We start from the raw sequence: 72089 nt of genomic DNA, 5'->3' as shown, positions 1-72089 counted from the left end.
TATTAGCCAGAATTTAAAATTAAATGGATATATAGCCAAAATGATTTAAGATAAATAATTCACAATTGCCTGGAACTCAAGATTTCACATAAACCGTATTGATAAGTCGTGTGAAGTATAGTTTTTTGAATGAAATATAGTTACACATATGTTGGACCTCATCAAAACAAAATAAACTAATTTTCAATGATTAGTGTGCCGAGAAGGTTGGGAAAAATGAGCTATTTATGCATTATTATTCAAATTGAATGTATTAGTAAGAATCAGAGAACCAGTAGAGAGTAACAAAATAATGATAAATTGGTATGTTAAAATCAAATTTGATAACGAAAAATAAATTTTAATTTAAATTCAGAGAAAAAATCAAGAATAGTTTGGTTTGCTCCTGCTAACTCACTATTAAAATACATCATATTTCCAGAAGTATTAGACGATACGGTGTCAACAACTACACATAATCATTCTGGGGAGATTTCAAAAAAAACTGACATGGTGACATCCACCACAAAACATCCTTGTCTTCAATCTTTCATATAAGATTTGAATCATTGAAACCATCCCAGTACAATATCAAACTAGATACAAAGAGATTGGAAGGCGAAAAAAGCTTACCGTTAAACATAATCAACAAATTGTTGAAATGATGAATCTGATGGAATATAACCCTCAACAATACGATAATCATGATAGTGTGAACTTTCATCCCATCTACCATCGAAAAGAATCCTTACTCGTTGTTGAGCCAAAGCAAAAACAGAAATATTAAAATAGTGACTACTTACTTGTTTGTAGAAAAGACTGGTTTTTTTTTAGATACTGATAAAACGAAGTGTATATCAAAAATTTTGAAATAATGTAATTATATAATAAGATGATAAGTGATAAACGTGATAAAAAAAACTAAAAAATGAGAAAATTTTAATGAAATATATTGTTTGTTTGATGAATATGTATAAAATAATGAATAAAATCATAGTCGGAATCAAATACATTAATATGAATTTAAAATAATAAAAATTTAATAAGATAACGTAAAGTTTAAATATCTAGTAAAAATTAAAAGTTGTTATATCAAATCAAATATGATATTAAACTGAATTCAAATTTACCAAAAAAATGTGTTATCTTTTTCTCTTGAATCCGATTGGTTGGAATCTCACAATTGATACACGCATAAACAATTACATTGTTTTTCTATTCAATATTGATACACACTTCCCATTCACATTTGTATTTCATTCAAAATTGATACACACTATAGCAATTACACTGTATCTGAAAATGTTGTTATCTATCTATACTAGAAGCAAATTCGATATTACAAAAATAGATGCCACATGAGCGACACATGTTTTGCCAAAATTCTTGTTATTTCTGATTTTTGACATAAATCTAAAGGACCCAAGTACATTTCTCCAATTGCAACTTCTTTTTTTAAAATGGCAAAAGGCTTTTCAATGAGAATATTATGTAAATAACTATCTAATGACGAAAAATATTATGTAAATTAAAAAAAATAATTAAGGGAAAATTAAAGTTTCAAAATGTATAAAAATATTTACTCGCGATTCCGAGAAACTTAGATCTTTTTCTGAAAATGCAAAATCAACTACAAATAATTTATTTTAATCTTTGTTGAATGAGAAATTTTGGACTAATCACAAGTTGTCACGTCATTTACTAAATTAATGACGACATTCTAAATCATTAAATTTGGGTCCAATTAGAAGTTGACATATGTCCCCAATTGAAGTTGAAGACAAATTTTGATGACGCCATGTGGTTTTATCATGACCGTTGAATCAGATAAGATTAATTTGGCCCAATTTGATATTATTATTTAGATCAAAATCCAACTAAGCTCAAAAATAGGTTGAATTTGACCCAAATGGTAAATCAGACCTAAATCCAATTAATTGGGCCCAAAGGTCATGCCCATAGACCAACCAAGCCCAAACCCATGGACTAACCAGGCTCAAGCCCATGAAGCCCATCAAAAGCCCTATAAATACAGGTACTCTTCTCATTTCAGGGGTCAACATTTTCTACATTCAGAGAACCCAGAGATAATTCATCAACAAGCAGAAGACTCCCAAAACTCTTGAAGTTGCAATCCTAGAAGACAGAAGACCCTTGAAAACACAAAGACTCTTCCAAGACTTCTACTTTAAGAACATTCGGTGCTCTTCTTCTTCAAGTCAAGCACAATCATCCAACCGAGAGAGAATCAGAGAATCAAGTATTAGAGATCGAACCACATTGCATCAAATCAACTTCAACATCAACACCAACTCAAGTTCAACTCTACGAACAAGATTCTCCCGAAGCCTCGTGCGGACACTAATCCTCCAAGAAGGTCAACAAGCCCGAAGGTCGATCACCGAACCCAAAGGCCGATCATTCAAGAAGATCAACAAGCTCAAAGGCAAATCTCCAAGAATATCAACAAGCCCAAAGGCCGGTCATCCAAGAAGATTGATGCGTTGTAAATGTAATGTGATTATGATGTGAAGTTGTGGTGATGTGTTATGCATTACACATGCAAGTTTTCCTAATAAGACCCAAGTATAAGCCTCACTAGGTTTCCTGGTAAGTCCAGGGTCGAACATAGAGACTATTGAGTAAATATGCGACAATAAATTTGATTCCTTTGCAGCGGCGAAAACAAATAAGTTGGATGGTGTTTTGATAAAGAATATTTCCTATGCGACAGATTCGAATAAAAAGTTGATGAAATCGAGAATTACAATAAGTATGCGATGAACGGGTTGAGAAGGGGTTTAGCTAATACTTCCTAAGATTGCATTCAAGTTATACGATCATGCTACACACAAACAACAGCATGTCATCTCTCAATGCAAATGCCATAATTCCTATTTCTAGGACGCATGCAATGTATACGATAATATCGATAGAACTTATGTCTAAGCCTCAATTCTTGTCTATGCGATGATGAATGATGCACACATACACAAGATGACCGCATACTATCATATCCTATTTCTAGGGTGCATGTGATGCGTAATAACAAACAGAACTTATGTCTAAGTTTCTATTTCTTGCTTATGCGGTTCTAATCTGACTCTCTCAAGCCTAGATTCTAATCTGACTCTCTCAAGTCTAGATTATATCTTTAGACTACTCTCTCAAGTATCTCTAAAGGGTGAATGACGCATACATAAGACAAGATGATCGCATAAAACGTAGATCTTAGGTCATGCTAGCTAAGTACTTCTCAACCCATTCGGAAATTTAGCTGCTCATGCGAAGTATGGAGAGATTAAACAGAAGTTGAAATGAGATTTCCATTATCTATAAATGAAATGCAGAATTCGGAATAGTAATGGAATGTAGTGATAAGAAGCCGGTAGCAATGTCTTACTTCTCGTGGCCTTTTACATTGTCTTTTTCACTCCAACTCTGTCCGGATGAATGTTCTTGCTTTGTAGCGCTTCCCGGCAGTCTTTCGAATGTTTGAGGAATGATCTCTCAGATTTTTCGCCTCTTAGCTCGTCTTCCGGGGGATGATTCTTTCGCCATCTGAGGCGTTAATTTGTGCTGAGTGAAATCTCTTTTCTGACCTTGACCAGGAATGCCCTATTTGATCTCTTCCTCTCCCATCGAGTTCACCCGCACTAGCACGTCACTCTTCCCAAACCAAAACAGCCTTTCCCAGATCTATGACAGTACTGCTACGTGCTGGCACTCAATTAGTCGCGCTGGCAGGCACGTCACTCGGCTCCTCGGCGAACTTCCACCGAAAGGTGGAGTTGGCGTCCAAAGGGTGGAAGAGTCCCACCCTAGGTTGTGGCAACTTTCTACTCCTCCTGAGCAGTGTGACTGAGCTGATCGTAGGAGTGCTCCCCCGTTCACGGGGGTTATCGAGGCGGGACATGGGAGCCTCAGCTCATGCATCGGTTTACCGAAATCACCTCCGCTATCCCACTTCGACCAGACGAAGGAGATATGAATTCCATTCTGGCTTGGCCCTCCTGTAGGCGCAAAGTTCATCATTCAGTGCTTTCGGACTTAGTCCTTCATCGCGGGTTTCCATGAGATGGGAAATGAAAACTATTAGCCCCACACGAGGTTTTTTTTTGGTATTTCAGCGGTTACTAATCTAGTATACGTATAGTATGCCTCCTTCGCCACTCCATTAGTGGCTCGGCTTCGTCGTAGTGACCAACACTACCTTTTTCTGATCATCATGGCTTTTTTTTCCCTTTGCCCTTTCCGATCTACGGTCCCTCGGAGCGAGGGTCTCCTCTGCTGAGCCTTTCTTATCTCCTTTGCAGAAAGCTCTGCAGGCCTCCTTTTCTTTTCAATCATGGAGGGGGGCAAGCGGAAGATTGAATATGAATAAAAGAAGAATCTGTAGAAATTCGTATCCTGGACTTAAGGAAGGCAAAAAAGTCCCCTATCCGCCTTGTTTTGTAAGTATGAATATGAACAGACTAACGGCTTTCTAACTTGTATATCCTCCCGCGATCTCCTCGTTAACAATGGTGGCCTTCGATATTTATAGAGCTCAAGGTGAAGCAGTCTTACTCTCTAATGATTGCGATGATGTGCGGTCATTAAATCTTCTACTTTGATGCACCAATTAATGGTCACCGAAAGTTGAGTGTACTTGCTACAGTGTGGCGTTAACGGCTTGTCAACTAAATTCGGATTCGACCTCATCAGCTTTCTGTCCCATCATGATTTATTATGTTGTCACCTTGATGTGCAGTCTTTATGCGGCCACCTTCTTGAGCAACTTCTCAAGATCGCATACGACCGTATGACTTTGTAATCGCAATCTTTCAATGCGTGGACGCTTAATTCCTTGGATTGCAATTTTACTTGCGCCAACGTATTTTTCATGCACAAAATAAGTAAATTAGCTGCTTTTATACGATGGGTGCATGAGATCGCAATTTTCTAAATTTAACGTTTTTGGACATGATATTGTTTATTTTTACCGTCACATTCCCTCATTGTTTTACTTATTTGCGCTGTAATAACATACATTTCTACTAGTTATCAAAGATCAACAAGCCCAAAGGCCGATCATCCAAGAAGATCAACAAGCCTGAATGCCAAACATTCAAGAAGATCAACAACCCAAAGGCAGATCTCCAAGAAGATCAACAAGCCCAATGGCCGACCATCCAAGAAGATCAACAAGCCCAAAGGCTGATCATCCAAGAAGATCATCAAGCTCAAAATTCGATCATCCAAGAAGATCAATAAGCCCGAAGTCCGATCATCCAAGAAGACCAACAAACCCAAAGATCGATCATCCAAGAAGATCAACAAGCTCGAAGGTCGATCATCCAAGAAGATCAACAAGCCCGAAGATCGATCATCCAAGAAGATCAACAAGCCCGAATGCAGATCTCCAAGAAGATCAATAAGCCCAAAGGCCGATCATCCAAGAAGATCATCAAGCCCAAAAGTCGATCATCCAAAAATATCAACAAGCCCAAAGGTCGATCATCCAAAAAGATCAACAAGCCCAAAGGTCGATCGTTCAAGAAGATCAACTAGTTTAAAGATTATAGTTTATTTTGAGAGCATCAGAATACTATATATTAGAGATTGTATTCGCTTTCCACAAAATTAATACAAATACAAAGTTCAAGTTCCACAAAATAAATTTCTATTAAAATCTCGTGCGAACAAATTGGCACGCTCGATAGGACCTCTCTACCTCTCATCTCTCTCTCGTCATCCAAATCAACAAATCTACATATGGCACTAAAGAAAGTTTCTTCCAAAGCTACCATCGCAAGTGACACTTACATAATCTCTGTCATAATCTGGGAACAGTTGATGGATCTCCTAAAGGCGGGATCTTCATCAAAGAAAATCCCTTATTCGAAAACTATGCTTATTCTACTGATCCATCAGATAAAGAATCAAAACTTGATGTAGTGTCTGTCATGGTGACTGACCTATGATTGAGTTGGCCATGGCAGAGATGGAGAGAAAGATAAATCTCCTCATGAAAGTTGTAAAAGAGCAAGATCATGAAATCTCTACTTCAAAAGATCAAATACAAGCTCAAGAAACTGCTGAGTCAAGTCAATCTCCAACAACAAAAGCAAATGACAAAGGAAAGACTGTCTTGCAGGAAGACCAGCAGCAATAATCTACCTTTGTTGCCACCCTGTCAGTTCAACAACTGTAGGATATAAAGGGAGATTTCCTAGTCCCTGAAGGAGAAAATACAAGAATGAAGCCATGGGCACTGAAAATATCGTGGACAGTGCCACAATAGAATCTATGATCGTTCAGATGACCCCGCTGAAACTTTCCTCCAAAAAAAAAAGAAACAAATTCTGAAAGAAAGCATGATGGCGGCCAGAAGCGTCGCCCAACTCTCAAAGAAAGACATGACAAGGTTTATCCATTCCTTGACTCACATATTGCCGACATGTTGGAGCAATTAGTAGAGAAACAACTTATCAACTGTCAAAATGCAAGCGACCGGAACAAGCAAGAAAAGTAGATAATCCAAACAACTGCAAGTATGATCGGGTCGTTAATCACCCAGTTGAAAAGTGCTTCGTGCTGAAGGAACGAATTTTGAAGTTGGCTCGTGAAAAGAAGATTGAGCTAGATTTGGATGAAGTAGCTCAGAAAAATCACGCTACAGTAGCAGCGACTTCAAGTGTTCCAACACTGTCTATATCTCATGCTCAAAGACAAATCCTGATCCAGTTTGGAACCTTCGAGCCTATAGTTGTTCGGTTTCAACAAGAGATTCAAATAGAAAATTCCAAAAAGAAAGATGAGCTCATTGAAGATGACAACGAAGGGTGGATAGTTGTGACTCGTCAAAAAAAAAAACAGCCAAATTCCACTCAAAAAGAGTCGCGTTCCTATCGAAGTAATAGAAGAAGGAACAAGACTCATAGAAATAAAGGCAAAAAGATGACATGGAAGCCTAAGCCTGCTGAGAAAGAAGACAAAGATTTTCCTCAATTCCGACAGCTGGCAACTTTGGCAGAATTTCTCCCAAGAAACTTTCTCAATAAGCATCCAGAAAAAGTATCAAAAGTTATTGCATGTCACACTGTCGGCATAGTGGAAGTCGACAACAATCATATAACTACTGAAGAAGTCAATGACTCAGAAGAAATGAAGCAAAGAACTTCTGTCTTCGATCATATTAAGCCTTCAAATGCTCGATCTTCAGTCTTTCAAAGAATGAGTATGGCCACGGTAGGAGAAGAAGACCAATGTCCAATGATTACTTATACTCGAACTTCAGCCTTCAAAAGGCAAAATATATCCACATCAAAAAAAGATTGACCTTCAACAACTGCTTTTGATCGTCCCAAGACAACAAGCGATCAACATAAAGGAAGGATGAAAATCTTGAAGGCAACGTTATATCATGAAGAAAACAACGACGAAAAGATTCACAGTTGTATCCCTTCACACATGAAGTGGAAATTTTCTGTTGACATAAGTACAGAACGTTCCTCAATAGTGAAGCCAAAACTCATCATATTGACAAATCTAACAAATGAAGAGGGTGATCAAAATCATGATGAAATAAGAGCTTCTAAAGTTTAAATGAAAAAACTCCTTATCGCAAGAGCCTAAACTGCATGGTGCTCCTGGCCCGCATGAGCTTAAATGGTGAACGGCCTAAAAAAAATCTCTTCATTGAACTACGTTATGACTTGATCCTTGTCATTGTAAAGGGTACGTAGGCAGCTTGAAAGAAACTTCAAGTTCAGTCCAGCAAAAAAAAAAATATTTGAACTGCATCATGACTTGATCCCTTTCTTCAAGGGTACAAAGGCAACTTAAAGAAATTTAAGTTCAATCCATAAAAAACGGTACCATAGTCACCCTACGTATGGTGCTACACAACAGATTGAAGATGTTCATCCCTATTGGGGCCAACACAACAAATTGAAGATGTTCATCTCTTTAAAGAGCTAATACAGTAAATCAAAAGCACACACTTTGAATGGCACTTCAATTCCTCTTTGGAGTCAAGTTCGGAGGCTTCACCGCTTCCTCTTTGAAGTCAAATTTGGATGTTTCATTTCTTCCTCTTTGAAGTTCAAGTTTGGTGCGACTTCCCTGCTTCCCTAAAAAAATGTTATTCCCTGCAGCTTCGCTTCTTCTCTAAAAGTTGTTGCAGTTCTGACTCCTCTACAAAGATGTTGGTGCTGCTATTTCTTTATCTCTAAGTTCGAGGATCAGACTGCTGCTTTGATGGTTACATCGCTGCTTCTCCATATCCGAATTTGATATTCGCATTGCTGCTTCCCTATCTCCAAGTTCGAGGGTTGCATTATTGCTTCTGCAACTCTAACTTTAGTGGTTGCATAAATGCCTCTCCATCTCATAATTCGATGGTTGCACTGTTGCTTATGTCTTCAAGTCCAAGGGCTAGATTGCATGCCCCTCCATCTTCAAGTTCAGAGGTTTCGTCAATATTCCTCCATTTTTCAGTTTAGAAGCTTCGTCGATTTCCTTCCATCTTCAAGTTCAAAGGCTTCTTCGATGCCCATCTACAAATTCAAGGGCTTCATTGATGCTCCTCTATCTTCAAATTCAGAGACTCCATCGATGCTTCCCCATCTTCAAGTTCAAAGGTTTCATCGATGCTCCATCTTCATGCTTAAGTTTAGAGGCTTTGCAATGCCATCTTCATACTCAAAGTCGCAAAGTCAAGCCTATTGCCAAAGATTCATCGATGCTTTATCGAACTCAATGTTTCGTCAAACTTAAATGCGGAGCATTTGCTGATGCTTTGTTAAACTCAAGCGCGAAGGCCTTGTTGATGTTTCTCCATCTTTAAGTTCAGAGGCTCTGTCGATGTTTCTCCTTCTTTAAGTTCAAGATCGATGTGCATGGCTCCGCTTCCATCTTCAAGTTCAAGATCAGTGTGTGTGGCTCCGCTCCATCTTCAATTCAAGGTTGATGTGCATGGCTCTGTTCCATCTTCAAGTTCATGGTCAGTGTGCATGGCTCGGCTCCATCTACAAAGTCATGATGCAACTTCGCTTCATCTCCAAAGTCCGGTGGGGCTCGCTTCATCTCCATAGTCTGGCGTAGCTCCGCTTCATCTCCAAAGTCTGGTGTGGCTCTCTTCATCTCCAAATTTTGGCGTGGCTCGCTTCATCCCTCAAAGTCTGGTGTGGCTCGCTTCATCTTCACAAGTCTGGCGTGGCTCGCTTCATCTTCACAATCTGGTGTGGCTGGCTTCATCTCCCAGTTGGTGTGGCTTCGCTTCCATCTTACCAAAGTTTGGCGTGGCTTCGCTTCATCTTCACAAGTCTGGCGTGGCTTCGCTTCATCTCTACAAGTCTGGTGTGGCTTCGCTTCATCTCCATAAGTTTGGCGCAGTTTCACTTCATCTCCACAATTCAAGTGCGGCTTCGCATCATCTCCACAAGTCAAGTACGGCTTCGCTTCATCTCCAAAAGTCAAGTGCGGCTTCGCATCATCTCCAAAATTTAAATGCGGCATCGCTTCATCTCCAAAATTCAAGTGCGGCTTTCGCTTGGAAGAAAAAAAGAAAGTTAAAAAAAAAAAAAAGTAGAAAAAATCAAAAGAAAGAAAAAGAAAAGGAAAAGAAAGAAAAAAAGAAAGGAAGTAAAAGGAAAGAAAGGGAAAAAAAAAGAAACAAATTTGAAAGGAAAAAAAAAAAAGAAGAAAGAAAGAAGAGATTAAAAAAAAACAAAGAAAAAAAACGTTAGAAGAAGAAAAGAAAAAGGAGACAAAGGAGAGTGTAAAAGAAGAAGAGGGGATGAGGATAATGGAGGGGTTTAGAGTCCTATTTATAGAGGTTCCTAGGTTCAGTAACAAATTAAGAAATCCAAATCAAATAAATATTTGATTTAAAATATTAGATTTCCAAATTTGATTCTATCCTAATCTCAAATTAAATTTTAAAAAATTAAATTAAACAAATTTCCTATTTAATTTAATTTTATTAGATCTTGTACTCAAATTTATCTTCAAAAGATTTAATTTGTTCGTCCGAGATTTCAATAGAAATTTATTTCATAGAACTTGAACTTTGTATTTGTATTAATTTTGTAGAAAGTAAGTACAATATTTTGATGCTTTCAAAATAAACTATAATCTTTAAGTTGATTGATCTTCTTGAACGATCGACCTTTGGGCTTGTTGATCTTCTTGGGTGATCGACCTTTGGGCTTGTTGATCTTGTTGGATGATTGGCCTTTGGGCTTGATGATCTTCTTGGATGATCGTCCTTGGGCTTGTTGATCTTCTTGGATGATCGACCTTTGGGATTGTTAATCTTCTTGGATGATCGACTTTTGCGCTTGATGATCTTCTGGGATGATCGGCCTTTAGGCTTGTTGATCTTCTTGGATGATCGGCCGTTGGACTTGTTGATCTTCTTGGATGATCAGCCTTTGGGCTTGTTAATCTTTTTGGATGATCGGCCTTCTGGCTTGTCGATCTTCTTGGAGGATTAGTGTTCTCACGAGGCTTCCAGAGAAACTTGTTTTGTGGAGTTGAACTTGAGTTGGTGTTGATGTTGATGTTGATTTGATGTGATATGGTTTGATCTCTAGTACTTGATCCTCTGATTAGCTCTCAGTCGAATGCGTACGCTTGATTTGAGGAAGCGAAGCGCGTAATGATTTTGGAGTTGAAGTCTTGGAAAAATGCTTGTATCTACAAAAGACTTCAGTCTTCAAGCGTGTTCAGAATGTTTGTATCTTCAAATGACTTCAGCCTTCAGAACACTTGTATCTTCAAAGAACTTTGGTCTTCAGAACTTTGATATGTCTTCTGATCTTCAGAGCTTTAGTGTCTTCTGATCTTCAGAGCTTTGATATGTCTTCTGATCTTCAGAGCTTTGATATGTCTTCTGATCTTCAGAACTTTAGTGTCTTCTGATCTTCAGAGCTTTGGGAGTTATGTTCTTCAGATCCTTGGAGCTTCAGACTTCAGATCTTCAGAGAGATTTAGCCTTGAATTTCCACCAACCCTCCTCTAAATGAATAGATGATGCCTCTATTTATAGAGGTTTTTCATGGGCCTTACATGGATTTGGGTCTAATTATTTTATTGGGCCAAAATTGGGTTTGGGCTAAAGGTGGGCTTGGGCCCATTTTTTGTTGGACCAAAATACTGGGTTTAAGCTTAATATTTAATTTAGCCCAAAATTTTACCATGGGTTTGAATTGGGTTGGCCCGAGTGACTTTAATTACTCGGTCCAACCCAACTTATAATTTTTTCAATAGGCTCAAGCTTTCATTGATGATGTGGCAACTCGTGATTCGCCAAAATTTCTCATTCAACAAATGCCCCTTTTCGAGATTTATGCACGTCTATATGATGTGAATCTCAAAAAAATAATTTGGAATCAAAGTATGATTTTGACTCTTCTAATTTAATGCATCATCATGATCAAGATATGAGAATTTAACTCAAAATTTTGATTTGAAATTTTGTTTGCTTGACACACTTTCGTCAAGTAAATAAAAGATGAATTTTAGTCCTTGACTCTCTTGCTCCCAAGTAAACTTTAATTTGAACTAAAGTAGAATTTATGTTTCACTTTAATTTCAAATTTAATTTAATATACCAAATTCTAATAATCTTTTTTTTTTTTTTTTAGATTTAGAATATACTCAATTCTTAAAGAGAATCTGAAGTAGAATTTGTGCTTTTGTCTTTCTCTTTCCTTCAACTTTGATTTGGTGGATGCTTAGAGTGTGCCTATATTTTGATTTGAGACAACACTTAGGTTATGCCAAGGTCTTGACATTGAGATGAAATTTTATTTGTACCCAAATCTTAGCTTGAATTTGGAATAGAATTTGCGGTGAAATCTAATATCAATCAATTTTGGTTTGAGATAAAAATTTGGAATATGCCCAAATTTTAATAAGAGACCAATTGAGACATTTTTTTAATCCATAATTTATTTTGATTGAAGATAAAAACTCAAGGTTGGATGATTTGAATTTGAAATAAAATTTGGAATATGATCAAATTTCAATTTTGGATAAATTTTAGATCTTCCCCGCAATTTGATTTGAAAATAGGGATGAGAGAACCTAAATTTAGATGAATTTGATATAAAATTTGGAAGATACCCAAATTTGGGATTTTATCCACTATTTAATCTTAAAGTTGAATAATTTGATTTTAAATAAAATTTGGAATATGGCTAAATTTTAATTTGAGAGAAGTTTTAGATCTTACCACAATTTGATTTAGATCTAAGGATATTAATTTAGATGAAATTGAAATAAAATTTGGAATATGCCTAAATTTGAATTTTAACAAAAATTGAAATCCAAAATTTGATTAGATAAAATTAAAATCTTAAACTAATTTTGACTTGAAGCTTGGATAATCTAGGACTTTGAACTTGATATTTGGATAAATACGGATTCGAATCTTATTCCGATCTAAATTATTATTATTATTATTATTATTATTTAGTGAAGTTGAATTTGGGCCTCGACAATAAAACCAACTTCTTTTTGTTAAATTGGATAAATCCAAAAAAAAAATCAATTTAACCCAAAATTTATTAGATCTTCTCAAATGCTATGTGTTTAGTCCAATCTAAAATCTAAACTTCTTCTCCAAATTTGACTTTTAAAGCTTAACCACCTTTGATTATTCATCTATCAATTGAGTGAATCACCTCCATTGCATCTCTGAAAACTTCTTCAAGAGCATTTTATTATTTCTATTTTTTTTTTTATGTTTCTATTTTTGCTTTGCCGAGTTGATGGAAACAGAGCACTCTCTCATGATCGATCTTCTCTTTTTTTTTCTTTTTTTTTTTTCTACTCTCTCGTGATCGATCTTCTCTTTTTTTCTTTTTTCTTTTTTCTAATTTCTTCAGCATGCTTTCAACCTTTCTTTTTCCTCATCTTTTTTTAAGGCTTTTATGGTTGATCATCTCCTTCGGGACCCATCAGCATTACGTTGGACTTGATGTGTGGTCACCGACAACATCAGCTTTTACTTCTACTGGATTTTTTTTGTCGCCAGTTTCTCATGGTGCTGAGATGATGTGTGAGAGAGGAAGAGAACGAAGTCTTCTTTTTTTTCCTTTTTAATTTCTCCCTTTTACGAAAACCCTTTTTCTTTTCTTAATCTTTCATTCATTCTTCTTCCTTGTTTTCCTTTGCTTTCAACATTTTTTTCCTAAAAATTCTTTTACCACCATTGTTGACGTCACTGTTCTCTAGCACCGTGGAGATCGAAGCCACCCGTCACGGATGGTGACGGTGTGGATTCTGTTAGAAACGGTAGGACCCTCAGAACGACGAACAGTAAACCGTCAAGGCACGACGGTCAAGCGAAGAGCAAAACCTACAAAACAGAAACTCGTTATAGCCTGAGTCGCGGAGCTCGCTATCTTTAAGACGTTTCGCGGCTCTGCCCAAGTATGCAAGCAGGTCTGAAAATTGCCACGTCGTCCCCAGGATAAAACAGCCAAAAGAACCCGATCGAAAATGCACCGTTACTAATCGAAACACACACCCTTTTTAAACTCGTTGCTCAGAAAGCTAAGAGGGAGGAGGAGAGGGAGAGGAAAAGAAGTGATAAATGAAGAAATAATTTATACTTTTTCGAACTGCTGAAGGTCAAACTTTTTATAGGCCTTCCGCGATGAACTGTATGGAGCGAGAAGGGCTCTCCGCCACAGAACGTGTGCAGACGGAACAGAATGGGTGGACGAAAGCGAACATAATGGAACAGACTGCTTCCTCCTCTTTTTGGGTTAAAAAATAAGAAAATAATATAGATAGGATAAGGTTGTCAAATTTATCATGTCATTGCTTAGGAGCTTGTTTTAGTCCATAGAGATATTTGTCTAATTTACACACCTTATTTTCTTGATCATGGACAACAAAACCCTCAGGTTGTTCCATGTAAATCTCTTCTTCAAGTTGTTTTTATATCAATCTGATATACTACGAGGTTATAAAGGGCAGCGAGGGAGAACAGGACACGGATAGAGTTAATTCTAGTGACAGGGGAGAAAGTGTCAAAGAAATCTACGTTTTCTCTCTGTCTAAAGCCCTTCGCTACTAACCTGGCTTTAAATTTATCGACAGTCCCATCAGGTCTAAGTTTCCTCCTCAAGATCCATTTGCACCCTATTGCCTTACATCCTGGGTTAGATCTACTAAGTGCCAAGTCCTATTTGACTCAAGTGAGTCCATCTCATCATTTATGGCTTCTTGCCATAGGTTGGTATCTACTAAGGACAGGGCAGCTCTCAGATCTTTAAAGTCTTCTTCTACATTGTAGGTCAGGAAGTCATTTCCGAAATTTTTGGTGGTTCTAGCTCTTTCGCTTCTTCTAGGTTCTGGGTCAGTTTCCTCTCCATGGTTAGGCTAAGGTTATACTACTTGATCCAGAGCCCCCACTATTCATTAATTTAAAGGGATATCTATCTTCAAAGAAGTCGGCATCATTTGACTCAATGATCATTTGGTTCCCTAGATCATAGAACCTGTAGGCTTTACTATTTAAGGCATAACCTATAAAGACACACTTGTAAGCTCTACTAGCCAAATTTCTCCTTTTTGGGTTAGGAATCCTTACAAAGGCTAGACAACCCCAAGTTCTAAAGTAGGACAAGTTTGATTTCTTATTCTTAAGAATTTCGTAAGGCGAAGTTTTGTTTTTAGATTTTGGGATTCTATTTAGTACATAACACACGGTAAGGATGTTTTCACCCCACCAATAAGACGCGGCTTCTGAACTAAGTAAAATAACAACTATTAGCTCAGCTAAAGTTCTATTTTTCCTTTCGAATTTTCCGTTCATTTCAGGAGAATAAGGTGCGGTCTTTTCGTGTACTATTCCATGTGAGTTAAAAAAACTCGTTAAAACTATCCGAGTCGTACTCGGTTCCCCTATCACTACGAAGTCTTTTAACCTTTCTATTAAATTGATTCTCTATTTCAGAAACAAAAAGTTTGAAGGCATCAAAAGCATCACTTTTGTTTTTCAGCAAGTATACAAAAGTAAAATCAGAGCAGTCGTCAATAAAAAAATGAAATATCTTTTACTATTCCTAGTCAAGATGCCATCAAATTCACAAACATCAGAATAAATCAAATCTAGAGGCTCAGAATTCCTAAGTACAGATTTATGCGAAGTTTTAGTAATTTTAGCCTGACTACAATACTCGCATTTATCAAAATCATTCGTAGATAACTTAGGTATCATTTTCAGCCTAATCGTGTTACTAATTAAATTCTTATTCACATGACAGAGTCTAGCATGCCAAATATTCATAGAACACAATATATACACAGAAGATTTTCATTTTATTAAGGTCTAAATTTAATTTGAACATTCCCTCAATTGCATACCTTTTCCCAACAAATACATTATTTTTGGTAAGGGTATATTGGTCTGCCGCTATAGTTTGAATAAACCCAGCTTTGTTAAGGAGATTGCCCGAAACCAAATTCTTTGTTATCTCCAGAGTGTGCAGAACATCCTTCAACATGAGGGTCTTCCCAGAGGTAAATTTCAATTCCACCTCGCTGGTTCTAGTAACTTTCGTGGAGTGGTGATCTCCCAATAGAATATTCTTATCCTTAGTTTCAGTATAAGTTTTAAATAGACTAAGGTTGTGACAGACATGGCGCGTAGCGCCAGTGTCTATCCACCACCCTTCACAACCACCGATCACATTTACTTCTGTGATCATGGCGACTAACGGTTCTTCTGTCAGGTTCGCCTGACCAGCAGGACGACGTTTGTTCCTACAGTTCCTAGCCATGTGCCAAGGTTTATTACAATTAAAGTAGAGGAACTGTACCGTTTCTCCTGAAGGGGGCTTCTATTTTTTTTTGTTGGTTCTGGTTGCTGGAGCACGGTTCTGACCTTTCCTCTTTGTCCCCTTAGATTTTTTGTCAGGTTTTACCACTGCAGAGGTGGATTTCCCAGGTACTACGTTCACCTCCTCCCTCTGGTCCTGCTTTGAACTTCCTCCTAGATTCTTAGCTGGGTTATAAGACTCTCCAATGAGAACTTCTTGGTCTTATGCCTCAAGGTGTTCTTAAAGTCCTTCCATAAAAGGGGTAGTTTATCAATAATAACAGCAACTTGGAATTGTTCGTCTAGAGGCATACCTTCAATAATTATCTCATGGGCTATCTTCTAGAGTTCATGGGATTGGGCCTCCATGGATTTGTCGTCCATCATCTGGAACTTGAGATAACGGCTAACAGCATATTTCTTCGAGCTGGCCTCCTCGGTGTCATACTTCTTTTGCAAGCATCCCAGACCTCCTTCGCTGTCTTTATTGTACTATAGTAGTCATACAGGTCATCATTCAAACCATTTAAAATGAAATTCTTACAGAGAAAGTCTTTCTCCTCCCAATCAGCAACTTCTTTTATCTATTGTTCAGTTGGTTCTTCTAAAGGGACGAGCGGCTTAGCTCTGGTACAGGTTTCGGAAACTTTCTTAATGGTGAGGAAGAACAACATCTTTTTCTTCCACCACTTGAAGTTCGCTCCTTCCAACCGAAATGGATGGTTGAGGTCAAATATCATAACGTCATTGTTGCTACAGAGGGCCATTGATGATGCGGTGGAATCATCTTAAAATTGTTGGAAATGGCAGGATCCTCAGAATGATGAATAGTAAACCGTCAAGGCACAGCGGTCAAGCGAAGAGCAAAACCTGCAAAACAGAAACTCGTTATAGGCTTAGTCGCGGAGCTCTCTATCTTTAAGATATTTCGCGGCTCTGCCCAAGTGTGCAAGTAGGTCTAAAAATTGTCACGTCATCCCCAGGATAAAACAGCCAAAAGAACCCGATCGAAAATGCATCGTTATCGATCGAAACACATACCATTTCTAAACTCACTGCTCGGAAAGCTGAGATGGAGAAGGAGAGGGAAAGGAAAATAAGTGATAGGTGAACAAATAATTTGTACTTTTTCGAACTACTGAAGGTTAGGTCTTTTATTGGCCTTCAGTGATGACCCATAGGGAGCGAGAAGGGCTTTCCGCCACAAAACGTGCGTGGAATGGACGAACGGAACGGAATGGACCGTTTTCTCCTCTTTTTCGGTTAAAAAATAAGAAAAAATAAATAATAATAATATAATAAAATAATATTTTTATTAAAATTAATCATCTTACGCGTGTCACATCGACTGAACGGAACCCACATTGATCTATCTTCTCACTCCCTCCAAAACATGAGTACCCCTTAGGACCCAAACCTAAAACTCAAGATTGGAGTACATAAAGAAGACTTCCAGCATCAAATTTTCTAATGTGGGATTCTTCAACCATTGTTTGGTTCCCTCCCTGTTTTGAAAGTTAAATTTTCACCCAACAATCCCCCACTTGGAAATTTAAACAAAAATAAAAAGAGAGAGGCAGATCTCCAAAAAGATCAACAAGCTAAAGGCCGATTGTCCAAGAAGATCAACAAGCCCGAAGGCCGATCATCCAAGAAGACCAACAAGCCTAAAAAACGATCATCCAAGAAGATCAACCAACCCGAGCGTCGATCATCCAATAAGATCAACAAGTCCAAAGGCAGATTTCCAAGAAGATCAACAAGCCCAAAGGTCGATCATCATCCAAGAAGATCAACAAGCGCAAAGGCCAATCATTCAAGAAGATCAACTAGCTTAAAAATTATAGTTTATTTTGAAAGCATCAAAATATTATGTATTAGAGATTGTACTCACATTCCACAAAATTAATACAAATACAAAGTTCAAGTTCCACGAAATAAATATCTATTGAAATCTCGCGCGAACAATCTTCAAGCCATCCTAAAATATAAATTGCAAATAATACATTGCAATTATACCTGACTCTTTTTTTTTTTTTTTTTTTTTTTTTTTTTTAGAATAGGAGAAACAAGTTAAGGAGAGTGGAAATGCTTTAAAATAAGGTAAGTATTGATTCATGTGGTGGATTGGGCAACCATAATTGCCGGAGAAAGATTTGAAGATCCAATTAAAAATGTAGTTCCAAGGGAATTTTTGGGGGCAGAGATTGGGTAGGCACCACAAGCACAAGCGAAGATTTTAGGGCATCCGACGATGGGAGGGTTGCAACGTATCAAGATCAAGAGTCGCTACGATTGTTTTCAAGATTATGCTATAATACTTGCCAAATTTGGCCATAAAAACAATAAGAAAGCAAAACTTTCCTTTTTTTTTTTAATCTTTATCAATTACCACCTTGAATAGAGAACCTCTTGAAAAACAAAACTTTCAAGACGAAATATAATTTCATTGTATCTGTAATGAGTGATAGACATTTTGGAATTAATCAAATTTCATTTCACATGGGTGAGAGTGCATTTGTTATTTTTCTAATCAAACTTCATCTTTGCTATTCTCCCAAATGTAACCTCAAACTTCCTATCAGCCACAATTTCTTAATAATCATGAGCAACCACAAAACGTGTCAAATTTTAAAATGGATCCTATAAGCGAATAATCTATCACTGATAGATTTCAAAAAGTAAATCTAAACTTTACTATATCTATTAACATTGTACCATTGTTATATTTTCAATTGCACCCAACAAATTCTAATAACTAAAGTAATCAAATCACATTTAAGAGAGAGGAAAAGAAAATAAATTAGGATAGAGTTTAAATCTAACCTCGTAAATAATCTAAATGAAAAAATAAAATAAAATAAATAGTTTTTTCAACTCGAGAAAAAAATTAAATTTTTAGGACTTTTTTCAAATAAAGAAAAATGAACCAATTTATTTATAAATATAGCAAAATGTGGTCTATGAGTAATAGACGGTGATAAACATCTATCAATGACACTAATAGATTTCTATCACGGTCTATTACTAATAGATAATGACATTTTGCTATTCTTAATTATTCTTTTTTTTTATTAAATTGAAAATTAAATGATAAATAGTGTCTTCAAAACTAAAATTTAATAGATGGTATTTAAATTATGTGATTTGTTGTTGCACCCAGAAAAAGAACGATGTAGCGGTTCGACTCTATGTCGTGGAAAGAGTCAAAGACTTCTAGTGAAGTATCTAAGAGGAGAGCTTGAAAAGTGTTGACAAGATTAGATTTCTTAAATTTGATGTTGATGAGAAAAATAATCTTTTACATATGCTTAAAGAGAAAGAATTGATAACTAATAAAGATGTTGAAATTGTAAAAGAGTCCATAAAGAAATTGCACAAAAACTGGATAAATTTGTTAAATTGGGTAAACCTGGGCTATATGAATAAAATTTGTTCATCTACTTCTAAAAGCATTACTTTTGTTAAAGGAACCCTTGTATGTCTCAAGATGTTTGGCCTAATATGCCTAATTTTGTTGAATCTAAATTTGTGCCAAAAATACGAAAAGTTAAACATAGTCATGGGAATTCAAAATTGGTGCATAAATATATTCGTATTAGATCAAAATGTGTTCATGATGTGAAATTTATGAATAAGCATGAAAAAGCTAAAGCCTATGTTTGAAAAATCAAAATTTGTGTCTGCTTGTCCTTTTTGTGGAGTTAAAGATTATATTAGGTCAAATTGTTTCAAATTTCTTAAATAATGTTGTTTGTTATTCTTGTGCCAAAATTGATCATAAATTTTATACTTATTATTTTCCAAAAATGAATTGATAATAATTTGAAATGGGTTCCAAAATCCTTGCTTACTAATAATGAAGGACCCAAGAAATGGATAACAGAATTTTTAGTTGAGTTTTCTTTGTAGGTATATTATTCAAGAAGCATCTGATTGTTTGGACTTCAAATTGGAGAATTAATTCAAATTGAACCAACTTAAAATTTTGCTTGAATCCAATAAAAGAAATGACTTATTTTCTTACCCAACAAATTCTAAGAATTAAAGCAATCAAATCACATTTTTAAAAAATTAAACTAAATTAGGATAGAGCTTAAATCTGACCTCAAAATAAAATGAATTCATTTTTTCATATCCAAAGGAAAAAATTAAATTTTTAGGACTCTTTTTAAATAAAAAATGAGATAAATTATTTACAAATATAATAAAATGTCGCTGTCTATTAGTACTAGACCGAGATAAACATCTATCGGTGTCATTGATCGCAATCTATCACTAATAGATAGTGATATTTTGATATAATTATACTTTATTTATTCAATTGAAAATTAAACGATAAATAGTATTTCCAAAATTGCAATTCAAAAGATGGTGTTTAAATCATTGAACTAATCCGACTTTTTCCATTGCCATAACTTTATCCGGAATAAACTTGTAAACAACGATATATAAAATGAGATGCCCTCAACAAAACGATATAGGCCATCAGAGATAATTTCAGCTAAATTATAAGTTAGATTAAATGATTTAAAAAATATATTATGAAACTTTTAAAATTGGCTTTTAAGAATATTCAAACAACCAAATCTAGAGTCAAATGTATCAATTGTTGAACATCAAGCCCCTCATTTTAAAATTTTAACCAAATTTTTGTGATCACTAATATTTTCTTATAAAGATTTCATTTATTTCCTTTCATATTCCTAATTGAAAATCATTTTTTTCATTAAAATCTTAAATATAAATATATTTAGAAACATAAATATGCATCACATATACTCAAAGTATAGTTTTAAAAAAAAAATGTTTAAATATATGTTGCATCTATTATTTGGTATATAAGACAAATACATTACAAATATCATCTAATAACATAAACTTATCAAATAACTTGTTTTATTTCTAACAAATTCAAATATACATCGAATATATTTTTTTGACCTTATTTTACCAATTCTTGCTTTCTTGCTTTCATTTATAAGAACAATTTTCCAATTTTAAAAAAATAAATAAATAAATAATCTTTACTAACATCAATTTTAAAAAGATGCCACTTTTAGAAATTCACAAACGTAAAAAAACTTCCCTAAAATGTATTTTTTACATTAATATTATTATGTACATTTATATTTAAAAGAATGATAAGGGGTAATAAAGTAAATTAAACTTTGTCCCCAAAAAAATTTTTTAAAAAAATGAGGCTTGTGCATAAAATAATTTGTGTAAAAAAAAAAAAAAAAAAAAGCTTAGCCAATTGTGTAATACTGTGATTCACCTTATTGATTTAAGGCTATATGTATAAAATATACACACACTACCAACTTTCCATTCAAAATTTTGGAAAAATAACCTTTTCCTGTTTTTGTTTAGCAAAGATTGACCTAAATTGACTTTTACTATTGCCATCGTATACGCAACTTCAATCAGAAAAATATTAAAAATGACATTTAAATTCACTTCACAAACTAATACACTTTTTTTAAAACTCGTATAAATAATTTTTTTTATCCATCTTAGATTAATTGGCCACCAAGATTTGATTTAAAAAAAAAAAATTAAATCTTTTTTCTAAAATTAACAATTGTTTTAGGCATTTCTTCTCAAATTCTTATATCTTTTCAAATTTTCAAATTTTCTCTAAATTTAATTATCTTTACTAAATATTATATCAAATTATTAACTAATTTTTCAAATATTTTAGAGTAATTTCTGATTTTGACAATTATATGATTTTCCAAATTTTTAAATTAATTCAATATTTTAAATTTTGAGAATACCAAATTTTACAAAAATTTGAATAAGATTTGAGATATCTAAATAATTTAGACTTAACCATTTGACTTTCAACTCTTGTTTTTAAAAATTAAACATATTTCATCATCATTTTTTACCATGATGGCAAAATATAAACAAGAAAAATTTAAAAACAAAAGTAATGTCCATAATCTTAGTTTTAAAAACAAAAATAAAAAATAAAATAATTACTAAACAAAATCTTAATAATTAACTTTTCAAATTTCTCCTTGAAATGAGAAGAAAAAAGGAAACCATGTTTACCTCAAAAACAAGGTATAAGATCCTGTTATTAATTCTTCAATCTATAGGACTACCAAGAGTCTGGGTCATGATTCATAGTATCTTCTTCCAGCTTAATTATGTAAATGGAGAAATGATTTTAAACCATTGAAATTGTGCAACCAAATTCAAGAACCATAGATTGAAGATACATAGGAGGATTTCAAACAAAATTTGCATTCTTTCAACTAGAAACAGCCATTCCATTTAACTTCTAACTGTAAAAGGGAGTTGGTCATCATCATTCTTGAATCAAATCCACCAACAACCTCACATGGATATAAAATATATGCATCGAAACAAAGTCAAGATGACAAAGTACAGTAAGAGGAAGCAAATGCCACAGAAGCAAAACCCCATCTATTTCACAGATCACAAGAACTGTCATCTCGAGTAATGAAACAAACCCCAAAAAAGAAAACCAAAAGAAACCCTAAAATCTCTAAAATTCTTGTGATGCAGAACCAATATCACCCTTATCTTTACCAACCTTTTTGGGCAAAAGAGTCTGGTGAATGTTGGGCAAAACACCTCCATTAGCAATGGTTACAGATCCCAAAAGCTTACTCAATTCCTCATCGTTTCTCACTGCAAGCTGAATATGCCTCGGTACAATACGATTCTTTTTGTTGTCTCTAGCAGCATTACCAGCAAGCTCCAAAACCTAATTCCAAATGAAATCAAAATTAATAAAAATTAAAAATAAATCGAAGAGAATCGAAACAAAATTCCATCAGAATCACTGAGGATGTTGTTACCTCAGCGGCGAGATACTCGAGGACGGCAGATAAGTAGACCGGAGCTCCAGCGCCGACACGTTCGGCATACTTCCCGGCCTTGAGAAACCTAGCGATTCTACCGACGGGGAACTGGAGGCCGGCTTTGTGAGATCGGGAGACGGATTTGGTGGCTTTGGGTTTTCCTCTGCCGCCCTTGGTGGAACTGCCGGTGGAACTCATCGTTGAATCGGAGAAAAGTGATGGAATTTGAGAGAAAAGAGAGGAAAATCAGGAACCCTAATTTGGGATTTTCGAGAGAATTGGAACTTTAGCTATGAGTTTGATAGTGAGGGAGTAAGGGAAGAGTGAGGGCTTTGATATATATATATAAGAAGGGAGGAAGAGTTGTGATTGGCTGAGGGTGGGATCACGCGGATCGCCAGCGTGGTGATCTTTTTGAGACTCGCGGGAAAATTTTTTTGGAATTTTAATGAAAGAAAGTGACGCGGAAAAGTGGGATTTTGGGAGTGGGTCATTCTATTCATTTCGCGGTTTTTTTTTTCATGTCTTTTTTTTGTTTTTTAGATGTGAATGCTGACTTCAATTTGGTACTAATTTTAGGTAATGGTTAGAAATAGTAAAAAAAATTGCAACACTTCACATTAAGCACTCTTTTTTATTAATTGTTTTTTTTTAACATTTCTCGACGTCCACTCGATTGGATCGAGATTGAGTGATGTGAAGAGGATGTCCTCGTGTTACTTTTAGGACCAGTTACACATTTAAGGGTTGTTTAAGGTGCTGAGATGATATAGGATGTGGGGAGTTCTGATGTCTAAAGAGTTCTAATCGATATGAACGATTAAGTATGTTTAAGCACTGAGATGATATACGATATACGAAAAGAAAATGACAGTGATATACGAAACACGTTCTAAAAATAGACCCAAAAACAATTAAAATCCGTAAAATATGATAATGGGCCTCCAAATACTGAGATGATATAGGATGTGGGGATATATCATCTCATGTTGGGCCCCCAAACAGCGGTTAGGAAGCAATTGTTAGATTTCAATTCCCACATACAAATAAAGATGAACTCAATTAAGAAGATTAAATAAATAAAATCTAACCAATAAATTTTATAATTGGTTTCATATGGCACTACAAAGGGAATTTGGGTCATTGACGTGAGTTGAGTTGTTTGACCCACCAATTTGTGAAAGTTGTGTAAAATAACTCAACTTCACCTACTTCTACAAGGTTATTGAAGATTGCACCTTTATCAAGGAACTTCAACTTCTCCTACTTCTCTCTCTATCTCTCCAATGTATACAATAACTCCACCCAACATCCACCGTACATGACCAAATCTACAACAACCACCATCGTCGACTACTGTCAACTCACTCCAACGTTATGCTTCGACAGTCACCTCTAACAACTACCTTCAACGAAGACCACCTCCAGCAATCATCTCTAGTGACTACCTGCAATGTTCTATTCTATGGATTACCACCTCCCGTGGCCAACCACATGTTGATACTGCCATGAGTGCATCATATAAGGCTTTCAACTTTTTTGTTCGGCACCAAGGGTTCTACCAACTTGGCCAAGTCAGGGTCTAGTGCTGCTTTGATATAACTTGTTAAGGACAACATATCTCCAGATATCTACATAAATGTGTTGGGATGTATGACCTAAAGTCTCGTAGTTAATATGTTAATTGAAATAATGGTTTATTATTTTATATGCTATTATCCATTAAAGAAATATTCATTGTTATTTTATGAATTTTGAACAGCATGTGGTACACATACAGGTGGATCATGCTCAAGTAGTAACCTAAATGGTTTGTAGTATATGGATAAGGTTGGATGCATTATCCTGGTAACACTACGGATATGACCCACTTTGTAATTGTTTCAAAAGTTATAAAGTGTTACAAACGATTTGATCCTAATCGTTCTTGCGGAGACATATAAATGGAGGTATCCTATACAAATAGCTTGTATAAGACCTGACCCGCGAAATGATTAATCTCTCTTTATAACACTGTTGACTGAAGAAATTAACATTCCATAGGATGACCATAGGTAACTCGACCTCAATCCTAAGTGAGTTATGAATTATTGTCCATGAGAGCAGTCTTTTGATTTGTATGGGTGAAAGTGGCCTGATTCGATGATTCAATAAGCCTACCATTTGGAGATTTGTCTGAATAGGGAGCTAGAAACATAACTACACAAGATGAAACCCACTCATTCCCGTCGTTAGGGTAAATAGATGAATTACTCCCTTAAAGGTTGATTCCAGGTCTTGAACATTGAGCCTCATCCTCTCACTAGCCCGATAAGGATTAGTTTATAGTCATACTATAAATTGTTTGTTCATTAGAGGTATCAGTGATACTTAAGAAGTTAGATGTAACTACAAGGGGTAAAACGATAATTTAACCTAACTATAGTTATGAGCGATTCGTGAATGGTCGACTTACTGTTGCTTGGTTATATCCACTGATACATAAATATATATACAGTGCGAAGAGTGCAATCATGAGTCTTTAGTGAAATGACCTGCAGTTAATGAATGTCGATTGATTTAAATAAATAGTTTATTAATTAATCTTGTATCATTCAAGCTTATAATTCGTAGGTCTATAAGATTTTCTTGCTAGCTCACTAAGGACAAAACAATAATCAATTGATTTTGGATTAATTTAAATTTTTCAAAGTAAAAAGAGAATTAATTGTATAAGATGCAATTAATATAATGTATATAGATACACTATGAAATAAAAGTTGATTTTGATTGAGATCCAAAATTATACTTTAAAGTATGTGAGAGATAAATATTTGAATATGATTCATATTAAAAATATAGGTTATGTGAGAGGATGTTATTTTAATATGATTCAGGTTAAATTAAATATATGATATTTAATTAACTAATTAATTAATATTGATTTATTTAATTATATTAAATTTTGATTTAATATATAAATTTATTTAAATTTAAAACAATAACTCTCCAAGTTGGTGGAGGGGAGCTTAACTCCCTCTTCAACCAACTCACTCTCACATAAAAGAAAATGGAAAGATTTGTTTTTTTATTAATTTTTTTTCCAAGCATAGATCATAGACAGGCAAAAAGAAGAGTTATTTATGAGAAAAATTCTCTCTGTATATGTGATCTTCTTCCCCAAACATCTCACACACAAATCTCTCCCTATCAAATTAAGGAGTGTACACATCCTTGATTTTTGTCCGGAGAATAGCAAGGAAATCAAGTGGTGGTGTCTCACATTCGTGACTTGTTTGTTTGTGAGAGGCATTTTCCAGTTCGAAGGAGATCTTGCGTTCGTGTTGTTCCGTTTCGAGGAGAGGAATTACGAGAAGAAAAGTCTGTTGGGATTAGTTATTCTCATCCTTTTCTCCCTATAAACATGTAATTTATAAATATTTATCTTGTTCTTCTATAATTTCTCTATTATTTTCGTGTTTTTCAAATTGAATTGCATTGGCACATGCATTCACACACTTCTGTATGGAATTCCATTCCTTAAAAAATGGTATGATATTGTCCACTTCGGGCGTAAATCCTGATGCCTTTTATTCTTGGTTTCTCCCAAAAGTTCTCTTACAATTGGTGATAGTTATTCTCTCTTATATATCCATGATCATCTCCTTACCTAGCTAATGTGGAACTTTAATCTCATTCCCAACATGAACATGCATGCATAACAAACCATAACCTACAATTTGATATAAGATGTCATAAAAATCCCTAAACCCTTGATGACTTTTTTGTGTGCATATTGCACTCATATGTTCCACTAATGTGAAAGTATATGTAATTTTGTTGTTTATATGAAATAAGAGTATTTTGTCTACCTGAAGTACGATGGTTACATGTAAAAAATTGGAGAAAAAAAAAAAAACCTTTTTGGTCATTGAATTTTGAAGAATATGTATATTTAGTCCCTCAAATTTTAAATTGGCCAATTTAGTCGGTGAGTTTTCAAGTATAGATTTAAAAGGTTTCTCTATTAAAAGAAATCATTAAATTTGATCATGTAAGTGATTAAATGTTGATGTGGCAAGATGAACTAGAAAAAATTTGTGTTTTTTAATCTTTCTCTCCCGCTGTTCGTCCTCGCTCTTTCTCTCTCATATTCTCTCTCCTCCCTCTCCCTTACTAAATTTTCATTAAAAGAACTGGAAAAAAAAATCTTTCATTCTCTCCTCCCTCATCTTGTCCGAACCCCCAGAAGAATGGAAAAGGATGGCCGTCTCTCTCTCTCATTCCTAATGGTTTGAATATGATAAAAACCCATTAGTTCCCTTTCCTCTCTACAGTTTCAAATATGGTCGTCTCTCCCAACCGAATACTCGTAGTTCTCAGTTGAATTTGGCATCAATGAGCAACTGGGGTCATGAGAAAATTGGTGGGAGAAAAGCGATCGTTAGAGCAAGTAGTTTGGGTGTTGGACTTTTTAAGGGGCTTTTAGTTTAGGTGCTAAAAATCTCACAGAAATCTTTGAAGGGGGGAAAATCTTCCTTCTGAAAAGCATGTGAAGCATTGGGAGAGTGAAACTTCAGGCAAAGCTAAAGAAAGATTAAGAGTTTCAAGCTTGGGCTTCTTTTTCCAGATTCTCCCTTTCAATCTCATCCTCGACCTCCCGCTTTGATTGGTTTTCCTATGGTGAGAGATGAGAGAGTATATGTAAAACAACAGATGGAAAGATTTTCTTCTTCTTTTCTTTTGAGTTTTATTTTTTTGAAAATTTAGCGAGGGAGAAGAGAGAATAAAGAGAAGAGAATGAGAGAAAGAAAGGGGACGAAGAGGGGGAGAGAGAGATTAAAAAAATAAGTTTTTTCAATCATCTTGCCACATCGACATTTAATCGTTTTTTATTCAAATTTAATGATTTTTCTAATAGATGGATCTTTTAAATCTATTCTTGAAATTTCGTGACTTAAATTGGTCAATTTAAAATTTGAGGGACTAAACGTACCTATTCCTTAAAACTCAATGACCAAAAAGGTATTTTTTTCCAATTAAAAAATATATGTGAAGATTTTAAGTTGATATCTCAATTGAGTGTTAAAAAATTGAGAAAACATGTGCAATTAAAGGGATGAACAAAAAGTTAAGAGAAAAAAAAACCATACCTTTTAAGATTAAAAAAACTGCACCAGATACTCATGATTTCATACACAAACTTTCTAATCCCACATACATATTAACTCCATTCTTCGTAATTCAAGTGAGCGTCCCAAATAGTCCCTACCAGATTAAATAGATTAAATTTTTTTAATAGTTCATTACTATGCAAGTTTTTTTTTTTTTTTTTTTTTTTTTTTTGGTATTTACGCTTTGGACTCTTATATGTCTTATTTGGAGTTATCAGGTTTATCAAAGTATTTATGCTTTTTGGCTAAGCATGATGGGTTTTAAAGGTTTAGGGGGAGCACTATACAATTGGTTTTTTGGAATTTTGAATTGGAATGAGTTTTTTCTTGTGGCCAAAACTGATTTTTCAACCTTTTTATAATTTTGAAATCTAGGTGGAGGCCAACAATAATAATTTTTACTCATGAACTTATCAAACAATATCAATTTTTACTCTTAACTTTCAATTATATCAAAATGTACTTAAAATTTAAATAAGTGTTGCAATATTAACTTGTAACATGAAAAAATGTTGCAATTTTTACCCCTTCGTGAATTTTCATTGATAACCGGTTAAAAAGTGACATTGATTATAAAAACAAAATAGTATAAAATTGATATGATTTCAACAAAAAGTGACATTGAAACTAAGCTTTGGTTGAAATTTCTTAGTGTTGACAATGATATTCAATACCTAATTCATACATTAACCAAACTTAACTTTGTGCCAAAAAGTTGATTTTTTTTTTTTTTATAGAAATAAGTGCTGAATTAAAAAAAGGGAGAAAATGTGTAACGCTTATCTGACTCTGGTGTATCATTTGTTAAATTCAACTTTTGGAGTAAAAAAATTGATACAACTTATTGATGGTAAAATCTGGACAAGGTAAATACACATCTAATCTTTGTGGCAACAAATGTGAATTTGTAATTTAGGAAAAAACGTAACCTACATGATGGAAAGACCTGCACATTGGTCTGGTACTTGCCACACAAGCTCCAATACTTAAGTTAGAAAGTGTATATGTATAGCAAGTAGGGAGTTTGAGTAATAGAATTGTCTTACTTCTACTGGAACTATCATGATGTATTTTTAAGTGTAGTTGACCTAGGACTTTTTCCTTGGGGATTTTGGGGTCATATTTGGCTTATCCTTCGACTAATTGGATTGAGTTGTCCATGGGGCGTGTCCTATTTGGCATTTTGTTAGGATCGGCCTCGGCCAAGTCGAACACCTTCTTTTAGTTCTATTTCAAGCCTAAAATGATCTCTTGGGTTAGGGCATGTGTGAAGCATGCCTATTAGGTAATTGATGAGGCCCAGGCGAGCACTATGGCTTAGGCTAAAGCCCAATCCAAAATCTTTTTATAGGTTCATTTTGGCCTTAAGTTGTCACTTTTTGACCCAAATCATGTTATATTTTTTTACTTTGTTATTTTTCTTTCTTTAGAAGTCAATTATGACCTTTGGTCCAAAGTCACCCATAACACAACTAAACATTGATATAACTTTTAGAGTAAGGATGATTGGTTCTCACCTGAGTGTCTACGAACATTTGGTAAGGAGTTTGTTGTTGGTATTGGTCTTACTGCCCCATCTCCCCTTATTGCCTCTCTTCTTCCTCATTGGTTCTCGCTTGTTGTTTAGCAATTGAAAACTTAATGTTGATGCACCCTAGTCTAATGAGAGAGGAAAGGGTAGTTTGGGATGGATTGCCTGGATCATAATGGAAGCATGACATTGGGTGGTTGTAAGTACATTTTAAATAGATGGAGCGTTAGCATGCTTGAACCTGAAGCATTGGTGGAAGGGTTGGTTGCCATTGAGAATGAGTGATCCAAATCGAACTTACCACTTGATGTCGAATCAGATGTGTTAGATGTTATCAAGCTTCTCAATAGGGAAGAGATGTCTTTTGCTGGAATTAGGGTCCTTGTTGAGGAAATTATTGAATTTTAAAAATGTTGCAAATATTTTGCATTTTTATCATTGTTAAATGAGAAATTTTGGATCAATCATAAATTATCACGCCATTTCTCAAATTAAATAGAAAATTACAAATGATTGAATTTGAGAATGATTAAAAGTTGACATGTGACCCAAATTGAAATAGAAGATATAAGTTGAAAAATCCTTATAATTTCATATGATTTCATCGTGACCGATTGGATCACATAGAATGATTTGATAATAATATTTAGGGCTAAAGTCCAATCGAATAAAAAAAAAACCTTAATTTGGTTCAATGGTCAACTTAAACCCGAATTCATTTAGTTGAGCCCAACGGAACTCAAGTCCATAAATGAGTTATCAGATGCTGAAATTTAAGATTGTAGAATTTAGAGAGAATTCTCCCAACAAGTTCTCGGAAGACATGGACATTAGGATTAAGTACTAAAGATTGAATCACATCCACATAAATCAACATAACAAATTCAACTCCACGAAACTCGTTTCTTGAGAAACATCATATGACTAGTCACAATCTAGAGGAGGACAGAGTGGCTTGTGCTAGAACGAATTTGGCATCCTCTTAAGGTTATTTTTTGATTTGGAAATATATTTTCCCTCCCATTTGTAATGAGACTTTAGAGTAGTGGATTTTTTTCTCTTGTCCTCGTGTTCTTGCTTAAAAAAATCATAGGTGTGTAAATTTTTTTTGACCGATTACAAAAACCACCCCTGAAGTAGGTGTGGTAGTTGCAATTACACTTTCAAACCTTCTATCGTAAAAATTGAGGTCTCAAATTTATACAAATATTAAAATTAGGCCTTCAAACTTGCATAATGTAAAATTTGGACTCCCATACATTTTTAATAACAAAATTCGTACCCTCAAACTTAAACATTTGTTAAAATTAGACCCTTAAACTTGTAAGAATAAATAAGGACAAAATGCATTTTTGGTCTATGAGGTATGAAGTTGATGTCTATTTAGTCCCTCAAGTTTTCAAATTAACATTTTAGTCCTTGAGGTTTAAGAAATAGTTCTAAATGGTCATTGAGATTACTTGAACCGTTAGCTGACTAATGATAAAATGATGTGGGTAGTAAAAGAATGAGTTGGCTAGTTGATTCGGTAAACTTTACTAACTTACCATTTTTTTTAAAGATATGGACTGTTTCCTCTTTTCTTCTTCTCCTATCATCTTCTTCAACTTTTTTTTTTGCAAACTTCCATTATATATTGTTGCTTCTTATCTATCTTAAATTAATCATCGACATTTTATGTCAGAGGAATGAACAAATCTGTTTTGGATTTCGGGAGAGTTCAATATGATTAATGATAAATAAAAGAAAAAGGAAAAAAATGGACAAGATTCGAACAAGGGTTCTTGAAAAATTGTGCATACAAAAAAAATGTAGGGACAAAAATGAAATCAACCGAGTTGAGTTCCAAGTTTGGGGCGTGTCAATTTGTAGAACTATAAAGTGGCAGCTTTCGTGGTGCTTCCCCAACCAATCTCAAATCCAAATCCAACCCAATTCAATCTTCAAAACCCGCTCCCATAAAGTTTACATTGTGAGTCTTTAAAATTAACTAAATTTTATCTTGGTCGAATTTTCAATCTTCGACTTATTTATAAAAAAAAACAACAATATTTTCCTAAATAGTTTATAAAATGACAATATCCTTTAAAATTTTCCCATGCAAGTTACCAATAGGCCAAAGTTGCATTTAAATAAATAAAAGAGATAGTATTATATAAAACAGAAACGGAACAAAGAGAAATACTTTTTCTAATTTCTTAAATTTAGTCATGTTTTTAGAAACATTTCTGAAATTTTAAAAACAAGAAATGAGAATAGTTATCAAATAAGTTCGTTTATTAAAAAATAAGAAACAAAAAATGAAAACGTTATCGGTACTAATCACATCATTTTATCATTGATCAATTAATAATCCAAATAGTCTTAGAGACCATTTAGAATAATTTCTAAAACCTCGGGTACTAAAGTGTTTATTTGACGGATAAATAATTTAGTTTCATTCCTAATCTTTTGTAATTTACAACCCCTAACCCAAAAAAAGAAAAAATAAAAAAATGTTGATCTGGCACTGCCCTAGGCAGCGAACAGCCATATATGGTTGAATTGGATTCATCGGCAACGTGTCTCCGTGCTCGGCGATGGAGAAGAAGCCGAAAAGTAAGATTAAGACCACAAATTCAGAGCTTCCACCTGATATCCTTCAGCTAATCTTCTCAAAACTCCCCTTCTTCAATTTGCCCACTTGCAGGCTCGTCTCTGCAACATGGAATAATCTAGTTTTATCTTGTAAGTTCGATCCTTCAATCTCCATTTCCAATCTCTTCTTTGCCCATTTTTATTCCTGTCGTGACCGTAATCTCCATTGTGTGGACTTGGATCCTCAACATTTGGAAGGAATGAGTACTGTTGCCTCATTCACTTTCCACCCTAATGTTTCTTCCGGTTCTTGTAAAATCTCGATTATCAATTCCTGTTCTGGACTCATTTCTCTTCTTATCACCAAAAGAAGAAGACGAGGACATAGACCTGGTGTTGTTTGTGTATTGAATCCCATGACTAATGAATATTTCAAACTTCCCACCTTCAGATCCAAAGGGGATAGCGTTAAAGACTATTTTTATGGATTAGGGTTTAGTCCTAGAACAAAGCAGTACAAATTAGCAAGAACCCATTATGTATGTCATGAATTCATTGTTGAGATTTTTGCATTTGGTACAAGTTGTGAATGGACCCCTGTTGGTTCAGTGCCTTATTTCCTCAATGAATACCACGGTGTTTACTTCAATGGAGGTCTCTATTGGGTTGGAGGTCAGCAGCTACCTAATGCTGGATTAAGTGATGTTATTTACCGTTTGGATTTAGAAGATGACAAATTTAAGCAAATTTCTTTTCCCTTAGATGGGGATGATGAGGGTGATTTTCCTTACATTGGAGTCTATAATGACACTCTTTATCTAACTCTTTGCTGTGGGGATTTCGAGTACCATGTGTGGAAGATGGAAGAAGATTTTTCGTGGATTAAAGAATTTGTTCTTGCTCTACCAGAAAATGTGCATCATTCTCTCCCTCGTCATCATCCTATAGGATATTGTCTCCAGCTTATCAAAGCCTGTGAAGATGGGAACATCTTGTGTCTTTGTGCTGGACTCTATTTGATATTGTATGACCCCAAAACTGAGACGACGGAGTTATTGACTGATCAAGATTTCGAAATTAAGAAACATATGTGGGTTTATCAGATTGACTCCTTCAATTTTAATTCTCTCCATAACATTTTGGCAGGAAAGTGTTGAATGATTTTGTTTTTGGAGAAAATTCATGTAATGAGTATTTATATATGGTACGTGTCCTGTGTAGTTTTGATTCATCAGTATACTGTATAATATATACTTCTACTTTATAATCTAGCAAGGTTTAAACCATGATAAGGTTATTTAAACTTTCCTCTATCTCTACCATGTGTGCATTAATTCATCTTATATTATTTGAGATTTTATTCCAAACTCCATCCGCTCAGATATACACTGCAGATCATTAGAGGGAAGGAGAAATAATGATGGGTTTCTTTTTGGGAATTGAGGAGATGGAGAAGATAGTGTCTTTGTTTAAAATATGAGTTCGATTTGTTTTGGTCACAGGTTTCATAGTTCATTGGGCTTGCTCTCTCTCTCTCTCTCTCTCTCTTTTTTTCCTAGTTCTGTTGCTTACCTTAATTAGAAAACTCAGTAGTTTAGAGTGTTTGAATTCAGTATGTTATTCTTTTAATACAAATAATTGTATCATTGCTAGTCATAAAAACTAGAAATTCTTCTCTGTCATGATTTTGATTAAGTTTCCATCCTCGCTTAAAGCTTTAACTAATCTCAGTATATAGGAGGGAGTGGTGCCACTTGCTCAGGGTGGATAAATAAGCATGGAGGGTAGAGTTTTACTTTTTAGTTTTGTTTCGCTCAAGCGCAATAATCTTATGGAGCTTAAGTGCAAAGCATAAAAAAGAAAAAGAAAAAGCACGGGCTCTTTTTGTGAGGTACACTACATATAACAATAATACACTAAGAACAGACAAAATAGTTGAAGTGCAAATAAGAAAAAAAGGCCTCTAAACGCAAGAAATTCTGCATTTATGCTTAGTAAATTTGATTTTCTAGTTAATAAAGAAGGAAAAATCCAAATTATTGATATTTTTGAGTTTTTCAAGTTACAAATTGTCCCTGGCTTCTCTTTTTTGACATATCATTCTTCTATCTTCTTCAACAGTTCTTCAAATGACTCTCAAAAGGTATTTGTAGATGACTTGGAAGTTGTCTCAAAGGTATAATTCATGGTATCCAGGAGAAGCCATTCTTTTGAATTTCAGAATCATGATGATGTAAGGTCCCAAATTACACAAACATATAGTGAAAGCCTAGAAGGGATAAAAAGAGAGAGGGTTGGTTTTTGTTAAAAGTTTGGCAAAGGTTTTGGGTAGAGAGATTCCCAACTCTCTAGAAATAGTTGGTGGTGTCTTTTTTGCTGTCCGCCATTCTCTTTGTTGTAAATCTAGGGTGTATTTGGAATACATTTTAAAGTGTTTAATTTAAAAAATAAGTTATTTTTAAAAAAATTGAAATGTTTAGTAACTACTCAAAATAGTTTTTTCAAGTGTATTTTAATTAGTTTTTATCAAAAGTGTTTAAAAAAATTGAACTTTTTTTAAAAATATATTTTTTTCTTAAGTCAATCTAAGTGGGTCATTTATAGTTTGCTCTCTAATTATTATCATTGATTGATATAAGAGTATGATAGGATTGCTATTAAGATAGAAATGCTATTATGACTATGATAGTAATTAGTTAAAGTGTTTGTTGGAAAAGTTTGGTTATATGCATCTTTGGTGGTCATTCTTTTCTCGGCGAAAAGAAAGAATTTTTTGTTTGCTTTTAATGGAGTTTACTTTTGGTTTCTTTGGGGCGAAAGGAATGGAAAACTCGAGCTTTTGTATTAGTGTCAACGAATATCACGTTTTTTCTTACTTTTTATATTAGTGATAATTTTAACATATTCGCATTTAAACTATTTCTCTAAGGATTTGACCCTTGAATATTTTTCAAGTATTTCTTACATTCATAGAGTGTATACTTGCATTAGATGATAACTTTCTCTTGTCATAATTATTTAGTCTTAAAAATTAAAGTTATTGGTTAAAATATACGAGATTATTGTGATAATTCGTGATAAAATGAAGAAACTAAGCTGAAATCAAGTCAATAACTTATTAAGATCATGTTGTATGAAAGAGGAGTACATGAGTGTTAAAAAGACATTTTTGTTCGAGTCTTGTAACTTTTGAGATTTTGTGCATAAATTACACAAAAGGCATGTGGATGATTAGGGTTTTTTCCTTTTTTTTTTTTAAAAAAATTCAAATAAAATTAATGATTAAGTAATTAATTTGATATCCCCAATATATTTAATAATATACTTATGTTAAATTACATCAATTTATTTCCTTCAACTTAATTAGGATTCTCATGAATAAAAAAGTAATCAAACATACAAAATATGTGTAAAACATTGTTTATCCAAACATAGATATTTAATATTCCAAACATTTAACTACCAATATTTAATATTCATTCAAACAAAATTCATGTTTAAATTTAGTTCATTTTCCCCCCTCAAACTTTGGTGGGTTACTTCCTCCTCAATAGTCTAGGGGTATAAAAGGGGAAAAGTGATTGACACTGAGTTGAATCAGGAAAAACATGGTAAAAACTATTAACTAATAACAAGATGATATAAAAGGACCTATGACTTTTCTATGCAGTAATAATGCTTGATTTCTTGAATGCTTCAATGATCTTCAAATTGATCGAGGTTAGGCCATGTTTACTAATCCATATTTAAAATTGATATAATCATAAAAAGCTTCTATTGATAGATCAATCATAATGGGTCATATTCGCAAACGTAATTAATATGTTTCTAATCATGTTTATTTAGAATTATGAATTTATCACTTACTCTCATCATTACTATTTGACTCTAACAATAACGATAATTGTAACAATCAATCTCATTTTTTATTACATATTTGTAAATAGACTCCACATGTGGGTAAGCAACAAAGGTAATCAAATGGAACTCATTTTTTAGATTACCTTTCATTATCATTTTGTAAGTTCATCAACAATGCTGGTTTGGCCCACTTTGCGTGCACCACCATCCAAGACAATTGCTTCACTCAACTACATTTGCTTGTTAACAAGATGAGTAGCGACGACATGGTTATTCAAATATCAAGAAAATCAGTTTTCACATCTCCATTCCCTGCAAACAGTTTTCAATTGCATCGATACAGAGCCCGATTGGTTTCCCAAGTGCCATGGCCTCTGCGAGTCTTGATCTTGTTTCACAATGCCGGGACATTATGAATGCCGTGTTCGTTGCAGCCCATTTTAAATGAATATCAGCTTCAGATTTTGAAAAGCCAAGCCATGTAAGAACACTCCCAAGCTGTTGTAAATAACACCATGAAATAGGGTAGTGGAAAATGGAAATGAAAAAGAGGAAGTTGCTTGATTTTACCTTGAGTATATCTGCTAGATGGCCATCAGAATTTCCAGCAACTAGAAGCTCAGCCACTAAACCTCCTAATGTTACACATGAAAACTGGTTCAATGTCTGAAACAATTGAGCAAAACAAAATCATCTTCAAAAATAATTCTTTTCCATCGTCATTGATGAATGAATATTTTTCTTTGAGTTACAGGCTGTAATGCAGTTTTTAGAAATTGCTTTCAGCAATATGTAAGCTTAAGATCATTAAAACTCATGAATTTTCAATGTTATATCTTTCTCAAAAGGTTGGATGAGTTAAAAGAACCTATTCCAATGAGTCAAAGCCCACAAAGAGAAAGTCAATGAAGGCTTTACTCAATAGCATGTAAAGTAAGATGTGTGAACTTTTCACCTTTGAGGAAATTCTGCCTTCATTTGCCTGCAATATACAGAACAGATTAAGGTTATATTCATAATGCATTTCGAGAAAAATTGAAGTGTTTGGCAACAGACTCAAAATAGTTTTTAAAGTATATTTTCAATATTTTTTTTTTGTCAAAAATGTTTAAATAAAAATGAATTTTTTAAAAAACAAATTTTTCTTAAACCAATCCAAACGGACCCTAAAACTTTTAAAATCAGGGTTGATATATTAAAAATAAACCACATCCCAATAAATTTATTACACGAGTTTTGAAAACATGAGATTCAATGGAAGCATATTTATATTTTATGTTTTCAGATATGTGCTTGTTAGCAAATTCAGAAATTGAATTTTAATTTAAACAATTGTTTAAAATGTGTTGGATACTATATATTTATAGATCATAAAACTAGTTGTAGTTACCAACTACTATTTAGTTGACAATAAAGATTTATCTTAAAAAATTTATATAATTATTATTCTGAAATATTATATAATTCATAATATATTACATAATATATATTATATTTTTTAAAAAGATAAGTTGGACTTATAACATGATATATTGTATTTCTAAAATGTTTTATCTTTATTTTTATGCATTTTGAAATTTAAAATTCAAAATTTGGATAAAATGAAAATATAAAAATTTATAATGTTCTTATCGGCTTTGAGAATTTCCATGCCATTAGAGAAAGGAAAAGAGGAAAGCAAAGGTGAATAGCTTTGAAAACTGACATTAGCAAAACTTATGAGAGAGTTGAATGGAGATATCTTAGGGAAGTAATGAGGACCTTGGATTTCACCCATTGTTGGATTTCTCGTCATGAAATGTGTCGAGTCAATCAACTTTGAGGTGCTTCTTAATGGAGTCCCTAGAAGGAGGTTTGGGCTTCTAGAGGCCTGAGACAAGGGGATCTCTCTCCCCATATCTTTTTCTTTTGTGTGCTGAAGGGCTCTGTGTGCGTCTTGACGGGGAAGTTGCTAACTCTTTCATTTCTGGTATTTAATTAAATAAAAGTTGTCCTATTGTATCTCATATGTCCTTTGCCGATGATAGTGTTTTTTTTTTCAAAGACTCGATGCAAGAGTGTTTTGCTATAAAGAAAATTTTGCAAGATTACAAACATTAATAGGAACAAATCAACATTCATTGCCAGTAGAAACGTCAGCCAAAATAGACTTCAAGAGATTAACTCCTGTCTCGAAATTAATTATGTGGAGTCCTTTGGGCTTTATCTTGGGCTTCCTTCCCTCAACAGACGAAACAAGAGTCAGATGTTCGGTGAGGTCAAGAACAAAGTGTGATGGGCGGTTTAGAACTGGAAAAGTAAAATGTCCTCGACAAGGGGAAAAGAAGTTTTGATCAAAGCTGTAGTCCAAGCTATTCCTAGTTATTACATGAGCTGTTTTAGGCTTCCTGAATGTTTGTGCGATAAGCTCAATGCTTTGTGTAGCTGGTTTTGGTGGGGTTCATCCGAGGAGAAGAAAATCCATTGGACAAGCTGACATCGCCTTGGTCAGAGCAAACAAGATGGTAGTATGGGATTCAGATATTTTAGCATCTTTAACCAAGCTATGTTGGCGAAGCATAGTTATAATATTGTGAGAAACCCAAACAGCTTATTATCGAGAATTTTAAAGGGTCATTACTATCCTAGTAATGACATTCTTAAGGCGGGGTTAGGTGCTAACCCAACCTTCACTTGGAGAAGCATTCACTGGGGGAGAGATTTGTTTCGCAGAGAGGTTACAGATGGAGAAAGGGAAACGACATATATTTTTATTACTTACGATCCTTGGATCCCAAACTCAAGTTCTTGTAGGGCGTGTGTCGTTAAAGAAGATTTCAGGCTGAAACGAGTGGTCGATCTTATTACTCCGGAAGGAGATTGGAATGTTGACCTGGTTAATGAGGTTTTTCTTCCCTATGATGCAAAGGACATCCTTAATATTCCTATGGGGTTTGTTCGTGTGAGGATAAGATCATTTGGAATTTGGATAAGAAAGGAAAGTTCACTTCAAAAGCACATATCATTTGGGAATTCAATTATTTGAGTCCATATCGGCCTCCTAATCATCCAAAGATAAGCTCGAAAATTTCTGGAAGGCGGTGTGGGACTTTGATGCTTTGCCAAAGATCAAGATCACCAGATAGAAAATTATTAACAATATCATTCCTACGTCTTGTAATCTTTCTAGAAAAGGAATTGTCACTAACATTTCTTATTCGTTTTGCAGGGCTTACAAGTAAACAACTTGCCACCTGTTTTTGGGAATTTAAGGTTTCTAAGAAGATTTGGAATATTTTCTTCCCCTCTAATGTTCGTCTGTTTTTTATGGGCAAGACTTTCTGAAATACTTGTGACTACTGGGAGTGCCTAAAGGAGATTAATCCTAAAGAGTAGATGGAAAAAATCCTGACTTTGTTATGGTGCATCTGGAACCAAAGGAATGTTATTCGCTTCAACCATGAATCTTTTGAAGATAGAGACATTATCTTGACTGTCGAAGCGTCTTTTGAAGCTTACTCGGGTAAGTCTCTCCCTGTTTCTCTTCCCACTCTGATCCCAATCAAGGGAATGGCGGTTGGAAAGCCCCTGAGGAGGGTTGCTGGAAGTTGAATGTTAATGCGACGTGGTCGGACTCTTTGCAATGTGGTGATTTAGGCTAGATTGTGCGTGATTATCTTGGAACTCCTATTTGGGTGGATTCAAGCATATCAATCATAATTGGGGGATCAAGGTGCTTGAGGTGAAAACAATGGTGGAAGGCTTGATCGAGGTCTACAGGCATTGGAAGGGGCAAAATCCTCTGATGGTGGTCGAATTAGTTTCTCTTGAGGTGGTAAATTATTGAACTGTCTGGACTCTCATTTGCCGAAAGTTGATATTTTTGTGAGGGAGGCCCTTAGCCTTGCAAAGTTTGTTAATATCTATAATTTTTGTAAGGTTCCTAGAGAGGAGAACAAAGTTGCTCACAATCTTGCTCCTTTGGCCTCCTCTTCTGGTTCCTCTTTGGTCTGGAAAGACACCTTTCCAGCATCTGTTCATCCCCTTACCCTGAAGAGGTGTGATTTGTTTGGGATTGGTTTGTATTGTTTGTTTCAAAAAAATAAAAGAATAAAAATTTGTTTTTAGAATTTGTACTATTTGGATCAGAAACAAAATTTAAGTTATCTACCAAAACATATTTACTGAACTAGTGAATTTGAAAACATAAAACAAAATCCAGATTTTCTACCAAACAAGTCCTTAAATGTTGGGCTTCACCTCAATCCGTCATTTGAAAAAAAATGTTGTGACATTTTTTTTTTAAAAAAATTGATATTTAATTATTTTATTTTATCTTCTTGTGTAAAGGAAAGGGAAACATGGGACTAGACTGCACCTATTCATTGCTCAAACAATTATTTGGTATTGTTTCTATGACCAGAAAACCATTAGAAATCTCACCCTGTTATGAAAATTTCTGATATCAGCATTTTCCCCCAAAATCTTAACTGAATCAATCTGCATGGAGGGATAAAAGTAAAGCCATAAGAATTTCTATAGTTGTTGATTAGAATGAACATTAGTTTGCTTCAAACTTTTTTAATAAACCTTCATGGGATTGTATTGAATTATAAAATCCCACATGCTAAATCAATCAGGTAGAAAGAGCATAACAAATTGCAAAAATCAGCTCTTAACAGGCATTCATAATGTATCATATTTCTTTGAAACAGTAAAGCAAAAACCAAAAATTGTCTTAAGAAGATTTTCTAAGAAGCCTTATAGATCAAATATAGAAAGAAAGATCCAAGAACTCCATGGAGAAACCCAGTTTCAATCTTGATGAAAACAGCTGATATAGACAGAGTGAAAAGGATCTTACTTCCCCAAGAAATTCAAAGCCAACAAATGAAACTTTTCCTTGAAACAGTAAGGCAAAAACCAAAAGGTGTCTTAAGCAGATTTTCTAAAGAAGCCTTATAGATCAATCAAATGTATAAAGACAAACCCAGGGACTCCATGAAGAAACCCAGTTTGAATCTTGATGAAAACAGCTGATATAGGCAGAGTGAAGAGTATCTTACTTCCCCAAGAAATTCAAAACCAACAAATGAAACTTTTCCTTCAGCAAATCTGTTTTGGTTCAGAGCTTGAATGCTTGGCACCTCATATTCTTTTGGAAGAACACCCATCAAATAGCCAACAAGAAAGTGGCCAGCTTCATGCTGCAAGCATAATGCCAACTTCCAATTACATATATACAAACTCGGTGACAATAGTAAAAACATCTATGAAAGAATCAGAAAATTTAGCTCACTTTACTTGTGCACAAATGAAGTGTTCTTCTTCTTCACAACGAGAAGAATGTCTACCATCAGCAACTAAACTCTGTAGCTTTTCAGCAGAGATCTGTAAAAGAACAAACAGAGAGTGTAGTTCTTGAAGCAGAAATGAAGAGTCATCAATAACACCAAAATCTTCAGAAACGAAAACTCGCATAACAAGAAGCAAGGAATGTACCTTCTCAAGTAAAGATATCTGAAGACATTGTTGAATTGAATCCAGAATCGAAACCACCAATGGTTGAAGGGCTAAAATGTCCTTCCTATTGAGCTCCGGTTCGTCCATTTCTGAACGTCTCTTGATTATCTACGCCATTTTCAATCAGATTTCGAAGATAAGAATTACTAATCAATGGATGTTTTGACAGAAGAATCTCTCAAACTCGAGATACACAGAGAGAGAGAGAAAAGGATGACCTGTTTGGCGGCACCGAAAGCACGAAGGCCATAGGGTTTCCCTTGCAATTGCTTAACTAACGAAAGAGCGGATTTGTATTGACGCTTCGAGAGTGCTCGATCCACAAGCTTCAGAGCACGACGCCGTTTCACTGCACCATCACCAGATTCTCCTCGTTTCACCGATGAAATGACTTCTCCGGTCACCGGAATCCTCCGATGAAACTCTAAGTTGAAAGTGAAATCGTAAACAGCAGCAGTGAAGAACATATTACATAACTCTCCCGTTTGGCGTTTCCCGAGAAAGAAAGGAAAAAGAAGTTAATCCACAACCACAAGACAATTTTGGAGAATATACGACGTCGTTGTCAATTCAGCTTCTTGAATTTCCAAATTATTCACAAATTATCCATAGCCGTGAGTGTGAGGTCGAAAACGATCGCAAACTTGAGAAAAATAACATAACAAAACAAAATGTCTTGAAATTTCTTACAATAAATTCTCCTCCCGTGAGATCTCTTCGGATCAGAAAAGTTCAATGCAGTATGCAGGTTTACGTTACCGTCCATGTTTTCGAGCGGCCGGAATCTGGAACTGTTCATCGGAGGTCGGACTCCGGCGGCGGCAAGTGCTAGAGCAGATGGACAGAGAGTTGGCCAAAGGCGATGATCGAGCGGCTCTCTTCCTCCTCAAGGAATCGCAGGGGAAGGCCGAGGGCGTTCGATGCTTCGGCGCTGCTCGTCAGGTCAGTAATTGCTTAGATTTTCATCGGAATCTCGTAATTACTTTGCTGACGGTGTGATTTTCAGATAGAATCGTTAGCAGTTTCATTCTCGTTTTTCCGATTGCCTTCAAACTGTTTGTTAAAATGCTTTAACCAGATTGTACTTTCAAAATTGCGATGAAATAAAGCATAATCTTCTTTGCAAGTAATATATTTAAGAAAATTATAAAAGTTATTTAGATTATCAATTAAATTGTTTTACTTCCAAAAACGAACTATACAAATATTTGATTGTTTTATGTTTTACGAACATTTAAAAAAAAAGATAGGTATTTAATCTTTTTTGTCAAATATTTATGGATATATCAAGAAGTCGATAAGATATTTTAGTCCTTTGTTATGTTTTAGCATGTATAAAACATATATCTAATATGAAATTAACAAAACTTCATAGAAAAATTATACTTTTAGCACTTTTCGTATTAACTAACGTTCTATTTGGTAATTATTTCGTTTTTTATTTTTTGTTTTTGAAAATTAAGTCTATAGATATTACTTCTACTTCTAAATCTCTTTATTTGTCATCTATTTTTTTATTAATAGTTTAAAAAACCAAGACAAAATATGAAAATTAAAAACAATAGATTTTAAAATTTTATTTTTGTTTTTGAAATTTGACTAAGGATTCAACCATTGTACTCAAGAAAGATGCAATATTGAAAGAAATGGAGGAAGTAGACTTAATTTACAAAAACCAAAAACCAAAACGAAATAGTTATCAAAGAGGATCTAAGTTACTATAAATTTAAAAAATAAATATTAAAAGCTCCAGTTGAGTTTAATAAATATTTTGTTTGAAGTTATTTTGTTTTTTTGTTTTTTTTTTTTGAAATTTATGTTAAATTACAAATTTGCTCTCTTTGATTAAGAGAATGTTAAGTTAAAATTTGGTGTTTGATAAAATTTAAACCTAGATTTTATCAAACTATACGGTTAAACTTAACTTGATTTTTAAAAAAATATATAAAAAGTTGATAACAAAAGATAGTAACATATGAATTTTTTTTTTTTTTTTTTTTGAATTGACGTTTTAAAAACTAAATGGTTATCAAACCGAACGTGGATTAGTGATGATATTGAAGGCGAGAAGTTGTTATTGTGCAGATTCCACAAAGACTCTATACATTGGAAGAGCTGAAGCTAAATGGAATTGAAACCTCATCTCTTTTATCACCATTGGATACAACTCTTGGTTCCATTGAAAGAAATGTTCAACTTGCTGCTGCTTTGCTTGCTGTTTCTGCTTGGAATCTCTTTGATCTTAGTCCCCAACAAATCTTCTACCTCTCTCTGGGATTCCTGTTGTTTTGGACTCTCGATTTGGTAACTACTTAATGATTGTCATTCTATGTTTCTAGTCTCAATAATGGTATAATATTGTCCCCTTTGAACATAAGCTCTCGTGATTTTGCTTTTGAAATCACCAAATGTCTCACTTGAATGAAGATATTGTCCTTTACTTATGTATCTATGATTTTCCCTTAATTATTTATAATTGTGAGTCGGAGCTTTGTTCTCCCATTACTACAAGGATTTTACTCTCTATCGACGCAGAAAAGCGTTAGTAGATATTGAAACTTGTTTCGGTAGAAACTCTAATCGATGCATTCTTCTAAATAAAGTTTTGTCCACCCAACTTTCTGTTCATGCATTCATATTCGTTGGCACAAAGGCAAATATGGCAATACATAGCAAATGCATGCGTAAGGAGAAATGAGATCTACTGACGTATTTTCCTTTCAAATTCGAAGTCCTTGCCAACGGAGCTGCATATAAGAGTCATTGCTCTTATCTAGTCAAAGCAAAACTTTGGTCGCATTTCCTACAAGTCTTACATGTCATTTTGATACCTTAGAGAAATCTAAGAGAGATTTTTTTCACCTTTTTTTTTTTTTTTGGTGCTCAAATAAGTAATAAACTTTTGATCTTTTGATGCTTTTAGGTGGCTTTGAATGGGGGAGTTGGAAGTTTGGTTCTTGATACAATTGGTCATACTTTTAGTAAGAAGTACCATAACAGAGTTATTCAAGTAACATTTCTCTCTGTGTCTTGCTGCTTATTACATATCTTCAGTCTCTTCTTCATTTGAAGCTAACATGATATTAGTCAATGGAAACACAGCATGAAGCTGGGCATTTCTTGATTGCCTACTTGCTCGGAGTTCTTCCGAAGGGCTACACGACGTCGAGTTTTGAAGCGTTTCGGAACGAAGGCTCTCTCAATCTTCAGGCTGGAACTGCTTTTGTTGATTTTGAATTCCTTGAAGAAGTAAGTATGGTAGTTAATTAATTGTAGTTAAAGTTTGAGACCATTGTATTTTGGTTTATAATTACCTCCCCTGTTTCCACAGATCAATGCAGGGAAAGTTTCGGCCACGGTATGCTTTCTACTTCAAATTTTCATATTCGTTTCTTTCGTTTTTAGGTCATTTTTTAAATTTAAGTTTATGAATGCTATTTGTATTATATTTTTTAGTGTTTTAAAAAATAATGTCAAATTTTGAAAAGTAAAATACGGTAGGTTTTGTTTGATAACTATTTGATTTTTTATTTTTTATATTTTTGAGAATTAATCCTATAAAGTATAAATATTTTTTTATGAGAATTAATCATGGTAAGAAATTGAGAGAAGATAAGAATAATTTTAAAAAACGAAATAGTTATCGAGATCTATTTTCAAAAGATTGTTTTTGTTTTTGAAATTTGACTAAGAATTCACATATTTGTTTAGGAAGGATGGATACCCTTCTAAAGATTTATGTGAAAACAAACACAAATTAAACAAAAAATCAAATGATTATCAAATGTGGTCTTAGTTATTTGTTTTGGAAATTTATGAATTCTGCTTGGATTAATCCTAATCAAATTCTAAAAACAAAAATAAAATTTTAAAAATGATTTTTTATTTTGAGTTTTCAAAACTTAGCTTGATTTTTTAATATTAGTAGAGAGTAAATAAGAAAACATAAAAAAAAAATTATAGGTGAAAATTGTATTTATAATCCTAATTTACGAAAAACCAAAAACTAATTAGTTATCAAACTGACCGTAATAATCGTTGTCGTTAATTTTGCATGAAATATATTGGTAATTGGTTTAATGTCGAGTTTCAAAGCATATTTAGATTTTCTTGACAATTGTCCATATTGATAAATACGACATCAATCGTTAAGGTTTAGTAGAGTAGATACCAAAAATGTCTTAATTACGAGGACTAAATTACAATATTTTAATAGTTTAAAGGTAAAATTGAATAAATCCAAAAAGTTTAAGAACCAAAATGAGATTATTATTATTATTATTTAATTATGGAAATTTTACTTGGTATTATTTATTTGTTTATCAGATGTTGAACAGATTTTCATGCATAGCACTTGCTGGTGTAGCTACTGAGTATCTTCTATATGGATGTGCTGAGGGAGGTCTTGCTGATATTAACAAGGTTTATTTTCATCTCTAAATCAAATTATCTTAAAATTTAATATCATATAACCTTTTATATATAAAAAAAAAAAAAAAAAAAAAAAAAAAAAAACTAGGGTTTAGAAAGAAACGATAAAAAACTGTTTGATAATGTTCTTGTTTCTTATGTCATGATTTCTAATTTATAAGACAGTAACAAAATATACTTGATAATCACAGAGATTATATATACTTAAGAATTTCAATTTTTGTATGATCTCTATACTTGAAACTTTTATGTTTAATAGTTTTTTTTTTTAAAAAAAAAAAAAAAGCAATATTAGTATCTACGGAAGAAAGTTAGAATTTAGTCCTCATTATTTTTTTTTTCTTTAATTAGAATTTAATCTTTATTGTTTGATAAAACTCTCATAATTATAAAATCGTAGGGTTATTTATGAGAAATTTATCAAACTATACTCTAATTTTTAAAATTACAAGGACTAAATTTCAATTTTCTTCAAATCATAGTGCCAAATTTGTAAGTTAGCATTTTTAAAAGATCAAGATTCTATTGAAAACAAAATTAATATAAATCTGGTTTCCGAAAGATAATGTTAAAAAAATGTCATCAAATGGTTAAGTAAGCGACATAAATCTCAAATAATTCAAAAGGTCTATTACATGATAAAAAAAACGAAGTTTTCATTAGATAGACACTCGATTTGAAATTAAAGTTCATAAACTAAACTATACTTCAACCAAACGAAAAACAAAAACATTAGTTAACTTACAAACCGAATCTAATTCGAAAATCTTTCTTATTTGGTACTCTGAGGAAATAACAACTCGGAAAACTAAGTATAAAATCGAACCGAATCGAATCGAATTGAACCAAATTTTTTGATTTGGCATTAATTTTATTGGATGCAGTTGGATATGTTGTTGAAAGGGCTGGGGTTTACACAAAAGAAGGCAGATTCTCAAGTAAGATGGGCAGTTTTGAACACTGTTTTGATATTGCGCCGCCATGAAAGTGCAAGAGCTAAGCTTGCAGATGCTATGTCTTCTGGAAAATCTGTAGGGAATTGTATTGACATTATAGAGAATAATATTCATCTTCCTGACCTTTTGACCTAATTTACGACATATTTGTGCGACTCATTTTTTAAACGAATAAATCACTCTGAAACACATTATTTTTAATTTCTCGAACTCAATTCAATGTTTGATTTTACTCTTTTAAATTCAATACATTTTTCATACTCTCAAAATTGATTTTTGAATGATTAAAATAAAGTGTTTTTCTCAAGCATAATCAATGTTTAACATAGTGTTAAATTAAGTTAAAATATTATTTTAAGTCCTTGTGATTTAAGTTTTATTTCATTCTAGTCCTTTTATTTTCAATAAATATTTAAATATTGTATTTATTATTGATATTTTTTAAAAAAAGAAAAATTAAGTCTCTACTAGCATTTTCTTTATAAATTTTGGAAATATATTCAATGGTGTATTTTCTTACCAAAAAAGTAATTATTATTACAACCAATCTCGATAAAAATTGACTTTAAATAACTAAATTTAAAATTTATTGAAATCATAAACTAAATTTAAGATTTCTTAAAAGTACATGTACATGGATTAAAATATGGACAATTGAGAGTATAAGAACGACTAAAAATTTAATGGAAGGAACCAAAGTGATATCTTAACCTTTCAATTATTTTATGCAGTACAATATAGATTGAATTATTGGTTTGGTACGAACAGAGAAATTTTCAAAATCTTATCGAAAGCTTACGACAGCTTGCCAAACAAAAGCTAATAGAAAAAAGAATAGAGGTATTACTGGCATAACATCTACTATTGGATTCAAAAAAATATAGGCCTCGGGCAATTTGGCGACTGAAAAACTATTTGAATAAAGGAAAGACCGAAGAACTACCTGGGATGCTTTACAAGCAAGAGAATTTTGGACTAAAGGATTGGAACTCACGGATAGAAATGAGAGAAAAACAAAGTAAGGGCAAGAATTCTATCAATCTATTGTTTATTGATAGATGAAACTCTCTTTTTATCATCCCGTATTAGACTAGTTATAAAATTTAAAGTATAGAGATCAAGCTATAATAAATTAAAGTTCAAGGATTAAAATGTTACATCAAAAAGTGTTTTTTTAACAAAATATATATATATTATTATTATTATTTTGTTTAAACTAGCTACAGTATAGAGATCAAGCTATATTATTTTTATTATATATATATATTATTTTTTTATAAAAGGTAACTATTAAAATTACAAAATTAATCTCTCTAAGCATATGGGCATTTGGTCTAGTGGTATGATTCTCGCTTTGGGTGCGAGAGGTCCCGAGTTCGATTCTCGGAATGCCCCATTTTTACTAATGTTTTCATCTATTCTTCTGGTTATTAATTGGGACTAATAGTAAATTGTTCAACTTTTTAGCCTTGTTCAAATGGAGCAAAAAATTTTATTTAAGAAAGATGAAAATTATTAAGAGAAAATAAGACCTCTCTTTTGAAAGATGAGATTCTAGAAGGTGTATGAATTCAACTTGTGAGTGTTTTGAAGAGAAGGGCACCACCGAACATGACTACCAAGACTCTTCAATGGCAAGTAATAGACATTTAAGATATATTTTTCTCAGACTCTTCAATACCACTAGACATCAATCTTTGGATCTAAACATCGAATACCTTTTCTCTCTCACAATAATTAAAATTTGTTACTTGTTATCTATTTGATTCTTGCATATCTCACTAATGTACGTTAATCCTTTCATTTAAAGAAATCTTATACACATAAAATTGATGCATTAAAAGATTTGAAAACAAAATTCTAAAGGAAGAAATAAACTAATTCATTTATGACAATGTAAGATATAAAATTGATACAATTATTAATTTGATAATTTAATTGATACAACCTCCACAATTAAAGAACATAAATTGAATTTTTCCATCAATATTAATAACCTTTCGAGAGGGCTATATGTTCCAAAACCATACTAATCCGCAAAAAGTGTTAGTCTAAGTACAAAGTATTAAATATCCGACAATGAATATAATCTTCTTCAAAGACGAGGCAGTTGAATACCACCACGACCTACTCTCACAAAGCTCTTAAACGTGGAGGGGAAAATTCTACCTAAAAAATCCTCTTTTCACATCAAAGAACCCTAAAACGATGTCAAAGATATAGTGGCATGAACAAAGTCAAAGATCCTGAGAGAACGCCGAAGCTACAATGACATGAAGAGATTCGTTCACCTCTAATGGATTTGACAAAAATGCTAAATATAATCAATAGTTGGTCTTTAGAAAGTTTTACTGAAGAAAATCCAAACTGAAAGCAACTTTACAAACATCGTTACCAAAAGAAAAGAAATTAGAACAGACATGAATAAACATGGGAAGATCAGAAGTGAGATGAATTTAGCGGTTACATATAAAAAGGGTTCCCTATCTTCTCCCTACATGAGCATTTTCATCCAAAATCCAGTAACATAGACAGTAACCCTTTTCCAAGTGCCAACATGGCAGATGAAATCCTCTCTCCATGACTCTACTCCTATACTAAAATGTTGGGAAATCAAATGTACAATTCCTGCTTTTGCAGATCAATCTTCAAATTAGAACCAACATATTAAGCTCCCAAACAGCCCCAGTCAACTTCTTGCTTCCCATTTGATCATAGCATTTAATCTAAATAGGAGATGCCTACCCACCTCCTCTCTTCTACCTTCCAATGTTAGAGGTCTGAGCAAAATCAAAGTTTTCCTTCAGCAAGAGACTTAGAACGAAACTTGAACTCGTCGATAGATGGCTTCCTGAAAAAGAGCATGGAACAGCGCTCCAGAGTTTTCTAGAACAAGGTAAAAAAAGAAAGATAAGAAATCAACTGGGACTGTTCTCATTTAACATGGAGATGAATACTTCCCATTCTCTAGAGCAAAATTTGATTTCAACTTCCACGATTCAGATTGCCTGCTCTCCCTATCTTCCATACGTTAACCTGCATTTTTCTTGCTCAAATCTCTAGGTGATCTTCTAAGTCTAAGCATCTCCTGAGCGCTATTCTCACCATGTTTCTTCGGAGTGTTCGTTCCTCCATTTTGATGAATTGTGCTGCCTTCCTTGTGTGTTGATAGGCCATTTTGACTTTCACCTTTACTTCTATTATCTTCAGGGACGAACTTATCTGTGTTTACCTGAGTGTTGTTTTCAGTCGGGTTTAACTTTCTTGGAGATTTACGTACAATAGTTGGGGCCTCACTTTTTGGATGACTCTTCTTTGGGTTACTCTTCTTCTGAATGTTTGCAGCCTCATTATTATCAAGAACAATCACTTCCACTTTCACTTTTGGGGATTTACAACCACGAGACGGATCAGTTCTTCCAGAAGTAGCAGGAGCATCATTAGTCTCCCCCTTGACATTATTCAGATCAACGTGATCATTAATATTAGGGGGAAGAGCCGCAGGATCTAATTCAAATGATCCTTTCTGAACACCTTCCCTTTCCTTTCCGGTCATTCTAACTGAAGGAATTTGATGAGAAAATCTGTACAACTCATTAGGTGGAATCTTAAAGGAGTTTTGTCTATGCTTCTCAGTAGTCTGAAACAAGCAGACAAAACCTTTGACCTTGTCCATGAAAGCAACCGAGATGCCAACGTCTTCGACATAATCTGACAGGATCTCAACAAACTCATATTCGAAAGCTACATGTTTTTCAGGTTCAGAGTTCCATCTAATATCCCAGTCCTTGAAAAGAGCCCAAGTTTCTCCTTTTCTCGGATATATAAAGTAAGTATTCCTTGATGCCCCCTGCTTGGGGCAATGTACCAAATGAGAGAACATGGGAAGATCAACAGTTAGGTCAGTTCCTCCTATTCTATACTTGCCACAGGCTACCGGCAATTCTTCATCGCTCCATTTGATTTCATCTTCGTCGTCAGGATATGGTTCGAACCAGGAAATCTGGAGCTTGAATTCAGGAGAGAACACCTTTCTAATGCGGGCATAAAATCTTGGCATGCCATCAGTGGTATCATAAATAGCCCATACCTGATTGACCACAAAACAATCTTTTGCTTTATCCTTATCAAAATCGCTAAACTCAGGATCAGCACACACCAAAACATGTACTCCTTTCAAGTCATTTTCCTCTGTATCATCATCCTCAGTTTCGGATTTTTTATCATTTTTATCTGACCTATTTTTCCCTTCTCTCACTACTTCCTCACATTTGGGTTTTCTGTTGGCCAAGATTTCTGGATGGGAAGGAGGTAAATCATCTCTGATGCCCTTGGCAGATGCTGCAACATCTGCAGTTGCATCTTTCATCTCCTCTTTCAAGTCCGTGGACGCACTGCCCCTTGACTTTTTTCGAGCCTGTAAATTATCCTTATCTTCACTTAAATTCGTGTATGAAACATGTTTTTTGTTCCTTGAAGATCTTCTTTGACAATCATCTCTGCTCGCGCCAGGATCCTTTTCAGATACATTGTCATCTTCAACTTGGTCATTTTCAGAATTGTTACCACGTGCCGCAGCAGATTTCCTTTGTCTCTTCCTATTTTGGTTCTTGGTAGCTCCCTTTTCCGTGCTTGTTCCTGCATCAGACCTGGACCTTTCTTTCCCAGTCATTTCTGCATCTGATTTGGGCTTAACATTACCTCCCTGTCTTTCCACATCCACATGCCGTGCCTTCTGTTTTTTCCCTGCTTTAGCTTTCGAATCAACTCCAGCAGATCTGTGATGAGATTTCTTATCAGAACCATGATTATTTTGTGCATCAGGTTTTGAGGGTCCCGACTCGGGAGGTACTTTTTTCTGAGGAACGTGAGTTTGGTGGTATGTTGGAGGCATAGTTTGATTATTCAAATCATGCGAGATGAACCCTCTGCCACAATTCTGGCAACGCAACATCTTATTAAGATAACATTTGAGATACTGATACCTCACATTACAAAATGGGCAGCAAGTCCAAAAAGCCTGCTGTGGCGGTGGTTGTGGTGGTTTAAAAGAATTCCCTCCAGGGAAATGTGAGAAAGGAACACTTGAGTAACCATTTGCAGTTCCCTTCTCTTGCTTGTTGACGGCTGTGTATCCATTCTGCTGATCATGAGATGGCTTGGAAGGTGCAATATTTCTTCTGGCAGCTCCATACTTCATGTCATATAACTTGCGTTTTGACTGATCAGAGAGCAGCCTGTTGGCTTCACCAACAAGTTTGAAAGCAGATTCTGCACCAGAAAACTTGTTTTTATCTGGGTGGAGTAACAGTGCGAGCTTCCTGTACTGTTTTTTGATAACTGTTTCATCTGATGATTGTTCGATTTGAAGAATCCCATACCAATCATTTTCAGTTCCATATATTCTATTCTGTGCTGAACAGTGAATCTCACATACCGTTAGCAATTGAGTAATGTTTTCAAGCGTAGGAAAGAGTCTATGTGCGGTCTGAGCCATCTTCCTTGCCCCAGTAAAATCATTGGTTTCCAGCTTCTTCTCAGCAATTTTCATAGCCTTGATGGCCTCTTCCTTGTTGCACTCCATTACTACTACCCTCAAGGATTAACCACTTAAATTGTCAAACACAGAAGACGCTGGAAGAATGGATTTTTCTACTCATGCTGCTGACTGTCCATCAGGACCAAAAGTCGATAGTTTCAATCTGCATTAATGTAAGCAAGTACACTTGTAATATCATTCTTCAAGACTTTCTAAGAACAAGGTGTATATCTATCTTCATGATTTGAAGTGCAGACATAAAATCAAGCTTCAAACAGAAAAAATCTTACCAACATAATATTTGGACAGCCTGAAATAAACTTGAAGCAAGTCAGTTAAATAAGCAAATGGAGCATGATCGTGGCATCTCATAAACAAAGGTTTGGAGCTACGACATCCAGAAGTGCAAAGAATCCTAATACCTGAAATTAATATCTGCAAGTACAATTCAAATATTAAGAAACGGAAAAAGGAAATCAGAACGAGCAGGTGAATGGAAAATAAAAGAGCAAAAAGGAGAAATAAAAGCAAAAATGAGATTTGGAACTCACAAACAATCACAAACATTAACTTTTTTTAATTTTCATTTTTTATAAGGATATCTTTTTCATATTTGTTCTTCAATATTTTATTGGCTAGGATTAGATGCTCCTCAACAGACCATAGGCATAAGTTTATAATATCGAATCTCATTCCTTCAAAATAACACATTTCCATTAGAAAATAACTTTTATTTAAAAAACAATTGTAACTCGAGAACAATCCACACAAATAGTCAACCCTACACTACAGTACACAGCCCACGAATGTTCCAGACCCAACTTTCTACAATCATCATTCATAATGACACCACAATTCTGAAAAGTGAAAACTACAGCAAAATAAATAAATAAATTGTCTTTAGAGGGCTTGCAAGATCTTGGAGTGACATTCTGGGCTCTCATTAGGTCCAACTACCCGCTAGGTCTTGTTTTACTTGATTGGAGGCTCTTCTTTAGTTTACCTCCTGCTGTGAGACCCTTTCTTTTGTGGGCTCTTTTTTGTATGCCCTTCTACTAATTTTTTTTCCCAAAAATAAATAACAACACACAACATTACCAAATTCAGAATTAGAGAGAATTAAGTGAGGATGTTCTAGCTATAACTAAGATAAGAAATCGGTGAATCCATAGATTACTAGCAGAGTTTTTAAAGAAGAAGGAATAATGGCCCTCTGAGGACAATGAGCCAAAGAAAAACAAAATCAAAAGTGAGTACTTAAGTGAGATGAAGCATGCAAGAGAAAATAAAGGATAAATTCAAGGCTTAGGTGTTTCTTCCCTAAGAAATTAACAAAATTTGTTTTTTTATAAAAAAATCTCGCTTGACCTCAAGGAAACTCTTATTCATAAAACCTTTCATTAACCGTAATTGGAAATACTATATTTCTTTCATATTAAAAAGAATTATCTACATGTTTCCATTATACACTCAAACAAGAAGAACTTCACATTTTTTGCACCTTCATACTAAAGCCCCAAAGGGCTGTTGCACTTCAATGTGCCTTGTGCTTTGAAAAAAGTACTTTCAACGACAATGAGTGTGCCAAATTATTTTAAATACCTGATTGTCTCATAAGTAACCGAGTTTTGATGAAGAAAAATATGTACAAGGCCATATATATATATATATATATATAGCCCAACAAAAGTAAAGTAATCAAACTACAAAAGGGACTCAAAATGTGAAGCTATCATCCTTTTTCTTTTAATGAGAAACATTCATGAAGCTATCATCATTAAATAGCACTTCACTCCAATTTTTCTCACTATTAGCCTTATTTTCCTGCTCAAATACATTCATCGAATAGGTGAACTTTTTTCTTTCTTTGATTTGAATTCAAACCCCTAGTTTCGTTTGAAGGACGTTGCACCTAGTTGAAGGTGTTTTGAAAATGCATTTTAGATTCTGAAAAGAATGAACACAACAGAGAAAAACTGTTCCTTAAACTCTCGCCAACTCACCTCAAAATCGTACCGTGCAATTATTTGTAAACAAGTATGAGAAAAATAGAGGAAGAAGAGAAGACATGAAACCACTCATATTAATGAAAACAGCTATTACCAAATTGATTTTGACAATTTTCTCTAACATTTTGTTAACCCCTACATTTAAAGAAGCCTTATATACGAAATATGCCCTAAAGATTTACAAAATGAAATTCCAATAAAAGATCTAAATTGATTAACTCTCGCAACTTTAGGATTTTAATTGATTCAATCTACAAAGTTTAGGAGTTACAATCGATTTTTTTCCACTTTTGGTAGCCAGAGAATTTGCCAGCTTAGAAACCAAACAGCTTCCTTTACGATGAAGTAACTCTCTACAGACTAGATCAATTATGCAAGATGATAACCATCAGACTATTGATGTACTTTCTAGCTTTCCACTCAGAATTAAAAGAACAAAAAATGCACAAAAGCATCCTCAACATTCCAAAATTGTTAAATAACACGCCAACTGATCTGTGTCTGTAAGTGCAAGAGGGGAGAGAGATAGTTTAGTCATATGATAGTCATTCTATGGTAACGCGAGACACGATCTGAGAACAAGCAAAACATTCAACATCCAAAGTTAGGGAAAAAAAGCAGTAATGAAAACAAGTGAATAGCACAACAAATTATATAAATCAGCATGAAGAAACACATAAATGGCTAAGATATTAAACAAAAAGGCAAAAACAGAAGGTGCAGAAACAGATTAAAAGAAGAAGAAAAGGGGTTTACTCAGAAATGAGAGGAAAACCCTAGAATTGAAAGGAGAGGCAAAAGAAGAGAGAGAGAGAGATAAAGAAGAAGGGAAGCGAGGGATATACCAAGAGTTCAAAATTGGAAAAGGAAGTGAAGAGAGAGAGAGAGAAGAGAGGGAAAGTGCCGCGGGAAAAGTGAAAATTTTTGAGAGAAGAAGGAAGGGGGGAAGTTAAATAGCGTCGTCCCACACTCTCTCCAGTTTTTCTCTGTGAAATTCGGCTCTCTCTGCTTGTGCGTGTGTCTTCCCTTCCTGTCTTCGACCTCAAAAACTGCTTCTTCTTCTTCTTTTTTTTTCTTTTTTTTTTTTGTGTCCTTTTTATATCATTTTTTCTTTTTTTTCTTTTTTTCTTTTTGGTAAGCCCAACCCAAGTCCAACCCAATTTTCATCTCTTGCCTAAATAAAATAATGAAAATTTCGAGTAAATACCACGTTTTCAAGTTTTATTTAGGAGAATAGCAAAAACGCAGTTTAAAATTAGTGATTTAGAATTTCAGTATTCCCAAAATGTCCTTACACTGTATACAAATTCTCTCTCTTCTTGGCTGATTTAGATCTGGAAATCAACATCTTTATTAAATTTTTGGGCCATCTTCAAGTTTGAAATCACCTTATCCTATTTTCTTTCTTTTTTGGTTTTCAATTTTTTTTTATGTGATTTTGATTTATGTTTTCTTTTTTAGATATCGTTTTTTAAAAAATCTAATCTCATTTTTTTCATTTAATGATTAAGAATAGAAGATGATTAAATTTTTATACTAGACCAATCTCGTATTAGTTTCTATATCTGGCACCTAAAATAAGATATAAAAGGAATAGAAAGATTTTCAAATCAATCATAATTAGACTCGTATTTAATGGAAGATAGGGTTGGATTTGTCGCATTATAGTAACCAATAAGGCAAGAGAGAGCGTTGATAAGTTTGTAATTGATTTTAAGAAGATTCTCTATTCAATGTGTAACCGACAGAGATACGAAAATGAATGAAAGCTTAGCATTGATGTTGTTGTTATGGTTAAATTTGGCAAGTATTATAGCGAAATCTCTAACCATTGTGAGCTGATGGATATTTTGTTATTATGATTTGGTTTGATGGTCAATACTTTACAATCCCCATAGCATGCCCTAAGATCTTTAAGTGCGGTGCTCATCCAATCACCATCTCAATCTCTATTATCTGATCCAAAAACCCCTAACAACTTTAATTAGATCCTCAAATTTCCTTTTGGCGATGATGGTTGTCGAAGCTACCACACGAATCAGTATCTAATTTGTTCTAAAGCATTTGTAATCTTCTTACCTTATTCCCGATTGAAGCTCCCTCAATTCCCAAAACATAGGAATACCAAATCGATTTAGATAGTTGTTGGTTCAGTCATTTCAAAAATCTTTAATCTCTCACTCGATTCACCATAGTCATCATTGTTGTGAGTTTAAACTTAAAATTGGTCGAACAACATACACTAGTGGAAACTACGAAGTTTTCTATATAGTACAGAGTAAACAATTGTTCTAGTAATAAAATTATCAAATTAACATATATTAATATATCAAGATTGTAATATAGATAATGCACCAAAGTTTATTTTAATGTTTTTCATCTATCTACCATCAAAGTCACTCTCATACAAGATAAATTTTATTTTAAATTCTCTTAATGGACGTTTGGAACCATTGCAACTGTCGAAGATAATAAATAAAAAATTAAAAGAAAAATAAGGGGATAAAGATCTTCTTCCACTCTATTTGATGTTTGAAAGCTATGTTTAAAGAATGTTATATGTAGCGTTAGACCATTAAAAGGTCAAAGGTAATGACCGAATCAAGAAAGTTATGTAACCCTAAAAATGAATATGAGACCGACAAGGAGCAAGCCCATAAGAATCCCAACAAATAGAGTAAGAAGGAATTTGACTCAAAAGAGCCCACTTGGCCCACCTCGCCCTTGGAGGCTGAAGCAAAGGCCGATGAACCTCTTTAAATGAGGCCAACCCAAATTGATCCTCTTCATTGGAACATCCTCAACGGCCCTGCATAAGTCCCACGTGTCTGATTTCGAAATAGGAGAAGGAAATAGATCTCTTTCTCTAGAAGAGATAAGGACGAACTCTAGAACCCAACTATAAATAGGACATGAGAGCCCTATGGAAGGTAAACTCAACTCCTTCCTAAAAACTACTTATCCTGACTTTTATACAAAATACTAACTTAAGCATCATAGTGTCTGTGAAAAGCATCACATTGGCATGTTACTTTATTCGTTTTGCAGGTAATATTTTCTCTAAATTATAAATTTACCGTTGGCGTCACGTGAAAGTCAGGTAAGTTTTCTTGGTCGGAATTCACCATCAACAATTGGTGTCGTCTGCGAGGAACATGTGTAATCTACAAAGAATATGCAATACATCGATGAATAAGAGAAGAATGAGCCAATAAAGAAGTAGCAATTTTGACAAAGAGAGGCAACCTCCGAAAAGTTACAAACCAATCAGAGAATAATCAATTTATTGTTCGTAGTCAGGTTTAATAGATACGCTGTCGCATATAATCTTTGACTAAACAAAAGAAATATGTTCACCGAACCTAAAACTTATACCAAAAGCGCAATAAAAGTAGTAAGAAGGGGTCGAATCCACAAGGAAACAATGAACTAGTAAGGTTGATTAAAGAATTCCATATAACAAGGGGGATTTGTTTTGGTTTGTAAAGAATTGAATTAAAAATAAACATGCAAAGAATCAAAGTTTGAACGAGATTAAACATAAAATTGGGTTGAAATGAATCAATAAAGGGGTCTTGAGAATAGTTTGTATGCCCAATTTCAATCATTAGATGTTAATAAATAACACCAAATCCATGAACTCCACAACCTATTAGTGATACTAATAGCCCAATTCGAGATTAATCAAATTGACTCTAAATTAATTTTAGACTCTTATTTCTCAGCGAAATCCAAGCAAAAACTAATTCCATTAAGATTAGGCTTCGTGCGTTATGACATATTACAAGCTGAAAAGCCTATACTCATTGCATGGTTCATTGGGCAAGATTAAACTAGGGCAAACATACATGAGATTATAACAGTCTTAGCCGACCCATACAATCCTAATTCGTGCAACGTAATCAACAATTATGCACAACGCCATGAAGATTTTGCAACAAGAATCTAATAAAAACGATTTGTCATATAAATTCTATCAAATTCCATTAAAAATAATCCAAATCAAACCCAAGAGTTCACATAATTCAGTATTATTAATTATAAATCTTCAAACAATTGAACAAACAACTAAACCCAGGAAGGAAATTGTCTAGCCTTGCATACTCCTTAAATCAACAATAAAATTTGAGAAGTTGAAAGACATAAATGGAAAATATTGAAAGAATAAGAAGAAAGAATGGTGAAATCAGGGTAGAAACTCCTAAAAAACCGTCCTAATCGTGGCCTGAATCATTATCCTTTCGTAACTTTTTTTTCACACCTTCAGCTGGAACCAAGATCCTCTATTTGTAAAACAATCGTAGTGTCGCAACGCTGGCAAGAGCGATGCGATGCCTTTGTCGAAACGAACCTCAATCTTCGAAGGAGGGGCGCAACGCTGATGTGACGATGCGTTGTGTGTGCCTGAAAGCTACTTATCCGTTGGAATTCATAGCATTGCAACGCTGCCCTGTTCGCATGTTTCTATTAAATAGCGTCAAGTTGGAGCGTTAGCATGGCACTGCGACGCTAGCTGCTTGTCCCGAAATTGATGCTTACTGTCTCTCAGCGTCATGCGAGGGTCAAGGGAAGGTTGCAACACTACCCTCAAGGGCAGCTTGGTAATTTTAATGTCTTCTTTCAATATGGTGCATCCAACTCCCGTTCTTGCTTCTTTTTTTGCTCAGTTTTCATTCAAGCGACTCGTTTTCTCTTTAGAATCTATTTACCTACAAATGAGACAATTTAGGCATAAGAATTATTCAATAACGTAGGATTAAGGGCATATTATTAGCTCTTTTTGAGAGTTAACATTTATTTAGAACCCCCTCGCCCTTAGACTCCAAAGGAAGAGGAAGAGGAGAAAATCACAGATCTGGAAAAGATTTGGGCCTCATTGGTAAAACAATCAAGGCTGAGCTAAGATGGAAATGAGTAAAGTAGAACGAAAAATCGAATAACTTTGTGGACTGACCTGAGAAAATAATGACAAAGAAACAATGTATAAGGGAAGAGGCTGAGATGGAATCCAAGGATCACCCATCAAAAGACGAGCCTTTGAAGGTTCATGAAGAAATTTGTGCCTTCGTTGGCATTGGTGGCCGAGGAAGAGGTTAAACTAAAAATTAAAGAAGTTTATGCCCTCCTTGGCCTTGGTGGTCGAGGGAGAAGTCAAATTAAAACTAAAGAAATTTGTGCCCTTCTTAACCTTGGTAGCTAATGAAGAGATCAAACTAGAATTGAAGATACTTGTGCCCTCCTTGGTGGTCGAGGATAAAGCTAAATTGCAGGTGAGAAAATTTGTGCCTTCTTTGTCCTTGGTAGTCGAGGAAGATGCCAAATTAAAATTCCAAGAAATTTGTGCCCTCCTTGGTCTTGGTGGCCAAGGAAGAGACCAAATTGAAATTAACGAAAGTTAGACCCTTTTTGGCCTTAGTGGTCCAAGAAGAGGCCAAACTAAAACTGATGAGATTTATGCTCTCCTTGACCATGGTGGCTGAGGATGAGGCAAAAATGAAATTGAAGAAATTTATGCCCTCCTTAGCTTTGTTGGCCGAGGAACATGCCAAAATAAAATTAAAGAGATTTGTGCTCTTTGACCTTGGTGGCCGAGGATGAGGCTAAATTGGAATTGGAGAAATTTATATGTTCCTTAGCCTTGATGACTGAGGAAGAGGCCAAATTAAAATAAAAATAAATTTGTGCCCTCCTTGGCCTTAGTGGTCGAGGAAGAGGCAAAATTAAAATTAAAAGAAAACTGTGCCCTCCTTAACCTTGGTGGTTGAGGAAGAGGCCAACAAAAAATTAAAGAGATTTGTGTCCGCCTTAACCTTGGTAGCCGAGGAAGAGGTCAAATTGAAACTGAAGAGTGCCCTCCCTGGCCTTGGGGGCCAAAGGAAGAAACCAAACTAGAACTCAATAGATTTTGTGCCCTCCTTGGCTTTGGTGGCCGATGATGAGGCCAAATTGAAATTGATGAAATTTATGTCCTTCTTGGACTTGGTGGCTAAGGAAGAGACTAACTTGAAACTAAAGAAATTTGTACCATTCTTAACCTTAAAAAATAAGAATGAGGCCAAAATTTAGGTTAACGTTTTACTTTTCTAAATTTCATTTACTGCTTATGCATGATAAAAACAATGTAGATGGAGAGAATATGCCCTTATTGATCCAAAGAAATTGTGGTCGAAGCTAAGGTAAGCTTCTTATTTTTTTTATATTATTAAATATGTGAATAACATAGAAGAGGAAACTATGTCTTCCTTTACCCAAGGAATTGGTGGTCAAGGCCAAGGAGTTTTTTCTATCTCTTTTATATTATTAATTTTGTAATCAATATAAAGGGGAAGCTTTGCCCTTCTCGGACCAAAGAAATTTGTAGTCGAGGCCGAGGCGAGATTCTTATTTTTTTTACATTATTTTCATACATAAATAATGTAAAGGGGAAACATGCCCTCTTGGCCCAAGAAATATGTGGCTAGGGCCAAGACTCTATATTTCTTTTTAGCAATCTCAGCCAAAGCACTTGAGAAAATGTAAAAAGTTAGACAAAATAAAAAGGAAATGTTTCATTAATAGAAGGAAATAAGCCTTATTGCCTTACAAAGTCCAGAAAACAAAAGTTACATAGGCAATATAAAAAACAAAGAAAGAAAGAATTGCTAGAAAAGGTAGCAATCATGTCCGAAGACGGTCTTCATGTCACCATCTCCGCCACCATCAGAGGGGGAAAGATCAGGATTATCTCGATGTCTGATGTAAGCATCGCATCATCTTTTTTGCAAGATTATGGTTATCCTACCCTTGTCAGATTCAAGATTTTTCTTGTTAGTTTATTTTATGTGATTTTGATTTATGCTTTCTTATTTAGATATCTTTTTTAAGAAAAAAAAACTAATCTTATTTATTTATTTTTTCAATTTTATTTATTGATTAAGAATGGAAGATAATTAAATCTTTATATTACATAAATCCCGCATTAGTTTCCGTATCTGGCATTTAACATAAGATATAAAAAGAATAAAAAGATTTTAAAATCAACCATAATTAGACTAATATTTAAATGGAAACTGGGGTTGGATTTTTAGCATTATAGTTATCAATAAGGTAAGAGAGAATGTTGATCTTTTTTAATCAAAAGATGATAATTTTGTGGTCGATTTTAAGAAGATTCTCTATTCAAGGTGTAATTAACATAGAGAAAAAAATGAATGAAAGCTTCGCATTCATGTTATTTATGGTCAAATTTGGCAAGTATTATAGCAGAATCTTTAACCATTATGAACTAATGGGATATTATTATGATTTGGTTTGATTGTCGATACTTTACAAATCTCGTAAGATGTCTTAAAATCTCTGCTTGCAATGCTCATCCAATCACCCTCTCAATCTAATTTATCTGATCCAAAATCCCCTATAGAACTAACTTTGACTAGATCCTCAAATTTTCCTTCGACAACAATGGTTGTTGAAGAGACCACATGAATCAGTATCCACTTCGCTCTAAAGTATTTGCAATCTCCTTAACTTGTTCCCGATTAAAGCTTCCCCAATTCCCAAAACAAAAGAATACCAAATCGATTCAATGGTTGTTGGTTCAGCCATTTCAAAATCTTCAATCTATTACTCAATTCAACGGAGCCCTCACTCGAGCCATTGTTGTTGTAACAACATACACTAGTGGAAAGTACAAAATTTTCTATATAGTACAAAGTAAAAAAAAATGTTTTAGTAATCAAATTATCAAATGGATATTTATTAATATTTTGGTGTTGTAAATGGTAATATAGATAATGCACCAAATTTTATTTTTAATATTTTTATCTATCTACCATCAAAGTCACTCTCATACATAAAAGTAAAAATTTTATTTTAAATTCTCTCAACGGACATCTATAACCATTACTGTTCGAAGATAATGAAAAAAATAGGTTTTTATAAAAAAAAAATTAAAAGAAAAATAAGGAGACAAAGATCTTTCTCAGCCCTATTTGAGTATTTGAAAGCCATGTTTAGAGGGGGGGAAAAAGCATACATATGAAATTTGAAATTTTAATTCAAAGATACTAAAAAGTGTTTAGCTTTTGTGTAAAATTTATTCATGTAATAAATAAATATTTTGTAGAGAAATTATTATAAATAGAAAAATCTAAAAAATATTTAGATTTTCTGCTCGGTACTTTTGAAAATTTTTCAGAAACTTCTTACTATAAAATATGAATATTTTTAAATATTTTTAAATATTTAAAAAGATGTTTTTTTTCATGGACTTTGTTTATTTGAAATTGTAAAATATATATTTTTTATTTATAAGTTATTTAATATAGAAATACATTAAACTTATTTTCCTCGGTATATTATATAAAATCCAGAATTTATAATTTGTATTGTAATTTTTTGTTTAAAAAAACTTATTCTTATCCTTATTTTTTTTTAATGATTATCGTTTTTATTTTATATAAAAACCAATTTTAGTTATATTTAAAAATATTTAAACAAAATTTATTTGAATTTTTTTCTCAAAATGAAATAGCAAAATAAGTAAGATCTTATTCGGTAACCATTTCAATTTTTGTTTTTAGTTTTTGAAAATTAAGCTTATTTTCTCTCCACTTTTTACAATGATTTGTACAATGGTTGAATTCTTAGGTAAATTTCAAAAACAAAAACAAGTTTTTAAAAAACATTTTTTTAGTTTTCAAAATTTGATTTGGTTTTTCAAATCATTGATAAAAAATAGATAACTAAGACCCAATTTGATAACCATTTTGTTTTTTGTTTTAGTTTTTGAAAGTTAAGCATATTTCTTTCTCATTTCTTATAATGATTTACATATTTTTTTTAATTACAATAGTTGAATTATTAGCCAAATTCTAAAATAAAAAATAACTTTTTTTAATTTTCAAATTTTGGTTTGGTTTTAAATAATTAGTTTTTAAAAAAATAACAAATGAAGTAATTTGGAGGCGAAAACCATGTCTATAGGTTTAATTTTAAAAAACAAAAAACAAAATGGTTACATAACCAAGCCTAATAAAGAAACTCGGCGGTGGAAATAATGTCTACAGACTTAATTTTAAAAAACAAATATGTTACCAAACGGGATCTAAGGGTTCATCTAGTAACCATTCGGTTTTTTATTTTAGATTTAATACTATTGTCCTATATCAAGTTGCACAAAGACCTAAAGAAAAATTGAATATAATATAATTGAATCAAAATGAGTTTTAGAAATTAAAATTAGGAAGATTATATTGTCAATTCCTCTCTCAATATCTATTTCTTTCCTAATTTTATCCAATCTTTCCTCTATATCTCTTCCTCTCCTCCATTCTCACGTTGTTCACTCACTTCAACCAACCTTGTCTTCCTTCTATTCTTCAACATTATGCTTTCATTGATTTAATGAAAAAACTCTAATTAATGTATACGACCAAAAAATCACTTGAATTTTCTTGTAATGTTTTTCTTTAAGATGCTGTTTTGTTGGAGAAAATGAGACAAATAAACAAAATTATTGTAAAAATAAAGGAAAAAAAGACTCACGCATGAAAAATAGAGGAGAATTAATATAATATTAAACTAACAACGAGATTATGAAAAATGAGAGAGACTAAATTTAAAATGAAGAAGATTAAAATTGTTATGAATATTATAATAATAAATAGATGTCCATTGTTTAATGTTTCAAAGCCATATGTCACAATTCATGTTGTCCATGTGCCTTGTAATTATTCATGCTTGATGTCTATGTAAGTCCACATCTTACTTGTCACTTTGCTTATAAATAGTGACATTTGGTGGATCTTAAAATTATATATACATTGGTGAGAATTCAATTTCAATTTACATATTATCCAATTTTATAATTTTATAATTTTAGTTATTTTATTTATTTATTATTATTATATTATGTTTTCTCCATATTCGTATTCTCGTTGTGTTCCTCAATTTCACAACACGTTATCAGCACGAGCTTCTATCGTTTTTTTTTTTTTGCTAAAGGTAGGTCGTAAAGGTATGTCGATTTTTCCTCTTTGATGTTATTTGAATATTCAATATTTATTAAATTTCTAACACAAGTACAATATTTTATGATAATGCTGCCACGACAAATCTCACAAAATTAGAATTTGTCATTCTTGATATTAACGACAATAATTATTTGTCATGGGTACTTGATGCCGAAATTCATCTGGATGCTAGAATCTTGAGGAGATGATTAAAGAAGAAAATATGACATCCAGTCAGAACAAAACAAAAGCTATGATTTTCCTTCGTCATCATCTCTACGAGGGATTGAAAATGGAGTATCTTAAAATAAAAGATCCCCGTATCTTGTGGAAAAATTCAAAAGAGAGGTGTGATTATAAAAAAAACAGTTATTCTTCCTAAAGTTCATTATGAGTGGATGCACCTGAGGCTATAAGATTTTAAATTAGTAAGTGATTACAACTCTGCATTATGTAAAACCAGTTCGAAATTGTTATTATGCGGAGAGAAAATTACTGATGCTGATATGTTAGAGAACACATTTTCTACATTCATGTATCAAATATGCTCCTATAACAACAATATTGAAAGAAAGATTTTAAACAATATTTTGAATTAATTTCATGTCTTCTCGTGGTCGAACAAAATAACGAGTTATTGATGAAAAATCATGAATCTCGACTAACTGAAATGACACCATTCCCTGAGTGAATTTTAATAATAATTGGGGTCAAGGTCGTGACCGTTTCAGAGGAAGAAATAATTATTATTTTCGTGGTGATCGTTTTAATCATTCAAATTTCAAAAGAACCACACAAAATGGTGATCACAAAAGAGAAGTTCCACAAGATGAGAGTTCAAAAAATGTTAAAAATAAATGCTTCCGATCCGGAATGACTGGGCATTGATCACGTACTTGTCGTACGTCAAAATACTTAGTTGACCTCTATCAAGCCTTCCTGAAGGAAAAAGAGAAAAATGTCGAAGCAAATTTTACATACTAGGACAATGACATATTTGACTCATCCCATATGACAAATTTGGATGTGACGGACTTCTTTAAATCTCCTAAAGAGAAGATTGACGCAGTTGATGGAACATCAAGTGTTTCTTTTGATTTTGAGAATACCTAGACTTAATGTTATTGTTTCATTTTATCTATCTTCATGTTTTTTTAGTAACTTTTGTATATTTTAAGTGTTGTTTTTCTTATTGTAATTATTTTCTTTTAATGAAGAAACATGGATCATTTTCATATGTTGGGTGTTTAAAAAATGAGCAATGAAAATTCATGTCTAGTAGACAATGCAACTACACACAAAATACTTACAAATAAAAAATACTTTTCCAAATTGACAATGCTGAAAGCAAAAGTATATACAATATCAAGTTCTGCAAACTCGATTGAAGGTTTTGGAAAAGCAAATATTATTTTTTCTAGAGAAACAAAATTTACAATTGACAATGTATTGTTCTCTATCAATCAAAGAGAAATCTTCTAAGTTTTAAAGATGCGTTGCAATGGTTATCATATTGAAGCTGATTGTAAGAATTGGTATATCTATATATCATATCCACTGTCTCAAATTAAAAATGTATATTGGAAGAGTTACCTGCTTTATCTTCTAGATTATATTATACTTATATACGAGTAATTGAAACATATGCAACAATGAACCTGAAGTTCATGAATCCAGACATATTTACAATTTGGCATGACCGATTGGGTCATCTAGGATCTATAATGATGAGGAGAATCATTGGGAATTCGGATGGATACCCATTGAAGAACCAGAAGATTCTTCAATCTAATGAATTATTATGTGATGCTTGCTCTCAAGGAAAATTGATAATTAGACCATCAAGCTAAAGTGGGAACTGAATCACCTGCATTTTTAGAACGAATTCATGGTGATATATGTGGACCCATTAACCCATCAAATGGACCATTTAGTTATTTTATGGTATTAATGGATACATCCAGCAGATGGTCACACGTGTGCTTTTTATCAAGTCGAAATCTTGCATTTGCAAGATTACTTGCTAAATAATTAAGTTAAGAGCACAATTTCCTGATTATACAGTTAAAACCATTCGTCTTGATAATGCTGGTGAATTTACATCCCAAGCTTTTGATAATTATTGTATGTCCATTGGGATAAGTGTTGAACATCATGTAGCTCGTGTTCATACACAAAATGGTTTAACAGAATCATTTATAAAACGTTTGCAATTAATTGAAAGACCATTACTTATGAGAGCTAAGCTTCTTTCATTTGTATGGGAACATGATATTTTACATGCAGCGTCACTTGTACACATTAGGCCAATAGCTTATCATAAGTACTCGCCATTATAATTAGCTTATGGTCATGAGCCAAATATTTCCCATATGAGAATTTTTGGATGTGCAGTATATGTTCCAATTGCTTCATCACAACGTACTAAGATGGGTCCTCAAAGGAGGTTAGGAATATATATTGGATACGATTTCCCATCAATTATTAAATATCTTGAGCCCCTGACGGGTGATGTATTTACTGCACAATTTGCTGATTGTCATTTTAATGAGACAAAATTCTCAATATTAAGGAGAGGAATTAAGAAGTTGGAAAAAGAAATTACATGGAATGTATCGTTATTGTCTCATTTAGATCCCCATTAAATGTGAACTTGAAGTATAGAAAATAATTCTTTTGCAAGATATAGCCAATCAAATACCAGATGCATTTATAGATGCAAAAAAAGTAACTAAGTCACATATGCCAGCTACAAATGTTCCATTAAAAATTGATATCCCAACACAACAAGTTATCATTAATGAGTCTGGAACACGCCAAAAGTGTGGTAGACTAGTGGGTTCCAAAGATAAAAATCCTCGAAAATGAAAAATAATTAATAGTGAAATAGACTTGGTTGAGGATGTAAATACCCATAAAGAAATCCTCGACATGACTAGTGAGAAAGGTGAAATACCTAAAAATAATAATGAGATTTCAATAAACTATGGCATGACAGGAAAAACATGAAATCAAACTAATGTAATTATTGACAACATTTTTGCATATAATGTTGCTCTTGATATTATATCTGAAAATGAGGATCTTGAACCAAAATCTGTTGAAGAATGTCGACATAGAAAAGATTGGCTTCAATGGAAAGAAGCAATCGAGGCAGAATTAAACTCACTTTCAAAACGTTCGGTTTTTGGACCAGTAGTCTGAACACCAGAAGGTGTTAAACCTGTGGGATACAAATAAGTATTTGTGAGGAAAAAAAAATAATGAGGTCACAAGATATAAAGCAAGACTAGTTGCACAAGTTTTTCACAAAGACCTAGTATTGATTATGAGGAGACATATTCTTTAGTGGTGGATGCAATTACATTAAGATATTTAATTGGTTTGACTGTGTATAAAATTCTGGATATGCATCTTATAGATGTAGTCACAACATATTTATATGGATCTCTTGATAATGATATTTATATGAAAATCCCAGAAGGATTTAAGGTACCTGAAACATATACATCAAATTCCCATGAACGGTGTTCAATAAAGTTACAAAGATCACTATATGGATTGAAATACTAAGGACGGATGTGGTACAATCGCCTGAGTGGATATTTATTGAAAAAAAGATGTTAAAATAATCTAATATGTCCATGTGTTTTTATAAAGAAATCACGATCAGGATTTGCTATTATAACTGTATATGTTGATGATTTGAATATAATTGAAACTCCTGGAAAGCTTTCAAAGGCAATAGAATATCTTAAGAAAGAATTTGAGACGAAAGATCTCAAAAAAACAAAATTTTTCCTTGGTTTATAATGGAGCATTTTGTAGATGAAATATTTATTCATCGGTTAACTTATACAGGAAAAATTTTGAAAAGATTTTATATGGACAAAGCACATCCATTAAATATTCCAATGGAAGTCCATTCATTGGATATAAAGAAAGATATATTTTGACCTCGAGAAGATAATGAAGAACTTCTTGGTCCCGAAGTACCATATCTTAGTGCAATTGGTGCACTTATGTATCTTGCTAATAATACAAGACAAGATATTACATTTTCAATAAATTTATTAGCTAGATATAATTCTTCTCCTACAAACAGATATAAGAACAAAATTAAGCATATGTTGGGTTTTATTCCTAAAACTCGTGGTTTGTAAACATTAAAACATATTCTGAAAATTCAATAAGTTGTTATTGAAAATATGTATTGCTTATTTCGTTTTTGAAATAAATCCAATAAACTAAAAGACCCATGACTATTATATGAGTACTTGAACTTTATGTGGAGACATAAAAGTGGATTAGGTTCGAGTAAATAGTCAAAATGATCTATAGTATATGAATGAGGTTGGGTGCCTTATTCTGGTAACACTATTGGATGTGGCTCACTCTATAGTTGTTACAAAAAGTTGTAAAGTGCTACAAACAATGTGACCTAATTCGTACATGTTATGACATGAAGAGTGGGGCCGTCTTGTGCAATGGGTTTGTACAAGATCGGACCATGAAATCAGTCACTCTTACTTTATAACGTTATTTATTGTATAAGACTGACTATTTCAAAGTGATGACCTACGTAACTTGACCTTAATCCTGAGCTAACTATGAACTCCTGTTTATTCGGGATTATCCTTAGATTTTCATAGGTGAGGGTTGGCTCAACAGGCCGGCTCAATAAACCTTCATTCAAGGGTAAGACCGAGTAGATAGCTGGGGACATAGGGTGCAAGATGGAATTCACTCCTGTCCACTTTCAAGGATAGTAGAGAGGTTGTTCCCTTAAGTGCTAACTCCGGTCTTGAACAAGGGGCTCCACCCTCTCATTGGCTCGAGAGGGACTCGGTTTGTTGATCGGATCATAAACCAATTGTTCATTAGAGGATTAGTGGGACTTAAGGAACAAAAGGTAATCTTAGGGGTAAAGCAGACATTTGACCTAGCCATTATTACGAACAACCTGTGAAGGGTTAACTTACTAATCATGGTTATATCGAGTGAAAATAATATATCTACAGTGAGGGGAGTGCAACTATGAGCTTTAGTGGAATGACCTATTAGTTAACGAATGAAGGTTAATTCGGTGTAAAGAGTTTAGTCAATTAACCTCTGATCGTTGGAGCCTATGATCTGAAGGTCCACAAGATCCCTCTATTAGCTTGTAAATGGATTAACCAGTGCGATAAGTTAATTTGAAACGTTTAAATTAGAATTAAGGGAATTAGTAATTATGAGATATAATTACGCATTTAATTTTGGAATTAAATGGAATTGAATAATTTAATTAATATTTAAATATGATTTAAATATTAAATTCATGAAGGTAGAATTTGTGTAAAATTAATTTAATAATTGATGTTAAATTAATTAGAATTAATTAAACTATTTAATTAATTATTTATTATTACTTTTATTTGAAAATTAATTTTGTAAAATTAATAAAGTTTTAATTTTGAAAACTAAATTAATTTTGGAAATAAATTTATAAAAACAAAATTGAAAAAAAAAAAAAAAACACAAAATGGAAAATGTTGGATTTCTCTACTCACATAACCAAGGAGCTCACAACAATTCCACTTGAGTTTGCTTCAATTCTCCAAGCATGAGCTGCACCTCATATAGGCTTCTCCCTTGCATGATAGTCCTGCAATATATAGAGAAGATTGAAGTGGAATTCAAGCATGCATCACTTGAGTTTTTGCTGAAAAATTCGAGTTGAAGAAGGCGTTCTTCAAGTGGGTGCAACAATGCGTTCTTCTCCGAATTCCCTTCATTCAAGCATGTTTTGAGTCCCACAACTCAATCTAAAGCTCTAAGAGAATAGTAGGGAAGAACTTGAGGTGGTTCACAAGAAGAATTGGAGAAGATTTGCAGCTGAATTCAAGATTAAAGAGGATCTACAAACGTATTACTTGAAACCCTCTTATTATTGTATGAGCATGCTTCATTTATAGCCAAAGTTGATGAATTAGAATGCTTATTGATCCTTGTTGCTTCCACTGCATGTTGATATACTCCTACAATTGGTATCAGAGTATCATTTAAGCATTCAATTTGGTTTACTTTTGGCTTGGTGGGTATTTTTTTCATGAGTTATATGAAAATTGTGCACTGATATGGGAAGAAGGGTTAGAACTCATTAATTTCATCTTTTTCCGTATTGAGTTTTTAAAAAAATGTTATGTATAATTTTTTTTCTTTTTCTCCTATCTCTTTTTCCCCTTCTTCCAAAATAGTCAGAGCCTATATCTTTTGGACTCTCACTTAGAGAATACAGAGGCTTCCATTGTGGTGGTGTCCTTTTTAGTTCGAGGGATTTTACTTGAAGAACGGTTCTTCAAAGGTAAGGGGTTCTAAATCCAATGTACCTGTATAATTCTTTTGAGCGTGCTATTTTTTTCTTATTAAATGCATAATTTCTTGTTTATTTGCTGTAAAATTCTTCATTTTGTAGATTTGGGATTTTATGTCCGATCCCATTTTCCGCTCAAGGGCCTTCAATGGTTCCTTCAATTAGTGTCAAAGTTGGGTTTTTGGCCCAATTTTTTTCAAAATTTCAAAATTAATTTTATAGTTTCTGGTGGGATTTAACATTCTATAATTTTTCATGTGATGAATGTTTAAGAATGTGTTGGTTTAAAATTATTGGATGTTTTTCGGGATTGGCTTTTCTGTTTATTGCTTTGAATTTAAAAAATTTAGTTTGTAAGAGACCATATTTTGGGGCATTTAATTGCTATCGAGTATGTACATTTAAGTTGTTGAGTCATTCTTGGGTTTTTCGGTGCTGATCTGGAGAAGACGAGACTAAATTCGACGGAGAAAAGATGAAGAACGTGGCTGTACAATGGAGACTGTACCATAGCGTTACAATGTTGCGTTGAAGAACAACGTGGTGTTCTTTCCGTAGTGTTGGAACGTTGGGCACAACGTTGCAACGCTTTGAGACGGAAGGAACAAACCGGTTCTTGCCTAGTTTGGTTCGTGACGCGTTTGATTCACTTGCGGTTCGATTAGTTCGAGCAGTTCAGGTCTAGTTCGAACGTTGGATGGTTCGGTTCGAGTGGTTCAAGGCTCGGTTCGCTTGTTTTGAACTGGTTGACTATTTATTTATGTAATAGATAATTTTTTTATTATTCAAATTAATATAAGTGTTATATTAATTTAATTAAAATTTTTAAGTGTCTAATCCCAATCCAATAATTTTTTTTTATTAATTATGCATATGATATATGATTTTTATTTAAATATATATGTCATATTGTATGTCATATAATATTAAATCTCATCATAGGTTATGCATTTAATTTCATAAATCATTTATATCATAAGTGTTATAATATATATATTTGCATGATTTAATTTTATAGTATGCCCATGCATCATATGTATAAATGTTATAATATATGTATGCATGAATTAATAACATGTACATGCATAATTTATATTACAAGAGTTATAATATATAGTATGAATGTATGTTTGAAGTAAACGAGAAGGCCCGAGCATACATCTTGGCAAGCCTTTCTGAAGTCTTGGCCAAGAAGCATGAGCTCATGTTCATGGCCCGTGAGATCATGGAGTTTCTAAGGGGAATGTTCGGACAACCGTCTGCACAACTCAGGCACAACGCTCTCAAATACATCTTTAATGCCTTTATACAAGAAAGGGCATCTGTTAGAGAACATGTTCTCCACATGATGGTCCACTTCTACGTGGAGGAGATGAATGAGTCCGTCATTGATGAAGCCAGTTAGGTTAGCTTCATCCTGGAAATTTTACTTGAAAGTTTCCTACAGTTTTGTAGCAATGATATTATAAATAGATTGACTACAACCTAGCCACCTTTCTCAACGAGCTACAGACCTTTCAATCCTTGATGAAAACCAAG

At 33.6% G+C, this 72089-nt stretch overlaps 5 protein-coding genes and 1 non-coding gene across 9 annotated transcripts; 3 read left to right on the top strand and 3 right to left on the bottom strand.

Annotated features, from left to right (window-relative positions):
- Positions 1-22056: 22056 nt before the first annotated feature.
- Positions 22057-22960, bottom strand: LOC120070811 (histone H2AX). Its single transcript, XM_039022693.1, has 2 exons — positions 22642-22960; positions 22057-22547 (listed from the first exon to the last, which is right to left on the bottom strand). The coding sequence occupies exons 1-2, from the start codon at positions 22840-22842 to the stop codon at positions 22326-22328; spliced, it is 423 nt and encodes a 140-aa protein (XP_038878621.1). The 5' UTR covers positions 22843-22960; the 3' UTR covers positions 22057-22325.
- An 8947-nt stretch (positions 22961-31907) lies between these two features.
- LOC120072178 (putative F-box protein At1g46984) lies at positions 31908-33062 on the top strand. Its single transcript, XM_039024586.1, has one exon. The coding sequence runs from the start codon at positions 31908-31910 to the stop codon at positions 33060-33062; it is 1155 nt and encodes a 384-aa protein (XP_038880514.1).
- A 2657-nt stretch (positions 33063-35719) lies between these two features.
- LOC120071224 lies at positions 35720-41765 on the bottom strand. 2 transcript variants are annotated; one of them, XM_039023355.1, is made up of 8 exons: positions 41487-41765; positions 41248-41376; positions 41050-41136; positions 40812-40952; positions 40189-40245; positions 36722-36748; positions 36337-36432; positions 35720-36264 (listed from the first exon to the last, which is right to left on the bottom strand). In XM_039023355.1, the coding sequence occupies exons 1-8, from the start codon at positions 41733-41735 to the stop codon at positions 36064-36066; spliced, it is 987 nt and encodes a 328-aa protein (XP_038879283.1). In that variant the 5' UTR covers positions 41736-41765; the 3' UTR covers positions 35720-36063. The 2 variants fall into 2 exon arrangements, with proteins under 2 accessions (XP_038879283.1, XP_038879284.1); XM_039023356.1 differs by having other exon boundaries at positions 36065-36221.
- A 207-nt stretch (positions 41766-41972) lies between these two features.
- LOC120071223 lies at positions 41973-46856 on the top strand. 2 transcript variants are annotated; one of them, XM_039023354.1, is made up of 7 exons: positions 41973-42210; positions 43354-43572; positions 44192-44278; positions 44371-44517; positions 44600-44626; positions 45595-45690; positions 46584-46856. In XM_039023354.1, exons 1-7 carry the CDS (start codon positions 42004-42006, stop codon positions 46788-46790), a joined length of 990 nt encoding a protein of 329 aa, XP_038879282.1. In that variant the 5' UTR covers positions 41973-42003; the 3' UTR covers positions 46791-46856. The 2 variants fall into 2 exon arrangements, with proteins under 2 accessions (XP_038879282.1, XP_038879281.1); XM_039023353.1 differs by having other exon boundaries at positions 44356-44517.
- Positions 46857-47978: 1122 nt separating this feature from the next.
- Positions 47979-48050, top strand: TRNAP-UGG. The gene has a single exon. It is a non-coding gene; the product is annotated as a tRNA-Pro (tRNA).
- Positions 48051-48976: 926 nt separating this feature from the next.
- Positions 48977-55292, bottom strand: LOC120070848. 2 transcript variants are annotated; one of them, XM_039022735.1, is made up of 3 exons: positions 54960-55292; positions 52485-52629; positions 48977-52357 (listed from the first exon to the last, which is right to left on the bottom strand). In XM_039022735.1, the coding sequence occupies exon 3, from the start codon at positions 52237-52239 to the stop codon at positions 49687-49689; it is 2553 nt and encodes an 850-aa protein (XP_038878663.1). In that variant the 5' UTR covers positions 52240-52357; positions 52485-52629; positions 54960-55292; the 3' UTR covers positions 48977-49686. The 2 variants fall into 2 exon arrangements, with proteins under 2 accessions (XP_038878663.1, XP_038878662.1); XM_039022734.1 differs by having other exon boundaries at positions 55049-55292.
- Positions 55293-72089: the final 16797 nt, after the last annotated feature.

Source organism: Benincasa hispida, chromosome 2, assembly GCF_009727055.1.
Source record: "Benincasa hispida cultivar B227 chromosome 2, ASM972705v1, whole genome shotgun sequence".
NCBI lineage: Eukaryota > Viridiplantae > Streptophyta > Magnoliopsida > Cucurbitales > Cucurbitaceae > Benincasa > Benincasa hispida.
The sequence above is the reverse complement of the archived record's forward strand: the minus strand, read 5'-3'. Positions and strand labels throughout refer to the sequence as shown.

Excerpts from the sequence above, each read along its gene's own strand:
- LOC120070848 (XM_039022735.1), bottom strand. The coding sequence starts at position 52,239 with ATGGAGTGCAACAAGGAAGAGGCCATCAAGGCTATGAAAATTGCTGAG.
- LOC120072178 (XM_039024586.1), top strand. The coding sequence starts at position 31,908 with ATGGAGAAGAAGCCGAAAAGTAAGATTAAGACCACAAATTCAGAGCTT.
- LOC120071224 (XM_039023355.1), bottom strand. The coding sequence starts at position 41,735 with ATGTTCTTCACTGCTGCTGTTTACGATTTCACTTTCAACTTAGAGTTT. Across the intron at positions 40,246-40,811 it reads GTTTTGAATTTCTTGGGGAA|ATTGATTCAGTTAAGATTTT; the intron begins GTAAGATACTCT and ends CCCTCCATGCAG. Across the intron at positions 36,265-36,336 it reads ATCTAGCAGATATACTCAAG|CTTGGGAGTGTTCTTACATG; the intron begins GTAAAATCAAGC and ends TATTTACAACAG.
- LOC120070811 (XM_039022693.1), bottom strand. The coding sequence starts at position 22,842 with ATGAGTTCCACCGGCAGTTCCACCAAGGGCGGCAGAGGAAAACCCAAA. Across the intron at positions 22,548-22,641 it reads TCGAGTATCTCGCCGCTGAG|GTTTTGGAGCTTGCTGGTAA; the intron begins GTAACAACATCC and ends ATTTGGAATTAG.
- LOC120071223 (XM_039023353.1), top strand. The coding sequence starts at position 42,004 with ATGCAGTATGCAGGTTTACGTTACCGTCCATGTTTTCGAGCGGCCGGA. Across the intron at positions 43,573-44,191 it reads TGTTTTGGACTCTCGATTTG|GTGGCTTTGAATGGGGGAGT; the intron begins GTAACTACTTAA and ends TGATGCTTTTAG. Across the intron at positions 44,518-44,599 it reads ATTTTGAATTCCTTGAAGAA|ATCAATGCAGGGAAAGTTTC; the intron begins GTAAGTATGGTA and ends CTGTTTCCACAG.